The sequence below is a fragment of the Polistes fuscatus genome, unplaced genomic scaffold, assembly GCF_010416935.1.
Source record: "Polistes fuscatus isolate 324 unplaced genomic scaffold, CU_Pfus_HIC Scaffold2, whole genome shotgun sequence".
NCBI lineage: Eukaryota > Metazoa > Arthropoda > Insecta > Hymenoptera > Vespidae > Polistes > Polistes fuscatus.
In genome coordinates this window covers 10651748-10723836 of record NW_025113096.1, presented here as the reverse complement: position 1 = coordinate 10723836, position 72089 = coordinate 10651748, and the positions used below count along the sequence as shown (strand labels likewise).

Genomic DNA, 72089 nt, shown 5'->3' with positions numbered 1-72089 from the left:
ATTAGTTTATCGATAACATAAAAGAGACAATTATTCTACATCGATCTAAATTTAAGATGCAATCGAATAACCATTTTTATAACAGTGAGATAAATAGCAAGATTTATACGCGGGTGCTTGTAACTAATTATAAACGATACTAATTATCGCATCTAAGCTAATAAAAATATATGTATGTATAATTATTTGTCGAATAAAATAAATAATAAATTAAAATACACATATTTTCCTATTATTTTATAATTTGAAATTACTATGAAGGCATCCTCCTTTACTAAATATCTTTGGAATAGTTTTAAAAGTTTCTTATCCTTGTAATAAGTTAATGAGAGATTAACTTTTTTTTTCTTAACATACAGTTTGTAAAACACAGTCTTTCTACCAAATACTGTAAAATATTATTGATATAGCATACGCATACAACTTTGTATAACTTATAATGCTATTCGTCTTTTACAATAATAGATTGTAAATTATATTAACACATTGACTACCACGCCGGCACCCATTGTCCAGCGCATTATTATTTTGTATCAGTCTGAACTTACACAATTATGTAAGAGACAATTGCGGCGCTGTATGAAAACCAAAAAATTTCGCTCGGCTGTCAACGTGTTAAGTAATAATTATGCAGTGAGATTAATTTGAAAAGAACGATACCTAGAAGTAAGAACAGCTAGATGTGGAAAGATTAGAAAAACAATATCATGGAAGCGTTAACTATCATTTTATATCATTATGTTATCATTTTGATTGTTCCTTACTTCTAGGAAATAATAACAAAACTTGATTAACATGATTTGTATTATATCCTTACCAGAGATTCTGTGCTATATATATATGTATGCAAATACTTAATCAAACATGGGATACAACATATAATAAATACAGATTATTTTTTTTTTCTTTTCTTTTTTTTCCTTTTTTGGGATCTTTTAGGTGTGAATTACAAATTGTTTGGAATATGTCTTTATATACCGCTCTGACATTTGGAACTTATCGATTAATTCTATATACCAATGAAATACATCATCGACTCTGTATATTAATCTATATCAAATAATACAATATATTTGTTACCATAATAGAAATAACAATGTAATAAAAAATGCTCTTAATGATGGTAACAAAGTTAAAAACAAAGGAGCCAACAAAAAAAAAAATAACAATAAGATATTTTGAGAAAAAAATTATTATCAACTTACAAACGTACCATGTCATTTTCAATCGCAATCTTAATTACTATGTGAATCAATCGAGAATGAATCCGTTCTTTACTGCAAATTACTATAAATAATCTAATAATACCTCACGATGCATAATCTCAAGAAATAATGTAATATTTGCATTCATGTTACGAATAATAAGAGAAAACTTTGAACACTGCTTGTAACCATATACCGATTATTTAAAAATAGGTTTTCTTTCTTTTATTTTCTGTCGGTAACATAAAAATTAGGCAAAGAATGGCCAAAAATGCCACGTTATATACCGTTCTACTTTTTGTAATGTTCATATTATTAGCACCAAATATTATGTCGATCTTTTAGATCCGACATTATTATTTTAATAAAAAAACATGCTATAGAATATTTTTGTATGTGACTAGAATATTCTCATTTGCGCCATTTTACTAGACAGTAATTTACATATATAATAGTCTATAAACAATTCTTGGTTAATAATTTTTTTTTAAATATGATCGATATCGATACAAAACAGTTTTGTATATAAAACTGAAGAATGTATAAGAAATTTTATATTATCACCTGTGTGTACATGTGTATGCGTGTGTATGTGCGCGCGACATGGTAATTTCTATATAAGTTTTTCTTTTATATATCCATGATTTATGAGTCTAAAATTTTTGTTAGTATTATTAAATTGCTAGGCAATTTTATAAATAGTATCATAATTATTGAATCGAGCACACTTTAGAAGTTCCTTGAGATTCATCCATTGCAGCTGCACGTCTTTTAATTCCTTCTATGTATACATCGCGATTAAATAAACCAGCTGCAAGAGGTATCCTGAAAAAAAAAAGAAAATACACTTATACGCACATTCGTGCGTATAAATAAATAATACATCATAATTTAAAAACACTAACGTATCAATGCCAGGCCTTATAGTTGTTTTAAATACGCCCCATACGGGCTTGTGATCGGATGTGCAAATACTTGGAACAGAATCATATATTAAGCACTCTATAGCACCGTCTTTATGCGAACTAGTACTTTCATGACTAACTCGTCTAATATATCCCCTTGTATGACCTTTGCCCTTAAAAAGAATTCTATCCGTGTATGCGGGAGTACGTTGTTTACTGCTCGAATCAAAGTTTTGTGTGCCTGGATCATATTTGTAAGTTGGGGGAAACATAATTGATGCTTCTTCAAAACCACGCAGTACTGCACCTTCGTTAAGTATTGTTTTTAATTGATCCTTTTGTAAATTAACTGGGACTTGTTGCGGGAAACAGGTGTCTGTAACCCACTGAATTACTTCCTCTCTCGGTTGAGCTAAACGAAAATTTAAATCTCCGCACCAAAATACGCAATCGAAATTTTGAGTAACATCTAAAATAAATCGCTAATGTATAATAATTCGACGATATAATTTTATATAAATAAACAGTTATAGGATGATAAATGATCATCAAATAATTGCGTACCTTTGCTTTTATGTTTTGTAGGTAAGTCTTTGGGAAGATCTAAATTTCTAACGATTCTTTTAATATCATTAACTCTTTCTTTAACTTTATCCTGATGAGCTGTTAAATGCGCCGTGACGAAAAGGAAACTTGTACCAAATAACATCAGGGCCAAGGCAACAGCTCCTTTAGTTCGAAATGCTGTTCCGGTTCTAGTAGAAAAACTATCATCCTCGGGTACAGAACAGAACCAAATGAGATCTCTCCTTAAGAAAAGAGCCAAGTGAAGCGTTCCAAGACCTGTACTAGTTAATAAAACGTGGGAAGGTCCTAATGTTTCTTGCAAAGCAGCTTCCCACTCATTTCTCTCAGAGCACGATTCTTGAGTTCCAATTGCTAACATATCAGGAATAGTTTCTATGTCCGAAGGTAACATAAAATCATTTAATTCTTTTGGCGGAGATTGACCATTCATATTCCACGTTCCAACGAAAATTTTTAGTTCGCGATTTGGCAATACTTTTTCAAGTTCCACTGGACCTAGCAATGAATTAGCCGCTATTCTTCCATGAAGGAAATTTCTACGAAAAATAAATACAATAAATATAACATAAATTATAAAATTAATTTTGAAATTAATTTACATATATATTTTTTTCAAGTAAAATGTTTTGTTCATATTTCATGTACCTTTCTCTAGCTTTATGAGCAGGAATTAAATTTAATACTTGTGCGGCAAGTAATGCCTGTTTTGCCAAACTATCCGTGGATTCCCCAGTTGCTGTAGGCAGCTTACGATCTTTTTTCTTTGACAAGGCATCGTGTGACGTAGAGCGAGGTTTAAGTTGAATAGGTACACTTTTCACAGATTCCGGACTAGAATGTCGCATAGAATTTGTCGGAGAATTAATTACTAAATTATCAGCAGATCTTCTGTGGAGTAATCTTTGTCTTAACTGCATAGAGATCGGAGACATTGATCCAGAAGAAGAATTTTCATCTGAAACATTGAAATATTATACGTACGATTTAAAGTATGAGTTTACATAAGATATCCATACACGGAAAAAATATACCTAATAATGATATTACAGAATTCTTCACTAATAGAGCTAAACTGGTTAAATTACTCTCTATTACGTATCTAACACTTGCACATATTTTTAAATCTTTGTAAATTTCATATTAGAATTCTCTTTTCTGATATCTTTACTACATAATTTGACTACATCTGAGTTTAATTTGTTTTAAAGGGTTGATTTGTACAAAAAATCTTTATGCTAAATTATACACACACACACACATATATATATATATATATATATATATATATATATATGATGTCCTGTAACTGGTAGTATAAGCAACCAGAGGATGATTCTACACAAAAAACTAAATAGGAAATGTAGAATCAAATTTGTTCATATAAGGCTTTGTTTTGGAAAGAAATAAGTGTAACTGTATCACCAGTTACAGAACACCTTGTATATATGTATGTCAGGGAGGGAACGGTGTACTTTCTATTAATACAGCAACAGGTAAAGAAGACATATAAGCATGACAATTGTATATATATTAAATACTAGAAAGAATCTGGCACCTTCGCAATAGTAAAATGAAAATTTGCTAGAAAAAGCGCAAATATTAAATTTCAAGCAGCGCATAGATTTCATTGTTAGTTTATACCTTTGCGTTCTGGTTTTTCACAACAGTTACAATCATGGTAATTAACCATACTGTAAACATCTGAAGGATCGTAGAATTGCCTTTCCATTTCCAGGAAGAAATAAGTAATATACTTCCCCTTAGTGAAATAGTCATCCTTTATATATTTGTGATCCCTTTCTGCATAAATCATTTGTATATTTTCATCATCTGAAGATTCCTCGATTTCATCTTCCGTGGACTCTGCAGAGAAGTCACTATCTTCACTACTCTCTTGGCTAGTTGATTTAAGTTCTTTTATTAAAAATGAGTGCGACTCATGAACGTTACCATTTTTCAATTCCAGATTATTTATTACTTTTTCAATAATGGAGTCTGTCATTTTAATTAAAGTATTGTCAATCGATTGAATTTTCTTTTCAGTATCAATTTGTGTTTGATCAAATTCACTTAATTTATTATCTTGTTTCAGAAAGGCAGTCTTTATATTTAAATATTTGTCCGAGCCCAAATACATAACCCCTTCTTGTTTTTCCAAAATATTGTCATTTTTACTTTCACCAGATAAACTCATAGAAGTTGTCTTATGATGAGTTTGATTGGTATTCGTTTGACTATTGCATTCATCTTCAATATGTTCACTTGGGAAATGATGTTTTACATGAACATTAATGGCCGGTTTTACAGGTATATTTATCTGTTCATTAGAATGTGTAAAATATTTAATAGATTCTTGAAAATCTGACTTTTGTCCATTATTAATTCCTTCAGAAGAGTGACTTGTCTGCCTTTCTAATACATGAGTTTTTTTCTTTCTAAATATTTTAGATATTTTATTGAGAAATGAATTCTTCTTTTTTTTATTTGACGACATTGTAAAACGACACTACTAACACTCAAGCCTATCAACACTTATCACATTTGTCTGTTTTCAAGATTGAATATCAAGTGACCACTTTTTTTCCCATACTATGATAAAACTTCACACTGACACACCTCTACATCTTTACTCACTTTGGAGTACCCTATTAGGATTAGTAGTTTGGTGGGGATATACAAGGACGTATTTTCATTTAATCATATGACATAATCGGTATGAAAAGATATACTATCACCATCACATATATAAACAATTTTTTAAAGCATATAGTTAATAATTAAAAATTAATATTAATAAAAAATTATATACTAAATATATTCCTAAATATAACGTGTTAAAATCAAATATTGACCAATTTCATGCAATCCTATTATTTGTTAAGCAAAATAATTTATCTTATCTAAGTAAAGATTATATATAAATAGAAAATTTTTAAACAAATAAAAAATAGATTAAAAAATATAAAACAACTATCTGTTCTACCATAAAAGAAATATTAATTTTAAATCTTACCTTCTGTATAAGTACTCTTGCGCTGCTCCTTTTCTCGCATAATAACTTTTTTACTCGTATTACTCTCTTGAGCTTCCTGATCACCATACATCGAATACACTTCTTGCTTTTCGACTAATACATCTGTTAGACATTTACCATTAATGGAAGCTACTTCAGACTTTACGGATGTCCTGCTTAATGTTGTAGGAGACAATCTACTGGCGGTTAAACTTTGAGGCGGAGTTCTACTGCGTTCAGTCATTGCACAACATAAAGACAATTTTGTGCTGGTATGAGATTCGTGCTGGGAGTTATCGGCTTTAGAATTCTTGTTGGAATCGTTATCCTTGTAAGATGTTTCCAAACAACCAACTCTAGTCTTTTTATTCATAAGCATCTGACATAGAGATTTTTTCTTTTGTTTTGATTTAGGTGATATATCTGCCTTAGTTGCATTGGATATGCTAGGGGTATCGTTTCCTCTACACTGCTCCATAATATTATCTAATGCAGTGATTAATAAGTTATTAATCCATCATTAATATAATAATGGTATCTTATAATATTTTGGTAGAAGCATCACATATATATACAAATAGTCAATAATCCAAGCTTCCAATGAAAAATGATTTATCTATTAATACCATTTACTGCAAGGTGCTTTCTAAAAACAGTCTAAATATTTATCAAGTCATTTGAAATTTCTATATATTTGTAAACTCAGTTCTTTTGGCTTCAGTTACGTCTTTATAATACTCCTTCTTTTATTTCAAGTATTCCATGGATACTCGGTTTTATCGTATCGCATATATTCGTTAATATATATCGTAATATTTCTCGTAAACAAACTGGATATACAATCGTATAATAGTAACTTGTCTATTTACATGAAATACTATTATATATCATAGAATAAACTGATAAGAAACAATTATGCCAAAAAATGATCACATTTTTAACATCGATATACAACTTTATCTTCTGACTGTTTTTGACTAGAGATTATATCAACTATTAGGTCTTAAACATTCATAGGTTATACTAACTTCTTTTTTTATAGAATATTTCAAAACAGCCTGTTTATAGTGTTTTAATATAATTATTAAGGAACCATCTTTATGGACTTAGATATTTCAAGTTGTATAATAAATAGCATCATCTATACTTGCATAACGTGACAATTTGAATGAAACATTGACTTTATTGAACTCAGTTATATGTAGAGCCTTCCTTATATATATATGTATGTAGATATATTATTACGAAATTCACAGGTTGACAATCGCTTGCACATTGGTGTATTAGATTCACGTCATTCGTCTTGCATACCGAACTCATAACAATTTGCAACCTATGATATTTTAGTAGAAAATACTTGAAGAACGTCAATATCAAACTCTAACTTCTGCCTCCATCATCGAGAATATATATCACGATAACATTGAACCTTGCATTCATGTTATTCGAATTTTAATCTTTTACTGTTCATTTTTATTGAATATATTCACGGATAATAAACGTTGAGTGACATGACGACTATTCGATATCCACACCCGTACGCCATGTCATTCGACACTCGACTGATCACCGATCATGCGCTTTTGTCAAACAAGCAGACGACAATGCTACTACTATATTACTGAATACACAACTGTATCCTTGCTTTTTTTATCTTTTACTTCACGTATACAATATGTTTGAAATAATTTTCAAAAAATTAAAAAATATTATGAAATTATAAATAAACGATATATGTTTTTATTTATCACTGACAAATAATTCTAAGAAAAGATTTGAATGAACAGAAAAGATGAACAACACGAACGTATCGTAAGCTGTCAAAGCAAGCAGACGACGCGAACTGACGCCATTTTATTTTTCGTGTACAACAAATATATTTCGAAGGGGCATACGTAATACACAACCAAATGAACTTTATATATACATTATATATTCATTACACGTTTAAAGAAATACAAATGTGAGCGATATTTTCTAGAGAGTTTTTGCCGTAGAATTCGACATGCTCTCGAATGCAATTTGATTTAGTAAATTGTCGCTTCATTTAACAAAAAATCAAATAAATAAATTAAATATTTAGATGCATAAATTAAAAAATTAAATAAATATAATATTATTTTTAAGATACAAAATAGACATTCATCAAACCAAACGGATTTTATTTGATTCATTCAAATGCACGTGTTTGTTTGAATGAATACAAACCCTTCGTTAAAAACAACTCTATTTTCTTGTTTCTGTTTTAACAATAATACAAACATTTCATATTTATAAAAGAAAATGCGTATACAAATAATAATAAAACTAAATTTTAATTTAAATATATAAGAGTATAAACAAATAACATGTTTACATTTCAAAACAGTTCAGTACCGTTTCTTTTACGAGAATTTTCGAAAAAGAGGCGTCTTTCCTACCTCTTGCATTTCAATAGGTAGAATTTTATATATTAGAATTACTATTGGTTGCTTGTATAGCTTACTATTATTTATTAATCGAAGAGAAATATTTAAAGTTATGCATCGTTTGTAAACTTAATATATTCGTACGTATACATACACACGTTTATGTAAAACATCGAGTCTAATTTGATATTGAAATAGAACGTGCGAGATTATAGAATTCATAATTTATTCTAATTTATCAATATTACATAAAATTGTGTTATACTTTTCAAATTTAATATTTATAAAAATTATTTAACCCTTAACTCAGTGGTTCTCAAAATGTTCGCCGCAGCACATTGAGAGACTGCAATACATTACAAAATATTTTTATAATTTTATTTTTATTTTCAATTCGATATAATAAGATGCGAAATCTAGCGGACTTAGTGCAAACCATTAATTCACTTAATATCAACTGTTTAGAATTCTTTAATAGAAAAAATTTTTAACTATTTTGCAAGGTGGACTTATTAGAATTTGACATAAAGGGCCTTGAGAAAACCTGGATCCAGCAAGGGCACCGAAAATAGAAAAAGTTTGGTAATCACTAGTTTAACCCGTAACTGTTTACATCATAAAAGAAATACTGTCGTAGTGTAAATATATGTTTTAAATATTTAAATAATATTAAAAGAGAAAGAGAAAGAGAGAAAATATATAAAATCGTTCATTCGAGTTACACTGATGATAATTTGATTATGTTATACATATATTTAAAATAATCAATTGAAAAATCTGTAAAGAATTAATATTTTAAATATAATTTACCAAATCCGTATATAAAAAATATGTGCAAATTAAAAATTAAATATAATGTTAAGTCTTGTTCGCATGACTAAATTTTCGTAATGCATGTACCAAGAAATAACCAATCATCATTGTAGGACTTTGGTAACATGATGTATATCTCTTTTGGATCAGTAAGAATTCGTAATAATGTTGATTGGCACGAGTATACTCTCGTTGATTTAAAAATCTAGTATAGTTCAATGACTGCATGCGGGAGGGCGATTTTCTCGATTGCAAGGAACGATTACAAACTCAACGTCAACTCAATTGATTTTAAATGAGCGATAGAAATTTAGTCGCGGGAATTCGTTAGACGTTTCAAAATGAACAAAAACAATTCGTCCTATCGCGATGTTCGAAGTTTGAAAGTTCGCAAGAACAAAATAAATGATACGTGCCATTGGATCAAAGATAGCCGGAATTGAAAATCGCCAGTCGCGAACGAAGTTACAAATTGATGAAAAAGTTTGTCCCGAAAGAAAACAAATGAACGTTCGTATTTAAAAAGAAAAATTTATTGGAAAACACATAATATATATCTATACATGAAAAAAAGGACAAAAATACAACTTTTGAAAAGCCGCATTTGTCAATTCGCATGATAATCGCAAATTAAAAGAAAAGGGATACAAAAAAAAAGAAAAGAAAAAGAAGAGAAGAAAAAAAAGAGAAAAAAAGAGAGAGAGAGAGGAAAGAAAGAAAAAAAAATATGAAAGAAGCGAGGGAAAGAGAAGTTTGGATGTTCGGTTAGTTGCCGCTAGGTGTCGACAAGTTGCGTACTGTTTGCTCTCTGGTGGCCACCATTGTTGAAATTCTGCTTTGGTTGATGCCCCTACGATTTTTTGGCCGAAAATCGTAAATTCGCCAGCCCCCCGGCAAGGGCCCCGTGCGTAAGGTGCGTATCACGGGAGAGAAGGAGAGATTGGTGCCCGAAGGAGCTCCCAACTGGGGCGATATTCCTTTTTCTCGAGGATCCGTGTCCTAAGGCGAGAAAAGCTAGTGAAATCGAGTGCGCTCATCGATTTACGCGAAAGAAAGAGAGGCACCCATGTCCGTGTCGCGTACGTTTCGTCGGGGTGTGTTGGTGTGTTGTGCTTGCGCGCTCCTTCTCCCCTTGCTCTCCCCTCGGCCCACACACTACCCTTCCCTCTGTCCACGGCTTTGAATCTCTCTTCCCCCTCTCGAAGTAGTGCACGATGCACTGTGTAACGTCGTGGCGCGTGCACGCGTGCCGGTAAAAAGGAAAACCGTACGATAGTATACCTTCTGTTTATTGCTCCTGTGTCTACATTTCTCCTTTTCTCTCTCTCTCTGTCTTTCTATCCCCCTCTGTGTCTATCAATATTTCTATCTATCTATCTATCTGTTTATCTATCTATCTATCTATCTATCTAACTATCTAACTCTTCGTATTATTCTTTTTTGCTTTTCTTTCTCTCTCATACTATACAACGTTGCACTATGCAATCCGTTCATATTCCCTGCGAATCATTTACGAAGAATAATAATAAGAAGAAAAGTACGAGTACGAGTATGACGACGACGACGACGACGACGACGACAACGACAACGACGACAACAACGAGCAATCGGTCAAACATCGTGTCAAAGAAAGACGTGTTGAAGAATTATTTGTTATCGTCTCGTAGGTGGTTAACATTGTTTCATTAAAAGAGCGCACGTTGCTCCGCGTGTTCGAACACGCGGTTCTCCTCTCTTCCCTGTCTTGTCTGCTGTTCGTCTATCTGGCTCGTTTTGTCTTATTCTTTTTCCTCTCCCTCTCTCTTTCTCTCTTTTCCTCTTTCTTTCTCGTTCTTTCTCTCTCCGTCTCTGTCTGTCGTTCTCGTTGCCGCCTTTCTACGCGCAACCATCGACAAGAAGAGGGCTTTAAGCGCGGCCAAAGGGAAAAACAGTTCTTACTGTTCATTACTGTTTGTAATTACATGGAGTTATCGTTCAGTGGTACGAGCACGAGGACGAAGCTAATAAAGGCTAAGGGTGTCGAGGAAAATCGTGCCAGTGTGTTTTCGCGTTCCAGCATCGGGCGTGAGTGCGCGAGTGAGTAGTGCGTCGTCCTGTTTCTCTCATCTGCTTTTACATCTCCTCCGAGAAATTCTCTCGAAGATTTTTTCTGTGTCGTCGTCGTTGTTGTGTCGTAGTTCTCGTTCTCCTCCTCCTCGTCTTCCTCCTATTCGTCATTCTTGTAATCGTCGTCATTTGCACCGTTGTCGCCACCGCCACCACACACCACCATCAAGTTTTAGTTGTGTCGTCGCGCGCCTTCGTACACGACACGTATACATATACGTGTCTTCTCTATACGAGAGTGTATACGAGAGTTGAAGAGTGTAAGAGAGAAAGAGAGAGTGAGTGTGAATGCAAAAAAAGAGAGAGAAAAAAAAGAGAGAAAGAGCGAGCGTGTACGGTATACACGCTGCTGTGTTGCTGCTGTGCTGCTGTTACAACACACTAATATTACTATACACTACTTCACCATTGCTACTTCTACATGCGCCGCGTGTGCTTTGCGATCTACGGTGGTACGCATATTCCTCGCTAGCGCACATACACACGCATTTACGTACATACGTTCATATGTACCCCTTAGCGTGCCCTACGAAATTTGTTAAAAGAAAGAAAGAGAGGAAAATAAAACGATATTATCAATCCTATTGAATTCTGTCGCCTAATACGCTTGTAAAGAAAAACAAAATGATCGAGAAACGCGTCGTTCTTCTTTCGCAAAGAGAGTAACATTCGACGCACAGTGCCGTACGTTTTCATTTTTCTTTTCCTTCCTTCCTTCTTTCTTTCTTTCTTTCTTTTTTTTTCTTCTTTCTTTCTTTCCTTCCTTCTTTCCTTCTTCCTTCTTTTCTTCCTTCCGTTTCCCTATGAAGAACTAACGTGTACTTTACTCCTACATTTTGTTTCATTTCTACATATGAGTCCTTGATTTTTCTTCATTCAAATTTCCGTTCATTTACGTAGATTGTTTCTACGATTTGCGTCATCTTTTGTAGATTATCGTCAAATACATATCTGGGTGTTTCTATTCTATACCACTATACCGATTTCGAATGATGTTCGTAAACGTTACACGTCGCACGTGCTACATTTCTTGTTGTTTCGGTTTTTTCATTAAGAAATCCTTTCCTAGTTTTTTCATGCCCAGCAACAATCTTCTTCTTTTTCACATCTGTTTCTTAGTTTCCTAAGGTTGTAGTAAAAAGCAAAGGAAGTTAGAAAGTACAGGAATGTTTGATCTAATTAGTCAGTATACTTAGTTTGTTGTTCAATCAATCTATGTTCTGTCTACTCTATGATATTCTTAAAATCATTTATGTATTTAATGCTTTTAGAAGTATTTGGTTGTATGTTAATTGAGAGTAATCGTATATTTCCAATAATCAATGCGTCCTTAGTATCATAGCGAGATTAGGTTCAATAGTTTGTTCAGACAATGCATATTGCATTCAAAGATCGTGTTGGAATGTTTAATTATTATTACATAGAAGAAATATTGTGATGTTGAGCGTAGAAAATTCTTTTGTAGTTAGTTTAAACGAGAACAATTCTTTAGATTAAATTGATCGTATTTAACTTAGATGTAAGTAATCGTAAGCATTTTTTTCTATAAATATTTGATATTCTTTGGATTTTATTACAGAAACGACGGGTATTTACACGCATCCTAATTCAGAAGAAAAATCAACATCGCAAAGTAAAAGAAGTTTGAAGGAAGAACAATATCATCAGAAAATCATACAGGAGTTACTGCAACGATCTGCGAATACTTCCAGGATACATTATAGTGTAACCAATTGCGTTAATTCTGAATTAACCAAAAAAAAATCAACGTTGCAGAACAAAAAAGATTTGGAAGAAGTACACCATCAGAAAATCATAGAGGAGATAATACAAAGATCTGCTAATACTTCTGGTATATCTTATGGTGTGACCAATCGTGTTAATTCTGAATTAACTGAAGATAAATCAACATCATCGAGTAAAAGAAATTTAGAAGAAAAACAAGATTGTCGGAAAATCATACAGGAGTTAATACAACAATCTGCGAATACTTCCAGCATACATTATGGTCTGACCAATTGCGTTAATTCTGAATTAACCAACGATGGTAAAAATATGTCATTTTTATTAGTTTGTATATTTGATTATTTTAAGTGTAAATTAGATATAGATGAAAGGTCTCTAATAATAAATATTTGCTTACAGGACCCGACATATCCCAAGTTACGCCAAATTGGGCGTATTATAATTTCTTTCCATGGGTTTATGAACAAGCACTCGTAGCACGTTCTGACGTGCAAGATAAATGCAACCTGAGTTGCAAGAAAGAAAATAAATTAGACGACGTGACTGAACAGCATATCAAAGGGTTTAAAGATCTACCAAAGTCTAAATCTAAGAGCATAGTGCTGGATTCAGAAAAGTTAAACGTGTCGAAGGTAGCTGATTTAAAAATATCAAATTCCTTTGTAGACACTATTCAAGGCCACGGAGGGAATCAAGGAACCCCCTGGAAGGGGGAAAAGAAAAAAGAAAAAGATAATTTAGTCAATGTTAAGAAGAAGATTGACCTTGATTTTAATTTTTGGCAGGATCAATACAGAAGTTTATCGGAGACACAAAAATTAGCTTGGAACGCCAACATCAATTATTTAAATTATTTATCCAATTATTCGCAGGCTACCGTAAACACTAAACTGTGCTCAACTTCTGTGAATGAGACTGCATCTTATCAAAGTTCTAATAATTTCTCAAATTCTGTTAAAGAAGTTAATAAACCTCTTGATTTGTCGGTAAATGCCACAAGCAGTGTTTATAATCGTGATAAAGACGCCAAAATAAAGGAGAGATATCCTTATTTAGAATTACCTGCTGCTGGTGATAAGAGAACGGTGCAGTCGAATTATCCTGTTATAACGCAGACTGATTTTTCCTGCAACGTTAACGATTCTTATGCAGCAAAGTACAAAGGATTGAACGATGATTTATTGAAAATTTTGAACTATAATAATTTATCATGTAACGTAAAATACGATACAACACAACTTAATGTAGCCCAAGAAAACATATCTACGGATACTGAGTTAAATAGTAAATCCACTTTGAATATAAATTTAAAAGAAGAAAGTAAGCTCTTCTTAGACAAATATTCCAAGGGAAGAACGTATAAGCCTTCACATGAAAAAAGAGGAAGAGCAACTAACTTGAATGACAGACACAATAATATTAAAGAAGAGTACAGTACAGAGGAGGTGTTAGACAAGCCTGAGAGTATAGATCCCGCGATAGTCGCTTCTAGGATCACACTGGGAAATTGGGAAGGAAGTGCAATGTCGGGACAATATCCGGGTCATAGCCGACCACCGGTTGGCACTCCTCCGCCTCAAAATGTTTGGAATCATCTCACGATGGCGCAGGGTCAAGGTAACACTTTTTATGGTAACTGTAATATTTTATATTGAATTATCAATCTATTGAACATTTCACGATGTCTCGTTTATATATTGCAGGTTTAAATATTCACACTTCAGGATTACCACCTGGCACTGCTTTAAATCCAGCTGGCTTTTATACTCATCCGTCTATATCCAGAGCATCTCATTTGACACCACAGTTGACTCCACAACTTGCTCATACTCAAGCACCACCAACATGGCATACGCCCACAGTTCCATCAAAAACTGTTACGCCATCTAATACTCCTGGCAATCCGTTATTTAGTTTACAAATGTTAGTTGATAACAGGCAAAACCAAAATCAATATAGAAATTCTCCAGGTTCTCAAAATACACTTGACCTTTCTGCCACGTCGGATATTATCCCTGAAAATTATTCTCGAATACCTCAAGATATTCCAATTAGTTTAACGGCACGAAACGTGGATAAAGGTAGTCGGAACGGAAATATAATTTCTCCTCCGATACCTCTAAACGGAGAAACATCTTCGGACAGTGGAATAAGTTCGTCTGTACCAACACCTAATTCTGTCAGTGAACCAGTGTCATTGTCGACTAAAGAGATAACGACTCCAAAAATAACGGTTAAAAATTTTGAAAGCAACTTGAAAGGCGTTGCCAATATTCACGATAAGATTAAGGAAATAAGTGTCGATAGTTTCGCACAAAAAGTTATTAATTTGCCGCCTAGTGTTACGATCGAACGTGTTGTTGCGGATAAGAAAGAACCAGAAACGAAAAATAAAGACACATTAAGTGTAATAGCACAAGTGCCAAGAAATGTTTTACCTGTTATCGTTAATCTTACGTCGAAAATAGAGAAGGACGTTACAGATAGTCCTAAAAGGGAATCGTCTTCCGAACGGGACAAGAAACACGAAGAAACGAGTGTTAGGTCACCCAAGAACTTACCAAAGAGGGGTAAAAAGGGTGTGGACTCTTTATTAGAAAAATTGGAAGGTGGAAATAAGAAGCTTGGTGGTACTGAAAATATAGGTTCTGTTATAGTGATGCCGATTGAAGAGAAAGATACGTCGAGCGTTAAAAGCATGTCTCCCGAAAGGCCAAAATCAAAATCTCCAACTAGAGAAGATGAGGTGGTGTCACCTGCATTCAGTAACGACGATTCTAATGATAATACCAAACAACGTAGAAAAAGGAAATTAGAGAAACCAGTAAGACTTAGTAAGGATTCAAAAACGGAAGTAGAAGACATGGAGCTTGAACCAACTGAACCAACGGAACCAAGAACAAGGGAATTGATACCAGAAGAAGTAGTTGTCAATTGTACTCCAGCAACCACTGTTAAAGTAGAAGAACGAGCTGAGAGCGTGGATCAAAGGTTAGATGATAAGATTAATGAAAATGTAAACGAAAACGAGAACGAGAACGAGAACGATCATGGTAACGATAACGAAAACGATAACGAAAACGACACTGAAAACGATCATGAAATCGATAATAATATTGAAGAAAGAAATGAAGAAAATCAACCGGTGAGAAGGCGGAGAAGTAGCGAGAGTTCGACTACGAATTCGACTTCGGCGAATCAAAGGGTGCGAAGAAAATCGAGCGATGATGCTACTGAATTTTCAAAGGTAACGAGTCCTAAGGCTGTTAACAACACAAATCCCTTCAATGAGGTCGAATCAGAATTAGAGAAAATGTTTGCTGGAATCGATGAACCCAAGCCAGCTGTTAAAAAGGAAGAAACTAAAGTAGACTTTACTGTCTCTGGTATTCAAAATGAAAATATTACGAAGGTTGAAAATATCGAAAATAATATTTTGCAAACTAAAGATACTCAGAACATGGAGCCTACTGATGTATCTTCTACGGTTGATACCAAATTATCAGGAAAGAAGGGAAAGAAGGGAAAGGTCCAAGGAGGTAAAAGGAAATTCTCCAGATCTACTGAGAATATATTTGGAAATATTGCTAGTGAAACACCTCAGAAAGATGTTAAAAAAAAACGCGTGTCTAAAAGTTTGAAAAAACAAGACTTTTCGAAGAAAGTCAAGAAAAATACTAAGAACGAAGGGTATCGGGAAATGGCATATGATTCGGGTTCAAATGCGAGTTCTATTAAGTCTCGTGGACCAGTGGTTCATGTCGAAGGACCCAGAGATAGTCCTTTGAGTATTCAAGTAGTTAATGCACCGAGAGAAGAGGAGGAAGAGAAAAATAAAGAAAAGAGGAAAACTATTGGCAATGGAAATGCCGGTAGAAGTAAAAGGCTAAGTCATCAAAATGATTTGGACTATAGAGGTACATATAATAATCTTAAATAATAACAAAAGAAAAGTTTATATAAAAATTTGTATTTTATTTTAATTTTTAATCTACTTATATTTATAGGAAAAGTTAGCAGAGCTGGTTTGTTTAGTTCCACATTGTCGTCCCGATATGATGCACATACGACCGACTCTACGTGGGTATGTGTATTTTGCAAACAAGGTCCCCACAGTGTCATACCAGGAGATCCATCTAGACCTCATCCCAATTTGGCAGGTCCTCATATCGTACCTGGAACGTACACGGTATGATATTTATCGTTCATTAAATAAATTGATTACAAGTATTACTACAGTCACCTATTCTTCTTATTATTATTTATTATTATTGTTGTAGGTCCCAGCAGGTGTATTAAGTGATTTATTTGGCCCGTATTTAATTGGAAAAGAACGTTTAGAAGATGGAATTCTATCGGCTGATGAACAAGAAATAACGACAGAACAGAAGAAGGGTGGGAAGAATAAGAGAAGTCTGAGGTATGCTGGATTGGCTGATCAGTTCTCTGCAAAAATGAGTAAAAAGAAGAGGAATTCGATTGAAAGTAATACGAATGCAATGTTTACTGGAATGACTGTAATTCCTGGCGAGGAACAGCGTTGGGAAGTTTGGCTTCATGAACAGTGTGCTGTTTGGGCTGCTGGTGTTTACTTGGCTGGTAAATATACATACGTTAAAAAATATGCATCAATAATTGTTAAGGTTTATGTCTGTGATATTAAAAAGTTACTTTTTTTGTTGTAGGTGGAAGAGTGACTGGTTTACAAGAAGCTGTGTGGGATGCTGCAAAATCAGTTTGTGATTCTTGCAGTTTAACAGGCGCGAACATTGGTTGCGTTATACGAGGATGTAAATCTGTTATACACTATCCCTGTGCTTTGACAAAAGGTTGGCATTTAGATATGAATCAATACATACCTAAGTGCAACCTTCATCGAGTTACGTGAAATTTCGGTGAGTGCGTGTGCATAGACTAAGTTGGAGAAAATAAGTTACAATATTCATAATGCCACATTGACGAAAAGTAAGATCCTGTTTAACAGCGTGTACACCGAATGATAGAAGGCAATAAACATAACGTATAAATTATCAAAAATTGTTTTACGTGTGACTGATGATGACAATGAGGACGATGATGATGATCATGATAATGATGATGATGATGATGAAAAAGAAGAAGATTATGAAGAAGATGATGATGATAACAATGATGATAATGATAATGATGATGATGATGATGATGATGATGATGATGATGATGATGATAATGATGATGATGATAATGATGATGATGATAATGATGATGATGATGATGATGATGATAATGATGATAAGAAGAAGCCTTACTAGTTGGTAAGGTAAGCCCAAGTTAGCAGAGCGTAAAGCAAAACGTCTGCAAAATATTAACATTTACATATAAGATACTTATGTGGACATAAGTTATTTTTTTCTTTTCTTTTCTTTTCTTTCCTTTTCTTTCCTTCCTTTCCTTTTCTTTTTTTTCTCTCCTTTTCTTTTGTAATTATATTTATTTTTAAAACTATTCTTGATATATAAATATTAATTATAAACAAACAAATGTGGATAGGAAATGAATATATATCATGTTACCTGAATATTAGTTATCGCATAACTCGATTTTAAAATGACTTATTATGCTGCCTTGCATTTAACGTTAAAACAAAAAGAAGAAGCGTTTTGAAATTTACGCTCCGTGTCATTCGATGCATAGTAGGTGTGTTTGAAAGTGTGTGAAAGAATGAATGTAAGGATAGTGATGTGTCAATTTACAGATATAAAGTCTAGAATCAATATGCTCGAGAGAAAGACTTTCCAATGTACAAGATGTTCAAATGAGAATATGCTATTTAAAACTGTCTCTGTAAATTACAACACAAACAAATTAACGATGGAAACTAAAAAAATTTCTCGTTAATTAAATTTATAATTCGTTGTCATGGCCTGTGGCCTTGAACGGTGGCCTTTCGACTTAATATAAAGAAAAGAAAAGAAAAAAATAATAAACAAACAAAAAAAAATTAAAAAAGAAAAATAAATAATAATAAAAAAAAAGAAAAAATAAGAGAAAGAAAGAAAACCAAGGAAGCAAAGTTTTTATTTAAAATCTGTAGAATAGGTGGGGGAATCACGTTATATATATATATATATATATATCAAGGAAATAAGATGTTTAATCAAAAATATAATAAACGTTTGCGTTTTTTACTCTCTCACTTTAAAACACGAAACACTCGGTGAACACTCGATTTTCCTGAAAATGAAGAAGACAAAAAACATCGTGTACGCAGGAACAATGTACAGGGCATATTGGATTAAGATTTTTCGACTCAATGAATGACAGGGGGCTGGATAATAATATTATATATAGACAGCTGATAAAAACAAGCGAGAGACGGTTAATGCAGTTAAAACATTTTTAAAACGACGTGCTGAATAATGAAAATGTGTTGTTTGGATATAACAAGTGTTCTCTTATAAGGAAATGAAACTAAAATAGAAAAGGGATATTTTTTTATATTTATTAAGAATACGTTAGTTTATTACCACTCACGAATAAAAAACAAAAATGTCTTAAATATTTTCTATGTAAATCTTTCGAGGTAATAAGATAAAAACAATGCATTAACAACATTAATTTATATTTTTAATGTCGCTGCATTCCATACGATTTTCGATGTCTTTAAAGGCTATTAAAAGAACAAAAAGTAAAACATTAGTAACGGTAGTTAATTGTTGTTAAAAAATAGAAATGAAAGAAAAAAAGAATAAAATCAATAAGAACGAAATCGTACACACACGAAAGAAGAAATTTGTTTGATCCAACAACAATAAAATAACATTGAAAATTGATTTCATGTTATAGCAAAGAGAGAGAGAGAGAGAGAACACTTGAAAATGAGATTATGCCGGCATTGCTTGTATTATAATAGTATCTTGTAAGAAAATATTATAAATATGAAAGACTATTATTATTTGACTTTATATAGATACAGACATAATGATTATAACATCATCAACTTTTAAATAATGCGTTTTACGTTTGTGTCGTTAAACCAAGTGATTACAATCCAAAACACGCGGGTACATCTTAGCAATTAAATTAATCGTTAATACTTATATTAAAACTGTTATTATTTTGAAATCTTATATCTATTATATTGATTTACACATTATGACGTTTATTTTTATTTTTTTTCTTCGTACTAACGCTATTACGATCATCAAATATGTCATTGCCATTGTCATTTTCATTTTCACCAATTTATATATGTAAAGGAGCATAAGAGAGGCAGTTTTTGCTATATGACAAGTGTGTTGTAAGAACATTCATGAACGATTTTTTCTTGGTGTATCAGGGAGAAATAGCAAAAATCAGGAAAATTGTATAAAAATAATATTATTGATATATATATATATATCAAATATAATACACGTAATACATATAAATTATGTACACTATATGTATTATATAAATATACACACATACAAAATACATGTACATAATATTAATTTGCGTAGACGAAAGATATATATATATATATACATATATATATATATATATATATATATATACACACACACACACACACACATACATATATATATATATATTCATGTACGCGCGTGCATACACAAAATACACATAATGAAAAAGAAATACACAAACTATACACCCTACCTACAAAAATAGTTTTCACTCCTCCTCCCACAGCACAGAGTATGGTAATTAAATGTAATAATCATTTTTAAAATATTAGCCGTTTCTAGAAAAAGAAAAAGATACATTTGTCGAACAAAAAAACAACACATAAATGAATTCTTTGTATATATTATATACCGTACATAGTAACAAATATCTTGTATAATAAAAGAAAAGATCAAGAGGAGCGCGGAGAAGCATTTTATTTAACAAAAAGAAAAAAGGAGAGAACAAAAAAAGAAATAATTACGAAGAAGAGGAGGACTAAAGTATAATGTTTCTCGAAACATATAAAAAGAAATATAAAAATTCAAAGTGAAAGAGTCTGATTTTTTCCTAAACATCTTCTATAAAAGACACTGCTTCAAAGTGTTCCTATAATGTTATGTCGAGCGTGGTCTTTCTAAGAAAAAAATAAATAAATAAAATAAAAATAAAAAATAACAACACACACGGCCAAACCAGCGTTTTAATTTAACGAGATAGAAAAAGGCGTTGAATTATAAACAAAAACGCTTATATTATTCTACAGTTGGTTATGAAAGGAAAGTAAGATTATATCTTAGAAAAATAATTGTAATGTTAATACTTGTGATATAATAAAAACAAAAAAAAAAGAATAAGAACATCTTTGGAGAGAGAAAAAATTGTGAGATAAGATAAGAAAAGAAAAGAAAAGAAAGAAAAAGAGTGGAGGTAAATTAATTTTCAGTATACTTACATATATATATATATTATTTGGACTTATGTTTCTTTTTTATGACTCTGCGTACATAGAAGACCAAGTTATATATGGGATAGTCGTGTGTACAGTTCACTTTTGTAGTAAGTCGCTATAACGTTGTATACATATTGTATTTCTTAGTCCATTCGTGGCAAAGACGCAATTGCCAAGGTATAATGACTTCTTATTAAAATTATAATTAATATTACATAAATATATATGTGTATATATATATATATATATATATACATATATATAAATAAAAAGAAGGCATAGAAGTCTCTTTGTACGCATAGTTGATAGATTAAAAATGATAAACTTCAATAAATTTTCAAAGCGACGTGGGAATGGTATTTGTGATTTGTATAAATGATGAAAAAGGCTTGTAAATTGCCGATGATAATAATGGTAGCAAGAACAAACCAAAATAATAATTGCGCAAAGATAAACCTGAATATCACAATGCCTAAGTAATTTGTATAAAATATAAATCTGTAAAGTAAAAATAATAATATTTCGCTGCGTGATATGTGGTGAGAGAGGATTGGTAGTAGTCTAATAATGAATGATTGCTAAGTACTGGTAAATAAGAGAGAAAAAACAAGAAAAAAAAACCCGATAAAAAAAAAATAACAAGACTATGATAATTATTATGTATCGTTAACGAACGTTAGATATTTTTATTCCTTCCCTCTCGGTACCGTAAACATGATTCAATACAAAGTCTATTTTTTCTTCTTTCTCTTCTTCTCGATCCTTTCCCCTTAAAATATCATCTTCCCTTTACAAATCGACTAGATATACGCATTTTTGTGACCTGGTTTAATGTTAATAATCGTTAAGAAAGATATCGGTTTCAATCTATTTAATAATATGGAATGGTAGAGGAATTGGCGAATTGTATTTGAAATCGATAAAACAATACGATTAAGTATACATCTTTGTGTAATATAAATATGAAGAATAATAAAATACGGTATAAATCGTAAGGCTGCTTATAGTGGGATTATTCTTTCATAATCCTAATATATATATATATATATATATATATATATATATATATACTTAACGGTATTATTAATATTCGATCAAATTTACATATAATACACAAATAAATATACGTAGGAGAGAAGGTGGTAAGAAAATACAATATAAACAAAAAATAATCATTTTAAGAATGTTTTTCAAAATATTATATCTGCGCGCCTTCGCGTTCGCCCGCGTTTTGATTCGAACTTTGTGCACGCAAGCGTGTACTGTCAGAGTTCACTGTCTCTGGAGGTTTGGCAACATCGCAATCGTTTGCTTTTCCGCGTACGTTCTTCAGTGTGTCACCGAACGTCTCGGGGGACGGATCGTTTGTTTGTCCATGCCGGTTTATACATTATGTGCATTTTGACGATTACGGTTATGCGCTAAACCGTAGTATTGTGACTTTTCGTGTTTGGAGAATAATGTCGACTAAGAATGGGTAACTTCGCCACGGTGGTGAAATTGAGTGCCGCCCTCCTCTTCTGTCTTATGGATTCTGTTTGGTCTCAAGCTGAATTTCAAGGTATGACAATAATTTAATTTAATTTCTTTTTTGTAAATTTAATATTTAATTGATTAGAACCATCGTTAGATCTTGTTTGTCAAATATACGTGCGCGTTTTGTTAATTTTGTACGTTTTCTCATATGTTTTCGTTTGATCGTTCTCCAGACGCAACAGCGTTCTTTGATACACAATCGAATTAGTTCAGTCATAGATCCTTCATTTAAATCGATTTATTTAATTATTTATTTAGTTGTAATACAAAAAACAAGAAGAAGGTAGAAAGATAATTCTTTTTCATTGTAGATCGAACGTTTATGTAATTTCGATTTTTCCCGTTTATTTTAGAAATGACAATATATTTTACTTGAGTATTTCTTTGAGAGATACGGGTTTGAACCTATCGAGTTTAACCTCTTTTTACCTGGTCGAATTCACCTACATCGATTCGCATTATTATTATTATTATAAATATATTTTCTTTTTTAGATAGATAGATTTTATTCATTGCATATATCGAAAGAAATCTTAGTTTACGTTTTACGAATCGATAAAACGTTGTCTATCCTACGGATGTAATCTCCAAGTAATTTGTTTGATATGTTAACTTTGTCTCTTTTTTTAAATATATGTATATGTACATAGATGCATATATCGAATGAAAAATTGCAGTGGATATGATCGAACAGATTTGTTTTTAATATTTGCAAATATTTATAAAGTCAAGATTTGTGTATGTTAAATAGAAAGTTTAGTTTTTCGTTCATGTTTCCCACTCCTGTTCATATTGTTCGATTTGAAGAAAATTTCATATAGCATAAATAATGTTGAAATAGATCGATAGTTAAGGAATTACTATAAATAAATTAGCGTTAAAGATACGTAAAATTTTCAAGAAATTGTTTAATGCGTCCTATTTAGCTTGAAAATTGATAAAATTTCAGGATTGGATTTGAAAGAAGACAAAATAAATTCAAGGATTAATCTTTTGTAAATGGTATCGAAATTGTGTGAATTTTGTATTGTTTCGACGTAGTTTATTTTTCGGAACAAATATAGATAATCATTATATATTTTAGATACGTTTATTCTCAACTAAATTTCATAACAACAGTCGATCCTTCATCTTTCTTGATCGAGAATTTTCTCATTCGCTCCTGGCAACTTTCAACGATCGCGATCGAACGTTCATCGACGCGGAACTAATGCTGAAAATTCATAGAATATAAGAATTACAATAAACTATTTAATATTATTCGACTTATTTTCATAGAAATAGAATAAAAGTCATATCTTTCTAAGTAGGTTAATTTTTCGGATTGCAAATGTATTTATTGGCTAATATTTTTAATATTTTTAAATTTATATTTTAAATGAGTAGTATCTATATTTATAATAAAGTATTAGCATGTAACATAAAAGGGTAGTAATAAACAAAAACTTGTTAATATTTTGAAATAAAATATTTATAAACGTTATAATTTGGCAGTATTTAAAAAAATTAACATAATTATATCGATATTCATACTGAAACTTAATTTATTTACAACTGAAACAAATATTTATGCATTCATGCCATTTATTTTACAAAATATTTACTTTTAATTAGCAGAAAAACTAATTTAATAAATTGAAATTGAAATTCTTTTTTTATTAGGTGATCATAACAAAATTCAAAGTTTGTTTTAATTTTATTTAACTTATCGCAAGATTCGAGTATTAATTATAAAAACAATTCTACGACGTAAATCTTTGAAAATCACGAACGTCGTACTTAGGTATATACATCTCGTTTTAAAGAGTTTTTTAAAACTCGAAAGGGAATAGCAGCTTTCTTGGCGCTTCAAGACACTTGAACTCGTTCGGTAAAGTGCTTTACGTTTATTTTTCGCGGGACGAGGAGACGCGGGTCACGTGATGCGTCGTTCAACTTTACAGCGCGAACTTCTCCGCTTTGTTCGATTTTGTCTAGCAATATAATAAATTCTTCATAGTTTTAAAGAAACTTTCTAAAGTTATTCGAATTATTCTACAAATAATATTCCTACAATCCTTCCATTTATTAAATTTACTTGGAGAAGTACTTAATATTATACACATAGTATATTATTTTCTTTAATTTAAAAAAATTAAAAAAATATCGTGTTTCAGAAAATATTTCATATATAAAAATATTATAATGGAAAAGAACTATATTAGATCATTAATTATTGAATAAATAAATATTATAATATTTAAACATAATATATTACAATACAGTGCATTACAAATACAGTATATAAAAACAGTATCGCTTTATTATAATATCCTTTGCAATGGTAATTAAATATTTAATATTATAATACAACACGTATAAATATTAAAATATGAAAACATGCTACAAAAACATGTGTTGGTTGAAAAGTTTTGAGCCTACCATGGAATCAATTTTGAGCTTTAAAAAAAATATTTTTTTTTTTTCCAACCCACCCTCGTACAGTATATTAAAAAACAGAACATATATAGAATATTACTTTATTATTATATTTTTAATCATTAATAATTAAAAGTACTATTACTCCATCAACGTATACAATTATTATGTGTGTTACTGTTTAGTTAGATAAATTCTTGGCAAAAGATATTAATTTTCGTCTAGACGAGAAAAAGCAATAGCGGAGCGTGTAATTTTGTTTTAAGCCAGAAATCGTAGTACTGTCGGTCACCCGGTAACCCATCCGTACGTTTATCGTAGCAAAAGCTCGGTGCAGGTGCAGCACACCAGAAATCCTTTTGCTGTCTCTCGCGCTCTCTTTTGCTAATACGGCCTTCTACATTCTCAACGTAAAATATATAGACTCATATATACTCGAGAGAACATGGAAAAGTGCAACGATCTTGTGATCACCTGGACAAGTCTAGATAGAGCCTTTTCTCTTTCGTCGAACATTTTCAACCGGTCCAACTAATTGTAAGGGAAATCGTCTCTTTCTCTTTCTCTTTCTCTCTCTTTCTCTTTTGCTCTTTCTCTCTTTCTCTTCATGCCCATTTCTTTCTATGTAGAAGATCGATTTCTTTCTCGAAAATGATCTTACAAAGTAACCCGCACGTTAATGGATCTTAGGAAATTATAGTGAAAGTTAGAAACGAACGAGATGAAGATAAAAATAAATAAATAAATAAATCAAAGATTTTTTTTTTATCTTTCCACATCGATTGTTTTCTAAAATTCTTTTATTACGAACAATGGCTGAAATTTATTTATATATATAGTTATATCTTTATATTTATAGTTTAAAATAATAATAGAAATTATTCTTTGTGTAGTTAACGATAGAATTATTGTGAAAGTTAGAAACGAACAAAGGAACCAAATTCAAAGATCCATCTTTTCTTTGGAATTCTATTATCATGACTGAACAGTGATTAAAATGTGTTTTTTTCATCATTATCATCATCATCATCATAAATAATGATATAAATTATTAATTGTACCTATTACTAATTCTTAATATTTGTTTCTTATTTTCTATTCATTTGTTATGTTAGTTGCGTGTTTTAATTTCGAAATATAAGGCGCGATTTCTCAGAGTTTCTTCCCGACCTGTATCTAACATATTTCTTTGTTTTTCCCTTTCAAAGCTAGACATACTCCTTTCTTATTGTTTAGAAAGAATGACGCGACCGTGACAATTAGACCGATCTACCTGCCGGTTTCGTGATAGAAGTGAAAGGAGAAGAGAGAGAGAACCGTTTTTACGTTTTATGTTTAGGTTTGCTCCGATGTAAGTGTGTGTTCTTGATGTTTCTTGTTTTCTTTTGATGGTGTTCGAATATCTAGAGAAACGAGAAAGGATTTCGAATCTAATTGTAAAAATTCCTTCATCTCTCATAGCAACCCATTATTTCTTTCTTTTTTTCTTATTTTTTCGTCGAATTAAATTTCGGACAATTCAATTTCAAAAGAGTGCAAAAATTATTAATAAATTAAAATTTACTATAATAAAAAGAAGTAAATTTTTTATTGTATTATCGATAATTTGGTGATTATTATTAGAAGTTAATTTTTTTACAATTATTTCTCATATAGAAAAGAACATTTTTTTTAAGATTCTTATATAATAAGTGGCCTTGTAAAACATTAACTAACAATAATGCAAAATTATACTATATTTTTGTAATATCGATAACTCGAATCTATCAAAAATTATTTTACAATAATGTTAGACTCATGTCAGCTATAATTTTTTAAAGTTGACAAATTTAAATGTTCAACGTTATCATTAACGTTAATATTTGTATTACACATTTCTATATCAAAACATAGAAAAAAAACTTTTTTTTACTAGTCATTATCAAGCATAACAAAAGAAAAACTACCTGTGTGTGTATGAGAAAAAGAGAGAGAGAGAGAGAGTACACACTGAATGTATATATACTATTCGTCTTTCAAGAGATAGGTCCACGTATTATCTTTTTATCCTTCCTTCCTTTCTTCCTTTTCGTTCTTATCTATCTTTCCTTCTTCCGCTAGGCTTTTATGTGTGGATAGTTTCAAGCAGATCGAAAGCACGAAAGATAAAACTTAGCGTACTGTATTACCTACACAAACACATAATTCACATAAATTCAAATATATATTTAATGGAAGTATACCATACACACATCCACGTAGATAAAAAATACTAACATGCTTATACGCATACACACAAACACATACGTATAAATTTATACACTGGAATCCTTACTTAAATTTAAAGAAATAGGATATTTCTACAAAAAATAAATGTTTTTAAATCAATCGAGTCAGACTTATTCGTCAACAAAATTACAAGTAAAACATTTTACATTTTGTATTAATTTTTTTTATAGAGAAATGAATATTTTTCTTCAAATTATTTTTCCATCAAAAAATCACCTGTCTTTTTAATAACAGCCTGGACATATTTTGATCATCCTGGCGATTAGTATATATTTTAGTTTTTTCGTATTTTTTAATTAATATTCTCTTAAAATTGGGTGTAAAAACTGTACAAGATCATATTCGGTGTAAGAAAATGTTGAAATCTTTTAAAACATAATTCAACTTGATATTTTTTTGATATAACAACAATGGATTGTTTCTAAATTGATCGGTGTAGTTGATATTTTCGGATATTCATATATTTCATTTACATATATTTCTGCAATATATTTTGCAATTATATATACGTGCACGTTAAAGTTTATTACTTATGTATGTACAATGCGCAAATGTTCTTTTTCTTCTCCTTTCCTCGACGCGTTGATTATTTAAATATCGTCAAGATAAATCGATTGTTTCCGACGATATGCCATTTTTGTTTATTCCAATTCTCTTGAAAATATCCAGACTTTGTAATTTCTCCGTATTTAAAATCGACGTATTCTTAATTTCAAGATCAAATCGTTCCGTTCGATTTATGTCGTAAGTATAAACACTGTCAGAATAAGAGGAAAATGACACCCGTCTTGATTTTTAATCTACGAGTTTTTTTCCTCCTTCTTTTTCAATAGAGCTCATTTATTCTTCGTTAGATTATTTAATCGAGACTAATTCATTTATTAATTTAAGATATATTTTTCACTTCCCTTGTAATCATCGTAATATATTTGCTCCTAATAATCGTATTATTATATGTCATTGTTATCGCCATTTCCTTTTTTTATATTCGATCAAAATAATAATGATAATAACATCAGGACGGGTTGAAAAGTTCTGAGACTAAAAAAAACATTTTTTTTTTAATAAATGAGTATCGTGACAAAAAATTCAGCCAAATATTTAAATATTTAAAAGCGTATCATTATTATTAAAATTACTGTCACTGATTCATTATTTGATTATACATATTTTTTTATAGTTGACTAAATTAATAATAATAATAATAATAACAATAATAATAATTTAGAAGTACTTCAAAGTATCTCATTATTAATGACATCGAGATTTGATTAAATAATTTTGTATACAATAGGATTCCTTCCTTTTTTTTATGGAATAATGTTACAAATTTGTTTACTTCTTTTAATTAATTTTCTTTAGTTTTTTATTCATTTGACTAGAACAATAATGACAATAATAATAATGATCATAATGATCATAATGATCATAATGGGAGCGTATCTATCCATTTCTTCCGTCTATACTAGCTGTCCCAACGGAGTACTACGCACGTTTGCGAACGAGTCATTGATAGTACGATAAGCGGCAGCATCCTGCAAGTGACGAGGAAAAGAGAGGATATGTGTGTGCATGCGTCTATGTGTGAGAGAGAACACACAAGGATGTAAGAGCATAACCGTCGCTTAGATGGAAAGATTGCTCGGAGCTTTTTTAATTAATGCGATCGTACGACTATTATCGGGGTCATTGTGTTCGTCCTAGAGAGTAGAGTATATACGCGCGCGCGCGCACCTCATTCTCGCGGTTTGTTTCATTAAGCTTGGTGGTGATAAGAGGAGAAGAGAGAAAAACGTTTCAGGTTGGAAACGTTTTGCTGATTCTATTACACTACTACTACTACTACTATTACTATTGCTATTTCTATTACTATTACTACTGTTATTTCTGTGGCCATCATCTCGTATCGAGTTTCGCGTGGTTTTAATCCTTTTGAAGCACGTTTCATATATATATATATGTGTAGGTGTATTTGTGTGGTGTGTGTGTGTGTGTGTATGGAATCTCAGAGTGACGTTAATTTCGACACAAAGCTTGCTACTTCGTCAGCATTCGTTTATTTTATACTCGAAACACGTTTTACCTTACATTACAGATAATAATCCGTCATGTTTCTTTGAGCTGCAAATTATTGGGTTATATTATATTGTATCATATCTTTTTTTCTTTTTCCTGTTATTTAGTTTTAATGATAGTATTTCGATTAAGCTTATTTAACGCACCGAGTTTATAATTTACTCGCCGTTTTGTCGGATTGTATTTATAGTAACGATTATCATAATAACTTAAGAAACGTTTTCACCAGCATTATTCCATAAACGAGATTACAATTTGGAGCTTTGAAATATTTGTATTATTTATTATTTATTTATGAAATTATTGTCATCAAAATTTCAAAAATATACAGGGTATAATAATGAAATAAATTTTATTTATATTAATTTGTCAAAAGTGCTCATAATTCTCTTATCATTTGTGATAGTTCGTCAATTTTTAGCATAATCTAATATCTAATATAATATCTATACAAGTATATATATCTATCGAGAAAAATAATTATATATTTATGATGCTTCGTAACTTTATTATCGTTTTCAGTTTATAATGGTAGGGATAATTCGAAGTAAAAGAATTAAATGATCAGATGTTCTGTCAATGATCGAGATTTCTCGTTCCACTTGTTTGCATCAGAGCTAAATCTTCTCTGATCTTGGACAAACGGTACAAGTGAAGCGGAATCTCACATCAGTTCTTTTGCCAACTGTCTAGTGAGAAAAAGAAAGATAGAACTAAAAGAAAGAAAGAGAACAACTGTATTTTCTCTCTCTCTCTCTCTTTTTCTTTCTTTCTTTCTTTCTCTTTCTTTATAGTTATCTACCATGCTACTACTCTCTTTGATTTTCTGATGTACCGTTTTCTTCTACGAATTTAAGTCCTTCTCTCTCTTTCTTTCCCTTTTTTCTCTTTCTTGTTGTGCTTAACTAACTTGTATCTATCTCAACGTACAACCTGTAATTTCTTCTTATACTCAACTTAGCCATCCTACTTTTTTTTTCCTCTACCTCCCCCATCCACCATTCCTTTAGCCAATAGTTTGAACGATTCCTTTTGAAGAACGCGATCTAATGAACCAAAGAAAGATGCTGTGCAAGATTTTCCATCGTTTCATTTCAGAATCCACCGTGGATTAAGTCAATCACTGGTAATAAGGATACTTCAAGTATTCAGAATACCTGTATATTCAATTCTACCTTGAAATATAGAATATTATTCGAGTTATATTCAATCCATAGAATATATTTGGTTATTCACAATCAGAAAAATATCTAGGAAAATAAAAAATAATGTTCCGAAAATCATATTTATACAGCACAATTAGCATTCATTTTATTACTGATTTTTAACAGCTGAAAATATTTTTTTAGTACGAACCACAGCAGTTTATTATTTGAGAGTTATAATTTAGTATCCTAATACAAAAATGAAGATACTCGATTCGAAATAAATAATTTGTTTTCTTATTATTTCATATAAAAATATTAATAACCTAAAAGATTGCAAGGGAGCGTTTATTTTTACCGAGTAACCAAGTATTTGATGGATCTAGTAGTAACAACTCTACCGTGGATTAATCTTCCAATAGAATTTTTCTTTCCCTCCGTGAAAAGCCACTTTCCTTCTTCTTCTTCTTCTTCTTCTTCTTCGTTCTTTTTGTATTTTTGATAGTTGCCTCGGTTGGGTTGTTTTTTATCGAGGAAACCTTACTGAAGTTTTCAACACCAGAGACTTTTCCAGAGTAGCGAGAGAACTACTTTATTCTTTGTCTAAAAGCAATTCTTAATTGTTTCCACTGGTTAATCCGTTCGATAGAGAGAACTTACACTTCTCTTCTTTTCTTTCGAAAAAGAATTACTGCGTTTCAAGGGATTTTAAAGGGTTTTCAAAAGAACAAAGATTTTTTTCTAAAGAAACAAAAAAAGCAGGGAAATAGGTCGATCCGAGTAAAGAATAGAAAGGACTACGACCTAATGTAAAAGATTTCTATGTAAATTACAAAGCAAGTGAAAATCATGTTCATGAGTAAAAAGGGGATGTAACAGATGTGCCATTAAAGTGCCTCCTTGCAGGCGGTCCTAAGTGCAAGCGAATGTTTTTCCGAGCTCATGGGTGCTGCTGATTCATTGACAATTTCCTCCTTTTTTCTTTTTTCATTCTTTTTCTTGTAGATTCAGAATCGGTATCGAAAAAAAAAGAAATAAAAGACAGAGGAAGATAATTGAAAAAATGTGAAACATAGGAAAATGTTCGATCGATAATTTATTTTTTTTTTTTTTTTTATATAAATTCAGAAACGGAATAAAAACGCAAAGAAAAATACAAGAAAAACGTAGGAGCATATTGAAACAATTGATAACTTTTTTTTTTACTTTTGTCGTCTCCTCGTATAAGATTTAATTAAATAAAATTATCGAATAATTTTTGTATTTTATTGTAAATGAATTTTTCTTTTGAAAAATGTGGGAAAAACTGGAAAATATTGGAGCCTTTACAGATGGACACAGAGTGACAGGTTCGATCGTATCTCGTTGAAATTCAGGTTTCCTACATGACGTGCATCAGAACGTTGATCGTTGATTGGTCGAAATCGCGAGCTAACCATATCGCAGAGGGTTTTGCATACGCAAGGGTTGACATTGATTACCGAATCACCCTCGGCGAGCTTCACGTACTTCACGCTTCGCTGAATTTATTCCGCTCGTAAAAATGGACACACATAGAGAGAGAGAGAGAGAGAGAGGAAGAGCTTCCCTCGGAAACCACCCTTCGCATGCTTCCAAATGCTTGTTAACGATGAATTTTTTGAGGCTTCAAAGTGAGATAGATTATCATATTTTGATCTTTTGATGAATTTTTCATTTTTCATTTAAAAATTAAATTTGCATAATCATTTCAAAACGGATTAAGGATTTAATTATTTTTTAATGTTAAGAAAATCAACCCTTAGGTGAAATTTCACTTCAAGAAGATGAGAGATACACCGAGTAAAATACAGAGTAAGAAATTTATATATCAAAATTAATGCACAAAGTGTAATTATCATATGATATAAACGAATTTATTAAATAATAATAAAAAATGTAATTAATACTAATTAATTTGTAAAATAAATAATAATATATTGAAATTACAAAATTGCTTAGCACGGCATACACAGTTAACAAAATTTATTTTTAAATAAACTTTCAAGAGTTAATCAAATATTGCACAATCTAATAATTAAGAAAAATATTTTTTAGTGTTCTAAAAAATCAAATAAACGTTTAGAAATTGTAATACTATATAAAATACAATAGTTAGGTATAAGTGTTTTAGCAATAGGTTTTTAGAGAACGATCAAATAAGAAAAGATTAGGATCATTGAATTCGATACTCAAGTTCGTGTAATTGGCCGATTACAGTACATGTCTTTCAATGGCAACAACCACTATTGCGCTACCATAATCAAATTAACGAAGGAGCAAGATCGTTGCCAGCTTAAACACGAGACCAAGACGAGTGGACTCTTGACGAAAATTTCGATTACATTCCAAACAAGAAACACACTCTTCAAACTCTAGTTAAAACAATCAAAATGTTTATAGTTCTTTTTTATTTTTATTTTTTAATTTCTTACATTCGTATTTGTTTAAAGCTATCGTGAATTGTTTACTCACAGTTGTTAAAAATTACAAAAATATTATTGAAAAATATTCCAAACAAATATTTTGTTACATTTCACCAAAAATTATTAAGTCATATTTCTTTTAATTTTCTACAAGAATTTTTTCACAAACCTAAATATTTATAAATAATTCTAAAATATTGTTATCCAACTTAGAAATTTTCTACCCACATCGTATTTTTTTATCTAGTATAGATAAAATGGAAATTAACTGTTGGAAAGAAAACATTTATCTCGAAACAACCCTTTGAAAAGAAATGTTTGCGTTATCTTAATTTCCTCTCAAAAGTTTTCTTTTTTAAAAAGTTCGAATAAAACAGATAAGAAGTGAAATTTTATAGTTGCCATTATTTTTCTTTTCTTCTTCTATTAACCGATAAAAATTACTTTTTAACGTGGAAAAAAATATGGGAAAAAAATGTATATAACATCTTACATTAGAAAATTCTATTTTCATCTAATTGTGAAAATCTTTCGATATTCTTGAAAGAGTTCGAAATTCTCTCGATTTTTTATGGACATGTAGAAGCACGGGACACGGTGGTAGCACAGAGACCGGGAAGGAATATCGATTTACACATTTCCGGGCCGCACATGTAGTCTGGGAAAATGCAACGATCGAGTATCCGAGATGAATTTATCGATATAGATTACGTACATGTACCGTTCGATGTAGAACGATCTTCGTGTCTTGTTAAATACGAATTTGATATGTGTATATGTTTTTACCTACCCCAAATTATTTTTTTTTTATTTGCAACATAAGTATACATGTTGATTTAATTTTAAAAATTTTTTTTCTTTTGCCGCATTTAATACATGAAATTTCGCTTCTCGTGAAAACTTATATATGAGTTTAATCATTATGAGTGGTGTAATGTAAGTGGTCATATGTTAAGTGGTCTAAGTAATTAGGGATATTAGAAACTCGTGTTTATTTTATTTTACAAGCTATTTAAAACAGTCGGTTTAATTACACCAAACAATTATTTTACTCTCGATAATGTATACGTTAATTGTTACTATTTATCATGTTATATAATTGTTTTTTAAATTATGCAAACTTACAAATGTACGTATGTATCCTTTTCCCAATAATCTTTATGCTGATATTTTCTATTTAATTATAATCATTTTGGAATACTTCGAAAACCTTAAATCAAAAACATGCGACGTGGAAGTACTTTTAGATTCATCTATCTATGTATATTTTATCTCTTTTTATATTTGACGATATCATCATCTAACATAAACTGTCCTATCTCTTCAAAACTCATATTTCCTGTTCCGACTTCCCGCTATCCTGGAAATATGACAAAACAAACAATTGTGAAGCATCGTCCACTGCTTCAAAGAGCAATACGAAGATAGCAGATAGAAAGTTGCCTTTCTAATTGTAAGTGTTCAAAATTAAAATTCCTAATACAATATCTGTTATCTTAATTTCGTCCTAGCTCTTTTCATCCCTTAATTGATCTCACACAAAATTCTTCAACTTCCATATCAATTATTAATCAATCACATGACATTAAATTCCTCTTCACCATACTGTACAATAACATTGATAATATCTTATAGATTTTCTAGAAAATTTCGAACACCCTTCAGTATATTTAAGTAAACGAAACAGACATATGAATCGATGCATTATCATAAATACATTAAAATACAGAAACTTAACTTTCCAAGAGATGATAAATATCTCCAATTAGAATGTAAATACAAATTGTATCCAATAGCTTAGATCAGAATGACTTCATTTCTGTCACCCTCGTAATCATCAGTCCAAGTTTATTAACTCGTCGTTATTTTAACATGGTGCCGTAAGCGTCTAAATATTCTCAGGGTATGGTTCGTGGTTTGTTTGTAGCGTTTCTCTTTGTCCTTCTTTCCTTTGAGCTCCTGGTCTTTCTATCTCTCTCTCCATTTCTCAGGATGCTGAAGAAGGAAAGAAGGAACCCGTGTGCCGGTGAGGTAAGGGCCAAGCTAGAAGATATGGCTCTGGGGTTAACACACAGACTCTCCGACATTTTAACTAACTTAAGTTACGTAACGACTGGTTTTCTCAAGCAACGAATACCAATGCATGAGAGGCCTCTTCTCTCTCTCTCTCTCTCTCACTCTCTCCTTCTTTATTTCTTTCTTTCTTCGTTTCGCAGCATAGTCGTACACATATATACAAATATATACACATGTGTGCACGTATAAACCTGTCACACGTCTCTCCACTCGTCCATGTCTTTCTTCTAAGCAGGCCCCCCGAGTGGAGGAGTGTAAATCGTAATGTACAGTTACTCGTTCACTTCTACAAACTCTCATCTACTATTTCTCTCTATTTATTTCTTTATTTATTTCTTTAACTACTTTTTACTTCGTATTTATGATGGACAAATACTTGCTCAATGCGTTCACACGTTGTCCTTCGACGTTACAACTAATTGATTTACAGCATATGCAGTATTATATTTTTTCAATCATACTTTACAATGTTTACTAATATAAGTTTCAATATTTACTTGGATTATTAGTAAATGTCATTTTATGTGTGCAAAATTATATGTTGCGTCATTGTCAAACTTTAATATTGATTTGCTTCGTTAAAAAAGTTTAAGCATATGTTTGACATTTAGCACGTATTTCTTTAATAAGAATTTAATAAGAAAATTATTTATTATTTAACACATCTTTTTAAGGATGACAGTGTCACTTAAATAGTTTAATAATTAAATTTTTAAAATATTATACTGTGTACATGCGTGGGAGTACATGTTATGTTATTGTCAAGTTTTAATATTGATTAGATTTATTAACAAATTATTGAGTAACATTGGAATCTCTAATATGTATTGTATAATAAGAATTTGGTAGAATATTATCTTTTTGTTAACTTACAGTACACATCTAAAATGAATATAAAAAAATGAAAAAAAAATATGTAACATACTTACTCGATGTTTCTTAATAGAAATATAATAGCAAATTATTATACTAATACAATGATTGTGTAATAATAAAATTTTTTTTTAAATGTTACAGACAAATATATAAGGAAAAAAAAAAGAAATAAAATGTCATATTTATAGTTGAAGAAGACGAATTTTGTCACGTACTAAAACGTGACTGATCAAGCATGACTCATAATTCAAAATGATTGTATGCAGTTCTGGATAAAATTGGCATGTGGCATCGTGGAAAACGTAACGATCTTTAAAACACAATGCTATCGTGTACGAAGAAATCCTACTTTGGATTCCCGCTTCGAGTTGTAAACCACGAATAGGACTTCCGTTCAATGCGAAAGAGGAAACGGAACGAAGAGAACTCGTCGTTCGTTTGCTCGTACGTTCGTTCGTTCGTTCGTTCGTTCGTTCGTTCGCTTGTTCACTCGTTTGCTGCCTCGATTATCGTCCGTGTCGTTCTAGATAGTTAAATCGAACGTGGGTAACATGGAAACCGAGTGCTCTCGTGACTCTCTTTGTTGTTTTCCTACTTTTTTTTCCTTTTGTGCACTTGAACTATCTTGTAAATTAATGTCGCATTAATTAATTTATTCGTTGCAGATAAAAGTGGGGGCTTTTTGTTTTTTTTCTCTTATTATTATTTTAATATATTTTATTTTTTAAAATAGCAATAATTGCAGTACTAATTATTATTTTTGCCATAATTTTATACTAAATATATTGCTATAGTTATAAATAGAATTATTATTATAATATTTATATCAAATAGTATATTAAATATACAAATACATCAAAAAATACTATTAATAATTTTATAAAATTTTGTTAACATAATTTATACTATAAATACTATTATAATTATTTAAACAAAATTATAGTAATAATTTTTAAATAATAATTGCAGTAATAATTAAATGAAATTTTAATAAATAGTAACGATCATTTGTACGAGTTAGATACGAAACACGAGGTTAGGATAAATATTATGAAACAGCCTTCGTTACATGACAGGGTTAGTTAATGAAGGTGTTAACGATAATACTTGCTAGTAGACGTTTCACAGTCTTCCGTCCTGAAGCACATCTGTCAGCCATCCCTGTCCAACTCTGCCAATTGTGCTCGTTAATCTCACGTCTCTCGGTTTTCTCTACTTTGCGTTAATTGAACATCGCTTATAACGAATTTTAAGCTCCCTTTAATCTTAAGTATCCATGTACATGAAGTGTCCTACGATTTTAAACCTTCAACCGATCACTACATTCTTTTTTTTTTTTTTTTTTATAAAATTCTAAACTGCTGATCGTGCAACTTTAAATTAAATCGCTGATAACGATGACGCTGAAGCCTATATACTTATTGGTTTTAAATTTTACTATTAAACTCTCGTGACACGTATTTAAATTTAAAATGATAAATTTTGTTTTCACTCTATGCACACAAAGGAGGAAAAAGAAGCTTTGTATGTATACGCTTCCTCGATGTCGAAAGTGTTTAGACCGCAAACTCATGCGATTAGTGCACTCGATATTACGTTCGAATTAACGAAAGTCGAAATTCTGCCATGCGTTACTATCTTAGAAAGCGTCGTTATAATTATCTTGAGGTTTTATTTATTTTTTTTATTTTTTTCTTTTTTTTCTATCAAATATTAAGAATATGTTTTTAAACACGCTCGACTAGAAGTTTCAAAAATTGTTCTTAGAACATTTACATAACTTATTTAACTAATTTCTTACAAATTATTTTGAAATATCAATTTTTTTTTAATATGTGTTAAATAATTTTATTAATCATAATAATTTTTAATAAGTTCTTTTTTATTCACACAATACGACTTAAATAATATTTACGTCACTGTTTCATTATTTTTTTAATGAGTTTTCTTAATAATCGAGTTTATTAATTGAAAGGCACAACAAATAAATAAGTTTCGTAAAAAGAAAATATTATATTGTCGTGTAAGAGAAAGACAAGATCGAAGAAAGAGAAGAAGAAGGACCGCTTCTGCAAAGATATTTGGGTTTCCAGATTTCGGGGCCGCGAAGTGAGACGAAGAGAAAGACGGAAGAAAAGTTCCGAGGAAAGGCGTACTTCTTTAGAGAAAAGAAGAGAATAAGAGGAAGTAAGGAAGATAAAAGTGCATACCAATTTGCATGTGCTAATATATATCGACGATTGCAACGTGTATATATATGAGCTCACCTGCATCGCACCTTACCGTTAAAACAACTTTAAGTTACGTTTACTTCTTATTACTAGAAAACTAAACTACTGATATTTGTACTTAGAAAATAATATTTTCAATTATAAGCTTAATATTAAAATATTCTTAATATTTCAAAAATTATAAAAAATAAATTTTCACATGTTTTAATAGAGATTTTTTTTATAAAAAAATATAATATTCTTTAATTCAATAATAATTCAATTTGTGTAATTAAAAATAAAAATTATTAAATTAATATAACATATTTCATTATAGAAGTTGACGCTCGTTAACGGTCCAATTTAATCAAAATCCAAAATCCGAACGATAGAAACAACATTTCTATTTTTATTTTATATCGTCCTCTTAGAGAAGATCCGACGCTTATTTAAATAAAATATTGTTGATGTATATTGTATATTGTAAAATAAATATGTATTCTCAAAAAAAAAAAACAAAAGAAAAAAGGAAGCCTATAAGCGTTAAAAACAGAAAAGCCAATTGATAGACAACTGCACTACAATTGATCGAAAAAAATATTTTTAAATTAATAACAAATACGCGCGAGACACACATATATTTGGAAAAATTATTGCTCTGTCACTGTTAAATTTGTTGTTAAAAGATACATTAAGAAATTAATTGGATTGCATACATTTGAATTACATAAGATTCAATGAAACATACAAATTTAGACGAAAGTATACATATCGATCGGAAAAGCCGGAACACATGAGTTTTAATAAAATAAAACACGATGCTTTCTAATTCGTTCGATGTAGGTGCGCCTTTTCCTTGACAATATCTCCTTGGCACGTTTCTCTAACGATATTTTACATGCATATAAGAAAGTTACGATACCTGTTAGATATTATGGTTCATTTTCATTGTAGGAGGGTGAGGTTAGAATGAACGATTACGATAATATTTACTAATTAACAAAAAAGAAAAACATATATATATATATACACCCCGTTTTCTATTTATCATCAAGTCGAATCAGTAGATTTCAGATTAATTAATCTAAAAAACAAGTGGATTATCATTCAACGTAGAATAATGGACATCTGGAACACTCTGTTTATTAGACCTAGATCTGTTGGGTCTTTAACGTGATTTAGAAAACAATAGTTTCATTAAAATTCAGCTCCCTCCATCCCTCTGTCCCTCCAACCCCTGACAGTACAATTACGTTGCTCTAATTGTTTGATATTAACAAAACTCTACGTCTTTTATAATGAATGTGTTATTATCCTCGTAATGATTATCATTAGGATTTAATTTTATTATTATTTACGGAATAGTCCTAAAGTTCTTAGATAACCCAAAATGTTTTAAATGTGTGATTTTAAAAATCAATTACTATTTTACGAACACTTTTTTATATTAATGTTTTATGATTTCAGATTATAAAATTCGAATAATTGTAAGTTCAAGAATTATGTAGATAATTCAAAGCTTAACAATTATTAAAAAAGAGAGTAATCGATTTTTTAAAATCATATTTAAAAGTTTAGGACCCGTAAAAAATATTTTATCATATTAAATCAATTCAAATGTATAAGTTAATATTTTCACAAGTTAGTTGATGACCATCGGACTATTTGTAATTCCGGTTATCTATTGACCTTTTGATATAACATTCGATAAAGAAAAAAAGAAAACAATAAATAAATGAGAAGACTTCAAAACTGAAATATGTTGGAATCAATCGTGTGAGAGTAAAAGAAAGGAGATAAGGGGTAGAAAAAAAGGAGTAACAGCAACCCTTGACCGTTCTTCTCGTGCGTCATCAAATTTCTCTAGAACAATGAAAGTAATCAAGTTAGTTTGTAATTTTCCATTAATTGAAATAAAGATTTAAAGAATCTCCTCTTTTCTTTTGGATGTAATGATAACGAAATTGTAAATATTTGTGCAAAGAATTTTTTTAAATTGATATACTCAGATGTCTTGAACAAAATAAATTCAAAATAAAAGTTGTATTTCTGATTTTGTATAAATTTTCAAGATCATCAAAAGGTCGACTTTATTTTTTTATAAGGAAAACCTCTAATATGTTTAATTGTATTTTAATTTAAATGATTGAACATCATTATTTATCATAAATTTTATTTTTTTTATTTCGTTGTTTTCGAGATATTTACGTGTTTATATATTTTTTATAAAATTCACTTTGTACATTGGCTGTGAATGAAACGTTGACAAAAATTTGATGAACTTTCAAAAAAAGAAACAAGATATATCTTTTCCTTTTCAAAATGTTTCTTTCAAACCCTTTCATTCTTTCTTTCTTTCTCTGTCTCTTGGTAGTTAACTCGTAAAGCCTGCAAACTTCGTTTATTCTCCTGCATTGAATTTATGCACTTGTCCGTTACGCCACACGCCGCTCGTGTGCCACACACGTTTTCGTGAAATATCGTCTGGCTTGCACACTATGGAGACATATGGCGTGTTAGCGTGTATACTCCATTATACCATGCAATGGAATCTTTACTTTCGTTTCAAATCAAATTTAAATTTAACTATTCAAACCGTTCTATCGCATTAAATTATCATTTTTAATTCTTATTCTGAGACACCAACTTTAAGAGAAATATTCAACTTTGTAATTAAATTAATGACTTCTAGAAAACATTTCATTTATCTTAATTCATCTTATTTAATAAACTATTATTGTTGTTGTTGCTCTGAAATATTAACTTTTAAATATTCAACTTTTTAATTAAATTAATGATCGATGTAAGCAAGTTGTATAATTTTTAATATAGAGATCACATTTCATTTTATTTTTATTGAATTTTAAATAAAATAAATAATATATAATCTTATTCATATATAAAAAACAACAAAAATAAATAAACAGCAGAGACTATGATTGAATAATTAAATGTACATATACATATCGGAAATTTCAAATCTTTAATATGATTTCGTTATTTATTTATTATGATAAGATTAACCGTGTTATTTTTATGAACTACTTGACATATCTAGGAATTAAAACGTAGGAAGTTTATATTATCGAAAGTTACAAGAGCGTGCTCGAGACAAGGAATAGCCAGTCACACGTGCGTGCATACACACACACACACATACGCACATGCATATACAAATCTCCGCATATACATATACATATACATATATACATATACACACAATTTATAAACGTGTAAGTATATCTTCTTCCATATGGATAGGATCTAAGAAAAATAATAAGAGAAAGAAAAGAAGCCAAACAGGAAGGAACGATGCAGACTAGTAGATAATATATATTTCTAAGAGCTTCCGTAGATCGTTTCAGCTAGCAGAATCATCGCGTTATCCCTGACCTTTGATCGACTAATTAACCGAGTGCACTCGCTTTAAAAGCAAACGTCATCGATGCACGGAAAGGAGACGGATACGAAGCTACGACGACGGTACTTCGTTATGATTCGAGGTCGATGGCCTTAAAATGAAGATGCAAGGAGGTCTGCCAAAGTGAAACGCAATAACGACACAAACAATGTTTCGACAATTTCTCTTAGAACTTGACATTCAGAATACACAGTATGTGTGTGTGTGTCTATGTATACCGTAGAATATCCTTTGAAAATCAACGAAATTCCTTTCCTCAGTTATGAGTCATAGTCTGGATAAAATTTTATTAAATATGGAACTCTTTTTCTCTCCTTAGAACCCAACGAAAATTCCATTGGATGGTACAATAAGAGAGGAATATTTTGTAGTAACTTTAAAACGTTATTTTAAGTTAGAAAAGAGTTAAATAAATAGATTTTTTCCAAATAAAGTAGATGAAAAATTTGGAAGGTTCTCGTTTGACGTCGATCGATCGAGTGAATGGTAAACGATAAAGTAAATAGTTGAGAAACCTGGTGTGTCTGTCTCTATGAATCTATGTGTGTGCTATGCGCGCGCGCGCGTGCGTGTGTGTGTGTGTGTAGCTCAAAGTATGAGAGAAGGAAAGAAACCCATAGGAGCTTGGGTGTTCTCAACCTGGAGAATGTTATATACCTACTAGGTAATTTACCAGTTAGTCGTTCATTGCGTGTTGTGTGTTGTGTGTTCACGAGAATCCTAAACGGAACACTCCAGAGTGCATTATGAGTTCGGTAAGAAAGACCCACGTAATCCGGAAAGTACCAACCGGATTCCTCATACGTTTGCTAACTGCTACCACCATCACCACCACATAGACACGAAAAAAACAACCAACCACTCGAATACGCTTTTTTCTCTAAAAGTGGTCTTCTCTTTCAACGTTTCTTCTTCTCCTTGATGAAATAAAAAGAACAAATATTATACGTATAAAAAGTTATGTACGTATCTAGTTACTTGTGGGAGGGAGCAGTGTATTGGATTGTCCAACAAGTTCGTGCTGATTTTATAAAGAAAATTTCAAAATAATAGTTTTATATTGGTAAAACGGCATGAACTTTTTGGACAATCGAAAAAACGTATGGTTGTCCGATAAGTCCGTGCTGATTTTGCCGTTAAATTCAAAGACAATACTTTTGTATCGGCAAATCGGTACAAACTTTCTAAACAATTTAACGCATGTACTATCGACCAAAAATTTGGGTATACCTATTATATTTGCATTTCACTCTTATGTACGAAATATGTTATACGCGAAAATGTATGAATCCTAAAAAATATTTGGAACAATTCGAAAACGGGAAAATTGCAAAAATTAATTGTACGCGAATGCCAAGATAATTTTTTATATAAAATAAAAATATCCATAGATATAAAAAATAAAGTATTTAATAAATTCTTCTGATAAGTTGGAAATATTTCATACATGAATACGCGTGTTCTATCTTTTAGTCGAGAGTGTATACTTCGCCAAATAATTCGTTCTACATTTTTTCCTTTTAGTTATAAACTGTCAAAGCCCGTTAGAAGTTGTATTCTTTATCAAATATATCGCGAAACGGGTATTGTCGAGCGTGACTTCGGTAGGTGCACCAGTATGTGTGTCAAGCAATCAAGGTATGACTCGAGGCTATGGATCAACGCTCTGCTAGTAGGGTCCAAGAGTTAGAGCTACTTCTTGCTTGGAATTCGCCGGGTGTCACGTTCCTCTTTCGAATGCGCTCTTACTTGAAATTCGTTGTTGAAAATTATACCACGAATGGATGATCGCTGATTCGAAACCAATTGAATGATTACTTTTAAATAGTTTTAACGTATTTCGTTACTATTCTACTTTCCTCTTTTCTTTTATTTGTATTTTTCTTTTTGTTCGAAAATTGGGTTCGAATTGTGTCTTTTGTTAGTTTGTACGATTCATGTTTTTTTATGAGAAAATGTTTAATAAATACATTTTTTTTGTTAAATATCTTTCTTAGGATGCGTCGAAGATCCAGGAGGATGCAAAAGATGCAGAGGTGACACGTGCGCGAGATGTGCTGTACTATTACACAAAGGAACCTGCGTTGATAGCTGTCCACCTGGACATACAGCAGACTGGTCGACGAGAGACGAATATATGGGAAAAGTTTGTAAAGAGACTGGTTACATCTTTGGGCTGACAGGTAGTCAGGTCGCTATCTTGGTGGGAGTTGTCTCCGGTGCAACCATATGTGTCTTCATCGTTCTTTGCGGTGCGATCATCGTTCACAGAAAGAAGAAAAAAGCGACCAAGATCGTACGGCAATTTGAGAACAGGTAGACTAACAGTAAAAGAAATTGTTCGTTCGATTGAAATCCTTTTTATCGTTCGTTTCGAATGTTGCTATTAAAATGTCTTATCACATTTTTCGTTAACATTTTTTTGGGGGAGAGACCTTTCTTTTTGTTTTTCCAATTCTATCAACTTCTTCAAAACTTTTAGCAGATACGTGGATACTTTAGTTTTATTTTATTTCTCATAACATTTTTGTGTACACATTTTTTTTATTTGTATTATTTTTACAAAATATAAAATATCAAATTTATTTTTTTCATTTATAAATAAAATTTTGAAAAAAATTTGTTTCTTGTTACTAAAATACAAAATTCATCTCTAAAAAGATTAAATGACATTTGACGACCCTTGTTCGCGTATAAATTTGACGCGACTTTATTGAAAGATTAGATTTATTATTCTATTATTATTAGAAAATATTTCATTATATTTAATGATTATCTGACAGTGCTGAGAGAGGAGAATTCCTGAGGCATCTTGCAACGTTAAGAGGTGAGGGACACACTTTCCTTTCCATGCTGAACGACACTAGAAGACAAGTTAGAGAATTGTATTACTCCGGAAATAACGGGGATGGCGCAGTCGGCATTCAAGCGTACAGGTAAAACAATTATTTACAAGTTCGTCTTTTAAATTCGTATCTTTTAATTAAGGGAAAATGAAGTTATACTGAAATGAGTACTAAATGATTAACAGTTATTTATTATTCTAACGCTTAGACCTGTTCTCCGAGATCTCGCAAGGATATTAGTCCTTGTTAATAAAAAGGACGAAGATATACAGTTACCTCCTGATGACTGGCAGAGATTATTATCTTGGGCAGAACGTTTGCTCAGAAGGTACAAGAGACACAGTAGCCCAGAAGTAAGTTAATTATTTTCTAATGATTACATTATTTAAATTAGTACGCCGAATTCTCTCTCTTCCTCTCTCTCTCTCTTTCTCTCTATTTCTTCCTATCTCTTTTAATTTCTTCTTTAATCTTTCTTTATTTTTCATGGCAGTCTGTTAAACATTTCGGTGAGTATTACGATGAGAATGTATTTTGAAAACAAGTAGTTTGTAGAGAATACGTGTTTAGAATCAAGTATGAGCTATAATCAAAATTAGATGATTATAAAAGAATAAGGAATCGATCTTATTTTAAAAAATTAAATTTTATTTTTGAAGGTGGCTCAACTCGTGACATTCCTGCAGCATCCACCAAGTTCCGTCCAGACGAATCCAACGGAGTCGGTAGTAATAACACCACCGTCTCAACCGTTTGAACCTAGAAGTACGCCGACTAATTTAACAACTTTTCAAGCTAACTTACCACTCGCTACTTTTCAAGCGAGCGACAAGTCCAGTATTAGTCCAGCAAGCTCAAGTTTAGGATATGCCAAGGATAGTCCACTTGGGTCGAGTTTAGGACAAAATAGTTCCATGCCCTATCACGATAAACTCGGACGTAACAACGAGTCTACGATGGGACAAATGACTCCTTTGGTTTTTGGCATGCAAAAAAAACTGAAATCAAATGGGTCACATTTTCAGGAATTAGCCATATCGGTGTTCAATAATCATAACGGTGGTGCTACGTTACCAGATATCAATCGCGGATCTAATCCTCGTGAAACTAGCGTTCTCGATCGCGAAATCAATCCTCAATGGGAATTTCAAAGCGCTGTTGAAGCTGCTAATTATACCATATTGTCCGATAGATTACCCGATTGCGACTACCTCATAGACGATTTCACGATCCTTGGCTTCAGGCCACAAGATGAAATTACTACCGAATTGTAACGAGTTTAGATATACAGATAGTATATATATATATATATATATATATATATATATCGATATTATTTCTATAGATCAATAGAAAAAGAAATCGTTCAAATATGTATGAACAATATTCGATGAAAAGATTAATGAAAATAGTTTAATATTTCAGCTTTAAATGCGACTAAATTTCATTCTGCTTCACGCATGATACAATTTATAACGTTTCTCCGATTTATCAAATGCATAAATCCTAGTAATTAAAAATTATCATACATATCCAGTTAGTTACGGGAGGACAAATTAACAGTGACACCAAATAACTATAAGAAATTTGTAGAAATATTCAGTTTTAATTTAATGATCGAGTGTTGTGTGTTGTACATGTTTATTATTAACAATTATTCTGTATATATTAACATACTAGTCAATGTCTTAATGTGGATTCTTTATCATTATTATTATTATTATTATTATTATTATTATTATTATTATTTGGTTGATCATTCAATGTAAATTAAAATTTGATGATTATCAATTGAATAGTTTCGATTATTTATGAATATTATTTGTTAATGTAAATATTATTAACAATCATCGAAAGCAAAAAAAAATGAAAATAATAGACATAATTCAATTCGTTTCTCCTTTTTTTTATTTTAAATGACAAATATTTAAGGAGAAATAATAATCATTGCACAAAGAAATATCTATCATAGCAAATATGAATAATCTATTATTTGTGTGTATGTGTTTTTTCAATACTTTGAAGATTGTCGACGAAAGTGATTTTTGATAAAATTAAACAATAGATTATGATAAATAATTTATAAATATTTTAATCCTTATTATCGAGCTAATCATATCACCTTTGTCTACGATTTTTAAAACTTTCTAAGAATGAATGAAAATATGTATGTAATTATTTAAATATTTCATATCATTCCATTACTGTGTCTGGCCAAATCGATTCTTGTACAAATATCTGTAAATGTAAATGTAAATACCGATGAATATTTTTAGTAATAAATTTAAGAGGAACGCAAATATCAAATATATTAAAAATTAAAAGTTTAACATTATTTCGACGAAATTAAATCAATTAAAATCAAAAAGTATGTATAACAGCATATTATAGATACTTTTCTAATAATAACCGATGTAATTATTTTTCGTATTCATTATATTTCCCTCTTTTTTCATAATCTGTAATTGCGCCATTAACTTCGTTCTGTTTTACCACGCGATTCACGAAAAAACTTACCACAGATGCACAAATTGATTTGATTTTATAAAAAAAGAAATTTATTATACAAATTTACATATTTAAAGAAACGATTGATATCTTTTTAACAAATTAGAGAAATTAAATAAGAACAATAGAACTTATCGATTTTCTAGTGTGCCCGTAGTTAAACACCAGTGCTGTCTCTGTCGGTAATCTCTGATAAAAAATAAATTTATCAAGTTTCCACCATATTGATATTATCCATAAAGAAATCAACGCACTTACCGACGGAAACGCTTTAATTTTATAAGTATAGATGAATCTATGTATTTGAGTGATAAGAAGCAACTGGTACACCATCTACAGTGAGATACTTTAATGAAAGACGTGATGTAATTGGTACGTTAGAATACATCATTAATTTCCAGCCAATTGGAGCACTAGTTTGCAAAAAGAAACTTACATTGACTTCCGGCAAATACATATTTAAATTAGTGTGCTCACGTGCTCTCGTCAACGTATCTTCATAGTAAGAAACTACTCGATCGTGTTCTCCATACATTTGTATCGGGAAAATAGAAAGAAAAAGAAGAAAGATATGCGAAAGGAGGACAAGGATATGAGTACGTATGAAAGAAGGAACAGACGGACAGGTTGGTGCCGTAGGATCGATCGGGTTGATAAGACTTTGTCATCGTCATCGGGAAAATTTTGGTTTGGCGGTTTAATCCGTACAGGAAGATATATTGGATGCGCGCGCAACCGGATGTTGCGCACGCATTAATGACGATACGATATAAAGAATACTTGATACATTAGATTTAAATATTTTCAAAATTACAGGACAATAGATTATTTTAAAATGCATAAGAATTCGTTCCCTTAAACGTAGAAGAGATTGCAAGAGGAATATGCTCATGCAAGTTAATAGTAAAAGTCGCGTCCTTCGGACGCACCAAGCGCGTAAGTTCCTGCGGGGTGGGCGAGGGACGCCATGACAGTCGTCGTATTTTCTGTTAACCGCGAGCACGTAGGCAGATCCGAAGATTTTCGTGAAATTACGTGGCACGTCGGTATCGAACAGGACCGAATTTGGTCCTATGTTATTCCGTTTTCGACGGCGTACACTTGGATGATATTGTTGAAGCGGAGGGCGAGGGAGCGTGGCCATTATCGAGGATTTGCTTGTGGGCATCCGTGGCGAGGTGAGACGTCGAGAGGCGGCGAAAGGCGTCCCCCCTGCGTCGGGACGCGCGTCTCCCCGTGTACGGGACGGCCTAAGGCCGTAAGAGCGAGATGCCCGAGCCGCCGACGGCATCCTTTACCACGTGAGTCCTATTCTCTAAGCTCTATTTCAAACCTAACTTCAATACTCGCTGGTTCTTGCCCTGGTCAAAGAACTCGCTGCGCCTCGTTTCTTTTGCCTCCATCTTTATTTCTCTTTATCTCTTTCTTTCTATGCGTAGCCTCCTTTCTTTCTCTTTCTATCCTTTTATACAAACCTATATGTATATATATATATTTCTGTCTATACATATATATACATATATATAGAATATATCTATTTTTTTATTACCCTCTCCGCTTTCCCTTTCTTTTTCTCTCTCTCTCTCTCTCTTCTCTTTCTCTCTCTTTCTCGCTCTCTCACTCTCTCTCCCCTCTCTGTCCCACTCGTTACGATGCACATACAGGTATATTCCCTTGCCCCCGAATCTTGTGTCACCTCCATCTTGTGGCCCCTTGTCCCCGTTCCACGTTCTCTCTGCGAAGAATATAATTCACGCGTCATATGTGCGAGAAAACAGGAGATAGATGATAAACAAGGAGAAAATATTCCCTCGAGCGCAGGGAGTTCTGTCTACGCCGGTTCGTCGTGGCCGACATTGGAGCAAGCAAGGAAGCATAACAGCTGCGTTAGCGTAACGGAGGTGCCGCTGTTGTTGCCGCTGAAACGCAGGCGGCCGCTTTCATCGCTTTTACGCGGCCTTTGTCACGCTCCCGAAGATGCTAGCCGATGACTCACCCATTTCCCGCCCTGTCTCGATCGAAAAAATGTTCTCTGGAGGTTAAGACCCGATCGATTACATACGCGAAGATCCAAAGCCATTGTATTATCTTTAATATCGCAGGAGATTGCTACTTTAGCTGGTGCTTATATTCCTTGTGTGTTTATTCCGATCGATCGCCACGTCGGATCGCGCGTATCGGAAAATTCCAACACACACACACACACATATACAGAGAGAGAGAGAGAAAGAGACAGAGAACGAACGATGATGACGTCTGCGATTTTCATAGCTCTGACAAACTCGCGATCGAATCGAACTACATTTTCGAGGTTAAACGCCGTGACACTTATTTTTCTTCGATTTACCATACAGATCCTACCGATTAATCATTGAACTCATTTATTATTGTATTATATATTCATTTATGAATTTTAGTTTGGTCAAAGGGGAGTTTTATGTTCCTTAAAAAACGTTATGGCATTCGTAAGGAAATTACGCGATTCGAGGAATGAGAAAAAGTTTCAAAACAATGATAATGATCATGATGATGATGACGATGATAGTTGTAATTTCGATAGTAGTTCCAATAGAAGTTATTGAAGTTAAGATTTAACTTCTAGTCATGTGTTCTGCAGGATGAAAAGTGAATTATGTCAGAAGCACTTAATTGGTAGCCTTCAGTGAACGAAGATGAACAGCGAGCAGCATGCATTGCCAGCGACTACGCAGGCTCAACAAGAGGTGAGAATATTTTTAAACGTATGCAGGCTACTTACCAAGCTACAAATGCGCGATGGATATATATTTATGTTTAAAGATATATTTTTATATTAGGTATTATTCAAAGTAAGATTTATTATCTTATTACTTTATTCAAAGCTAACGTACTCTGTCTATCTTGTTCTGTCGTTTCAAAGCTAGCTACACAAGCTTAGATTATTAACAATAATAAACGATGATTTAATTATATTTTTGGTATTGTGTATATATTTATATATATCTTACTCGTTTTCTAAGTAACATGTTAATTATATAGCTTATCGGCTTAACATTGACATTAAATGTTCAATGATGAAATGCAATTTACATCTTATCTTTGTAACACGTTTAATCTATATTCTTGAAATAATCTGAATTTCCTTCCTAAGAGTTAAAAGTACATGTTAACTACAACAACAAATGAATATCTGTTTTGTATTTAGGTAAATAATAACCGATCTTTATAATGCTTGAGCCTAAACTCTTCGGAAAGGACTTAATCCTTACTGGCGCACTTGTCGATTGGAATCAAGCCTGGTGCATGCCTTTGCATGCCCTATTGATGTTGTACAAATGTCTGAATGTATATCGGTAGGATGTAAACGCGGGTCAAAGTGGTCGTCCTTCATACCCAGGTGGTTTGGCTACTTCGACTGGCCTTGGCAATGTGGGGAATACCCCTCATTCATCCGCGGACCTGCGTGTAGGTACAGCTGTAGCGTTAGCCTCCTCGGTAGCTAAGTATTGGGTCCTGACCAATCTGTTTCCCGGACCGCTACCTCAGGTCTCAGTCTACCACCATTCCCACCACAACTCCTCTCATAGGAGCGGTGGAAGTGGGGAGGCATCTTCCAAAGAGCCAGCCTCCTCGTTGAATCAGGAAATGGCATTGAACTCCAGCTCTCATCATCAATCAACTTCTCAGTCGGCTCATCATCACCATCAACCTTCAGTTAGCAGTAGCAACCATCATGGCTCTATGCAGTCCAACTCTCAGGTTTGTTTGCGTAGAAGCACGCTATACTCGAAGATCGAATGTGGCTTATGAACAACCATAGCAGAATATTAGAATCTGCCTTTGCAGGAGTTGCAGTAACATTGTACCTTGCGCGTATCTTTATGGAAATGTGAGTAGGTGGAAAAGATATACATAATGCCAAATGAGTAAAAAGCGGCCTTTGAGTTGAGTTAACGGTCTACTATCTTCGGCAAATTTTCTTTGCTTTTGCCATAATGTTCTCTTTCTCCGTTTCCTTTCCTATTTCCACTTTTCACTTCCTACTTTCTTATTTCCAATGCAATATTCTTATATTTAAATACATAACAGCTTGTGAGTAGCTCTTCAAATTTTAAATAATGTTCGTTAATCTATATAATATATATGTCAGACAATGCTCATTTGACAGTAGTACTTGATGAAATATATTACAGACGGTCGAAATACTCTCTTTGAGTAATAAAAAAATAAAAATAAAATAATAATAACATCAAGAACAACTGTGCCTTATTAATAAACATTTACTAACATATATTTTGTCTTTTATTGTTAACAGATTCCAGTTTCTCTTCCTGGCCTTAATCTAGACGCCCATATCCCGACGAGCGTTAGTCACTTGCAGGCAGCACACGCGCAAATGCAACAACAAATGCAGGCACAACAGCAGCAGCTGCACCAGCAGCAGCAACAGCAGCCCCAGCAGCAGCAGCAACAGCAGCAGCAATCTCATCACCAAATGCAGAATCATCAAAATGCACAGAACAGTGGGCCGACCTCACATAACCAGAACGCCCAAAGGGATGACAACAAAGTCAAGGACGAAGGTGGCAGCTGTACCACCGAGCGCTGTAGCGATAATCAGGTTCACTGTCAAGTTCAATGCGATCTTCAGTTACAACCACCGCAAGACTTACAACAGAGCTTAATGCAACAGCAGCAGCAACAACAGCAGCAGCAGCAGCAGATTGGCGTGAATATAAGCGGGAATTCGTCGACGGAGGGTAGCAGCCAAAATAATTCGGAAAAACCGGAGAAGGAGAAGGAGTTGCGGCAGCTTAATATGACGCAGTAAGTTTTTATGCAATTAAAGGATACACTTATAAAAATGATAAAATCTTCCTCGTTATTTTCTTTTTAGATTTCAAGTTCCAGACTTAAAACCAGGCGGTCATATGATGGACGTAAGAACAGCCGATGGTTCAGTAGTCAAAATAAGTGCGGGGAATGAACAAGACTTAGCTAAAACACTGGGTGTTGAAATGGTACAAAATATGTACAAGGTAATAACATTATATTAGCGCGCGTTCTATTAGTGTATATAAATCAAAAAAATACAAAATTTCGTTACACTCGACAGGTAAATGTCGAAGATATTAACCAGCTTTTAGCGTATCACGAAGTTTTCGGCAAATTGCAAAGTGAAATTGCAGCCGGTACTACTTTAGTAGGTAGTACAGTTCCTACGCAAACAGTTACCACGATTCAAAATGGTACGCCAATAGTGCAGCAAGTTCAGTTGAATAAATTTGACATAAAGACTAGCGATGGTGAAGCTACGCCGGGTCCAAGTGCATCGCCAGTTTCGGTCGGCAGTCATGCTTGTGAGATATGTGGAAAGATATTTCAGTTTCGTTACCAGCTTATAGTACATCGTAGATATCACACAGAAAGAAAACCATTTACATGTCAGGTCAGTATAATATTTTTATTTTCTCTCAAACATTTTAATTATTTATTAATTTTCTTATCTTGCATCCTTCTCCTCTTTTCTAGGTTTGCGGGAAGGCATTTTCAAACGCTAACGATCTAACGCGTCACGGAAAGTGTCATTTGGGTGGATCGATGTTTACGTGCACTGTATGTTTTCACGTCTTCGCGAATGCACCTTCGTTGGAACGGCATATGAAAAGACACGCTACTGACAAGCCTTACAACTGTACGGTGTGTGGCAAGAGTTTCGCAAGAAAAGAGCATTTAGATAATCACACCCGATGCCATACAGGCGAAACACCATACAGGTAATAAGCTTTTTCTCTTTTAATTTTTTTATTTTCATCACACAACAGATCGTTTCTCCATTGACACTCGTTCGCGAATTTTAATTTAATTCTTTTCGCTTACAGGTGCCAATATTGCTCGAAGACATTTACCCGAAAAGAACACATGGTAAATCACGTGCGCAAACACACTGGTGAGACTCCACATCGATGTGATATTTGCAAGAAGAGCTTTACTCGCAAAGAACACTTTATGAACCATGTTATGTGGCATACAGGAGAAACCCCCCATCATTGTCAAGCCTGTGGCAAGAAGTATACGCGCAAAGAGCATCTCGCTAACCACATGCGTTCACACACCAATGACACCCCATTCCGCTGTGAGATATGCGGTAAGTTCTATTTTACTTTAACTTTCAGTAGTTGCTACCAATCGTCAATTTTCTTCAAATACAAACGAACAAACGAAATGAAAAATGAATTCCGAAGAAATATGAAAATAAAAGTATCATTCTGTTTCATTCATATTTATTAATTACTGTAATATATATTTTTTTATGTTTTTATAAAGATTATATATGTTACGATCAATGTTGAGAATCTGGGCATTGTTGAGAACGTCCGGGGCATTCATTTAAGATTGGGTAATGTATATTTTAAGCATGTTTTTCATACATTGCCCGGTCAATCTCTAGAATGTCCAGTGTTTTGATCAATGTACAATACATGCTTCAGTTTGCTGTGTTTAGAGCACAGTAGAGAAGACAAAAGTATTTTAAGCTTATGTAAATTAATGACATTGTGTAAAAATTTTCCATGGTTTGTTTCACTTACTTAAAAACACTTCCCTTCTCCCTTCTATACTTTAAACACAGCAAACTGAAGTATGTATTCTACATTGACCAAAACTCTCTGGGCATTGTAGAGATTGACCGAGCAATCTTTACAATGTCCTACTCAATTGTGCATTGTTCACATTGCCTAGGCATTCTTAACAATACCTGGATTCTCAATATTGACCATAGCATATATACCGATCCATTAATAATTATTATCTTTTGAATCAGCTATATAAAACGCATGTATGTGAAATAACATAGATTAAAAAAAAATCGGTGACATTATTCCACCGATTTAGTTTCGTAATTTCTTCGCGATTTTATGTTATAATAAATGAAACGCGCGATAAATTTACTCCAAACGATATTGGCCCACTTTTAGTAGATTGTTGAAAGCTATAATTGGAACCTATGGGAATCTTTAACGATGAGGTAAGTAATATATATATGTGTATGTGATTGTATGTGTGAATAAAATAAACCGCGTTTAGATCGAATACTCGTGAAAGGGTATAGCACGTATATACACTCTGGTACGGGGAAAATAACGAATACCTGCGTTATCGATGTAGTGTTATTTTTGGAAACAAATCGTTTCTCGGTTTTATATTTCGATCTACCTTCAAAACGGTCGTACGTAAATTGTAATAATTTATAAATTTCTGAAAATAATTTATTCATAATTAATAATCATTAATAAGAATTAATTATACACATTGTTTTCAATTAATTATAACAATTTTGTCACATTAATAGGAGAGAACATATTACTAAAAAACAATTTCAAGGGAAAAAAAAAGCCAAAATTCAAATATATATTCCGTACCGAACAGTATAAATAAATTAATTGTAGAGAACAAAAAGTATAGATGAAAACATCATTATAATTAATAATACATTAAAATAAAAATTCATTTTATAAAAATAAATATATATATATATATAAATAGCGGGAAAGAAATGAGATAGAAACAAAAATTAGAATGCAAATTTAGTCTGTTACTAAATGAAGTATATGATATAGTATAGTCTTAAAGTGTGTATAGTTCGGTAGATAGGCGCACACAGCAGTGAAATAAAATTCGCGAGAATTGATCGCGCATCGCGAGCAACCATCCACCACCCCTCCGTTTGGTCTCGCGGGTCGTGCGCATTTCTTTGCAAAAGCCGCCCCTCTAACCTTAGAACTATCGGTGTCTTTGGCCGTAGTATACAGAGACGAGTTTCTTTCCCTCCCTCCCCCCTCTCTCCCTCTCTCCCTCTCATTCTCATTCTCAATCCCTCTCTCACCCTCTTTCTCTCCTTTCGTCGTCTAGCACGAGTTCCTCCCAAGTACACACCTCGTCTACGTATCTCAGACGCACTTCACAAGTTTCTTTACGTCCACCTTCGAGAGTACATTGTGATGACATGACTTGCTATTTCGTTAATTTAAGCGGTTGGTATTTATACATATACAGTATACACGTTTATGTATATGTCTCTTCTTGTGTGTACACATACGTTTTATTTATTTATTTTTATTTTTATTAGTATAATTTTTTTTTTTAATTTGGGTGAGGGTAATTTGATAATTATTATTGCTTTTTTTTATTATTACAATAATTTTGCATTGCAAAAAATAGTTTAATTTTAATCAATCTTTCTTTATTATTATCATAATTTATTGGTTGAAGTTTTCCATTTTGGTTGCATTTCTAATTTTACTTTCTAATTCTGAGAATTATTGTTACTGCGCGCTTTTGTAAACTCCACATTTAGGATTCAGAAAAGTCGTATATACATACACATGTAAGTGCAAGTAATAGATTTGAAAAGACCCGCGCGTGTAACTCGAAGTCGATATATAATTTTGAATCTAATGGTAACATCCCTTCTTACCCCTAAAACCTTTCTTCTCTTTTCTCTTATCATCCTGCCGGAGAACTTTATTTCTCTCTGTCTCTCTTTAAAATCATTCAAATTTTTAAATCATTGCAATTTTAATCGATTAGAAAAAAAAAGTATTGTTTAAAATACATACTAATGATTAACGGGAAAATAATTTTAATTTATTCACATTGTCTTTATCGGTATGACGAGGCAAACACCCTGCGGTATCGGTATGCGCGTATTGTGTTATATGAGGTACATTTATCGCGCAGCATGCAGTGTTATGTGCACGTGTTAGACGCGTTCGAAATGATAGGTGGATATGTGTACTTATTGATTTGCAACTTATACTCTTTATACGTATCATTGATGTAGTCCTTTTCCTAAATTTGTAACGAAATACGAATAAAATGAAAAACGATATATAAAAAGTTACGCACAAATATTAGCTCTTATTTATTAACTTAAAAATCCGTAATAAGAAATAAAAATGAGGATAAGTAAAATAAAAAAATAACAATAATAAAATAAATAAATAATAATAATAATAATAATAACACATAATAATAATAATTTTATAGATGTGATTTAAATTGCAGTTTAATCAGCTCTTCCTCTTTTGGTTTTTTGTTTGTCGCTGCTCGTACAGGTAAGTCGTTTACGAGGAAGGAGCACTTCACGAACCACATAATGTGGCATACGGGTGAGACGCCGCACCGCTGCGACTTCTGCTCGAAGACGTTCACTCGAAAGGAGCATCTTCTCAACCACGTTCGCCAGCACACGGGTGAGTCTCCACACCGATGCGGCTTCTGCTCCAAATCGTTCACCAGAAAGGAACACCTTGTTAACCACATCCGCCAACACACAGGTGAGAGCGGTTGGCAGATGTTCACTTCACGGGCAACCGATTCGTAATGTTTTGTCTCTAATGATTAGTTTTTCAGTGTTCACATCACATAGAATTCAGGCATAGAAAGAGAGAGTTTATCTATGCATATATATTTATTATACTTAGGAATTTTATGTCATTTTTTTTTTATATATAATCCATTTAAGGATTTTGAGAGATTTATTCTTCTTCTTCTTCTTCTTCTCCTTCGCCGTCGTCTTCGTCGTAACGCTATTGTCATATTCTAATTATTGTTTCTCGTTCTTTTGTTTTTGTCGTTGGTTTGTTTGAATTTTTGTTAGATTTTTTTTTTTTTTTCGTCGTACCTTCCACATCCTTCGACGAATCATTTATCGAGTACATTCCATTTTTGTGTGTTCCACTTATGGATTTCTAAAACACGTGCTTTTTATGTTCAAAACTCGAAATTTAACATTTTAACTCATTATCGCTATAGTTTGCATGTTTAAACGCTACTACTACTACCACCACTACTACTATTACTACTATTACGAGGTCAATCGTATTCCGTTGTGTCCATCGTGATTCATCAATCGATGTCTTCTTCAGATCGAAAAAAGTCGTTAGTTGTATAATGATATCGTGTTTTCGTCGTTCATCTTTTTTATAATTTATCGTTGTCGAATCACGCATCCCATTCTCATGGAATCTCCCTAGAGACATTATCGCTGTTCTGCCTAATACACCGCTCTCATACATGCTTTTTCACTCACTATTTCAGAGCCTTCTCGTTACAAATAAATAATCATACAAACATTTTTCTACGTTAAATAAATAAAATTCCGAACAGATTCCTAATTATTTCTTAACAAATTTTATTCATATTTGCATATATCAGGTTGTTTGGAAAATAATTTCGTTTTTCGGAGACATTTCATTAGTCGCGTTTACCGATACCTAACTTTATTCTAAACCTTAAAATTTTTATACATTTTAGGATCAGACATTTCAGATGCGATTTAGAACTTTGTCACGTTTCGATCTATCAAGTCGTTTTATTTTCTATCGCACTCAGAAATGAAAAATCAATTAGCATTCTCATCATATTTACTTTTTTTTATATTACCGTGAGGATAACGCGTTTACGACAAGAATAATTAATAATTAAGTGAATGGCAATGTCAAAATTGGTTTTCCAATTTTCGTTCTGGTAATTTCGATTTGAAAGATGCACCACGTTTTGGTCGTCCAGTTAAAAGGGATGATGACAAAATTAAAGCACTGGTGGATGCTAAATATTGCTTAACAACGTGAGAAATATCAGAGAAATCAAATTTATCAAATTTGACAGTTGATGATCATTTCAAACGCTTAAATATGAAAAAAACGAAATTACTTTACGAACAATCTAATATGTATGTATATATTTTATTGCTAGTACCTCTTACTCTCACATATTGTGTTTGTCAACATTTTGTCCGTCAAATAATTATATATGTCTTTGATATATATATTATATATATTCAGTTTAAAGTCAGTCAAAGATATTGAGAACGATTACGTAAATTGTTCTTAATTATATAAAATATTTTATACATCAATCATTAAATAGAAAACACATTTAGATTCTTGTTTACTAACAAATGTCCTAATTTCTTGTAATCGTTAAATGTACATATATATAGATAGATATATGTATATTTATCATTCATATCTGTATATTAATGAATATTAGCAACGTAATCTCTCTTACTGTACACATTGACTTTATTCAAATGAAAAATAAGGATTTGATAATATCGAATGAAAATACAGAAAGAGGGAGGAGAAGAATTTAAAGATGACTGAAAGTTATTCCTAACATGTGCAAAACTTAACTTGTTCATGCAGTTTTTATTTATTGTTTTTTTTTTTTTTTTTTACAAAAAAAATAGATGAAAGAGTAGAGTAATTTGTAAAACCTATTGATTTTATAAAAAATAATTATAATAGTTGTAACTATCATTTGCGTTAACTTGCTGAAAAGTTTCCTAGATCATTCCAAAAATTTGTTGATTCTTTTTACAACTAATTTTGTTTAGACTGTAACAAAGTTCTTAAATTTGTGTTTTAACCCATTGCACTTCAAGCAATTTGGCTATCGCTGCTGGTAGTTACCAATGTCTTAAAAAGTGCAAAGGATTTATTTTTTTTAATTATCGTGGAAAATCTAAAAAAAATAGTAATTGATATTTAAAATCATCTATAAATTTGTGATCTAAAAAATGTTGGTACAACAAATTACACGAAAGATTGTAAAGATTTCATTCGATATTTGCTCATCTGTGCATTGCATTTGGCAAAACTTACCTTGTGCACAAGATAAATTCATTTGTTTTGAATGGCGGAATAGAAATGTTCAAATATCGTTTTGTGGAACTGTACAGGGGAGACGCCCTTCCGCTGTCAGTACTGTCCAAAAGCATTTACGCGGAAGGATCATCTGGTGAACCACGTCAGGCAACACACGGGTGAGTCACCGCACAAGTGCCAGTATTGCACCAAATCCTTCACGAGGAAGGAACATTTGACCAATCACGTGCGTCAACATACAGGCGAATCGCCACATAGATGCCACTTCTGCTCGAAATCATTTACTCGTAAGGAGCACTTGACGAATCATGTACGAATCCACACTGGCGAATCTCCGCACAGATGTGAATTCTGTCAGAGAACGTTCACCAGGAAAGAACATCTCAATAATCATCTCCGTCAACATACCGGAGATTCTTCTCATTGTTGTAACGTTTGCTCTAAACCATTTACGAGGAAGGTACGTTGTCTTTCCGTATACAAGATAGCAAAATACTTATTTAACTTTTATAGCTTTTCCATTTGACTTTCGGTGGTATAGTTTAACCCTTTGCGGATCGAGCACTCTTGACCATTTCGTTCCAGCTGGTCCGCACAGATTTCACTAGTCGCTTATCCGCTTGATAGCGTTTACTTTGGAAAACATTTGAAGATGTCAAGCCACACTTGACATAGGACGCGCCAGAACGAAAAGCGATGTCGAGTCACACTCGACATAGGACCGCAAAGGGTTAACTAGTGTCATCGTTAACACGTTCGCTACCGCGTCGCAGGAAAGATTCCAACTACAGCCCATGATTTATTTTTCCTGTTTATTGCCATAACTAAAGTGCGACGCTGGTTTTAAATATGTTAACAATTGAGAGTCGATAAGAAAAGTTAGCTACATCAAACTTGTTTTTAAGGAAGACTTTTATTTATGATCCCTTTTTTCTTCCCTTCTTCAAATTACACAGGAACATCTCGTAAATCATATGCGCTGTCATACTGGTGAACGTCCATTCGTATGCACGGAATGCGGCAAGAGTTTCCCATTGAAGGGTAACTTGCTCTTCCACATGCGTTCGCATAACAAAGGAAGCAACGCCGAGAGACCATTTCGTTGCGATCTCTGCCCCAAGGACTTCATGTGTAAAGGGCACTTGGTCTCCCACAGACGATCCCATTCGGACGAACGTCCACACAGCTGTCCAGATTGCGGCAAGACGTTCGTCGAAAAAGGAAATATGTTGAGACATTTACGAAAACATGCATCCGAAGGCCCGCCAACGCAAGTCAGCACGCCTTCTGCTATACCACAATCTGGAGTTTTACCTATACCGACCGCTGCAGTTTTGGTTGGACATCAATTAGCACCACCAGCTCCACCAGTTGTCCCACAACATACCGTAGTTGTACCAACACCACCCGGAGTTCTAGCATCCTATTAAAGTCAATATTAATCAATGGAAAACGAGAAGAAAAAGATACCCGTAACGACGATGGAACTTTCTCAAGGTTTTTGTTATCAGTGTGTTGTTGTTTAATCGACAAATAATGAGATGCTGTATTGCAGGTGTACATACAGTACTATTCAGCAAACTTTTAAGCTAATGATGATGATCACAAAAATGCAGTACTCTCTCACTCCTTCTAGCTCTTTCTATCTAAGCAAGTGTCGTTACGTGTTAAATATTAACTTGAAAGCAGCTAAATAATTATACCCTCGTTTATTAAATGAGGGTTGGCCGAACTATCAAACCGAGAAGAGAAAAGTAGAAAAGTATATGCGATTCGTGTTTTTTTTCTTTTTTTTTTTTTTTTTTTTTTTTTTATAAATCTGAATGATTTTTCAATACTTTTCAAATACATTTTGTGTGTTATCGGCGATAGATTATCCAAAGTTTGAATTTGTTTTTAAATATATATATATCTTTGTATGAAAGATATATGATAGATTTATAAGAATAGATATATATATATACTTTACATTTCGTAATTAGATTTTTGTGCAAACGCAGTGCTCTAAATTTCTTCTTCTTCTTCTTCTTCTTCGTAATTCGTCGATACTCATAAGACAAGTAATTTATTAAGTATCGATCGAAACTTTTCTACGGCGTATTTCAATTCTAAAGTTATTAATTATCCGTTCAAATGGCCATTTTGTTTGTTTATTGTGCAAGAAGAGAGGAGAAAAGGGAAAAGCTATATCGTGATATGTATTATCTTATATTTGTACCTATCAAACATCTAAAAAGAAAGTCAGTCATTCTTAAAAATAGGCCATCAGAAAAATGGGCCGTTACTGCCACTTCGAAATCAAAGAAAATAATTAGACCATCTCGATGATAATGAACTTGTTAAAATGCAAACGATTATCTCGTTATGCTGTATTTTTATTTTATTTTATTTTTTTTCGTCTTAAATAAAACGACGAGGAATTAAGATATCGGTTAATGTAATATTTTTTATTAAGGAAAATAAAAAGAAGTAAGAAACTAAATAAGGAAAATAAATAGATAAATTAATGTTATTTTTTATGTGAATGAACATCTTAAAAGTGACATTAATAAAAGAACAAACAAAAAGAGGAAATAAAACGAGAAGAAACGGTCCTACTAACGGGATATATTTCACATGGATTTAAAAAAAAGATAAGTTTATGGTATGATATAAGCGTATAGAATATAAAAGGAAGGAAATAAAAAAGAAAGGAAAATAAAAAGCAAGTGGAAGGATATATATCTATGACTACACGTTGTTTTCAAAATGGGAGAGAAACGGAGAACAATGAATTTATTATGCGCGCGCGGTGAAATACGTTTTATAAGTGTGTAATACATTTTATACGAATTTAAATGGTATATATTCGGATTTAATCCGGTATGGTATATATAAGTAATACTTAGAAATACCTATTGTCTGGGGTTAGAGGTTTAAGGAATATTTTCGTTAGTTTTAAACTATGTTGCAAGATCGAGTGCAATACAGCTAACCCTTTTTTCGCTTTATATAAATCCATGCATAAATGCATACATACATACACACTTCCATGCATATAAATCCTTTACAGTTAAATCTTCTCTTTCTCTCTCTCTCTCTCTCCTTTATTGGAAATGTAATATGATTTCAAGCGAATAAATCTAAAACCAATTAATAAAGGTCCACAACTTAATTAAGTTTTACACGGGAAATAGACTTATATTAAAAATATATATATATAAAAGAATAATAATTAAAAGGAATAAATAAATTTATTAATTCGATGATTAATTAATTATTATATCAGGGAATATTCGGTTATTACAATTTAATTCCTGAAAATCGAAGTAAAAGAACAAACAAACAAAAAAGAAGCACATTTTGTATTGTCTTATCTTAAAAAAAAAAAAAAAAAAAAAGAGGAAAAAAAAAGAAAAAAGGACAAAAAAATATATTATTTCCTGATTAACACTAGCGATCATTGTATAAGGCCATATATATTTCATATTACTACTAAGATAATATTAAACAAAAAAATACATAATTAAAGAAAATAAATAAATAAAACGCGAAACGTGCACTTGTTAGTGTGACATCACTGACATTTCAGTTACCACGTTGTCTTAACGCAAAACGGACTTTATATTAGAATACATAAAAATATATGTATACAAAAATATATATATTATGCGTCTGATTTGTAAAAGAGAAAAAATAGAGTAGGGTTTTAAGTGACTGTCACATTGCCAGGTTTACATTAATTATAGTAATAATAATAATAATAATAATAATAATAATAATAATAATATCATCTATTATAATAATAATAATAATATGAATATGAATATTGATATGAGTAATACTAATAATAATAATAATAATAATAATAATAATAATAATAATAACAATAAGAAGAAGAATTTGAATATGGTTAATATTAATAATATTAATAATGTACGATAAATATATATCATCAAAAATTATTCAATATCGCGTAAATGTAGCATATATGTATCGGTATGGAGTTAACGAGCGTTAAAATTGCGTTCGATGCTCTTATTAGAAATTTAGAATTAATATAATATATTACAACATAAATATATAAATAAAGAGATCTATATATATATATGTATATAGATCTATATATATATATATCTAGATCTATATATATAAATATATATATATAGATTACTAAATATATTCAAACTTATAGATATCACTTATTATTTTAAAATATCGAGAATAATAAAAAAAAAATTAATAATTATATATAATAGGGGACGCGCAGCACTGGGGAGCTTTTAGTCGTTTTACGACTGATTAATATACATACATGCATACTTTCGCTAATGTTCTTGAGAAAAAAGATAGAAAAAGAAAAAAAAATCTTAGGCGAGAAATTCCGTAAGAACGCGAGCGCGTGTACGTGTGTCTCTAATATTTTAAAGAAACGGACAAAAAAAAATATATATATATGTATACACATGTATATGTATAAAAAAAACGTTACGAATAGAGCATATACATTAAATATTATGCGAGTACCGTATGTCAATGAACGATAAAAACCTATGATGAGAATGATAATAACGATGGTGATGATGATGATGATTGATATGATGATGATGATGATGATTGATGATGATAATGACGATTATGATTATGATGATGATGATAATGATGATGATGATTATGATTATGATGATGATGATGATGATGATGATGATGATGATGATGATGATGATGTGGCGGTGATGATGATGATGATGATGATAATGATAATGATAATGATAATGATAATGATGATCTATGGGATTATTCATATCTCTGCTATATGATAGTGCAAAGAATTTAAAAGAAAAAAACCCTACTGTTAACTATGTCATCGGGCATTCTGTACCCCTCTCGCCCCTCCCAGTGACCCCTCAACCCCCCTACATCTTACCGCTAGTAGAATGTAACATGGAATAAAAATTGAAATAATGTTTATATGAATTAATAATAATAATTAATATTATATATAATATCATACGTTATATAATATATATATATATATGTATATGTATATGTATATATATATATATATATATACATATATATATACACATATACATAGATATACATATATATTAATACACAGAAGAGTAAAACACTAAGAGTTGGTTCATGCTTTTAAGAAAAAAATTTAGTTGTGAGCTTGTTTAACAAAAAAAAAAGATTTAAAAAAAAAGAACAAGAGTAAAATGAAACGCAGCCGGTAAAAGAAAAAAAAATCAGCAGCGATCAGTTTCTTCTCTATGAGTCGAAGCGAGTACTCGTCTAAATGGGAATTTTTGCGATTTGATTTATTTTCGAAAATTATCTTTGTAAGAAAGAACATTTTTGTTGATTTATTTTTTATTTGTTCTTTATATTTAAGTTAACCATTTGCACTATGATTTTCTTCAGTCGTTCGAGCATGTTAAAAATTGAACCGCAGGTCTAATTCGTATTTTTGATTGACCTGTCTAGTTCGATATTATAGGGTAACATTTTTATTTTTATTTTTTATTTATTTTCATTGGTATCTCTTATAGAGGATAATCCCGAACTTGGAATAAAATGTTCGGTAACGAGGACGTAGTAGTAGTAGCTTCGACTCAAAGTGAAATATGGTGATGGAAAGGTTTTTTCAGAAAAAATATGATTTACTTTAGATAGAACAAAAATATTATGTATAGAATTTTATTATGCACCATTGTAATATTATGTATCCCAGTTGTGACACAATATACACTGGTGTTATGTTAAATGTGACAAGATTTTGTATAATGTTATTACATGTTTTTCTTTGTTTTTATTCTCTCTCCTATTTATGTATAGAAAAATTATTTACGTTATCTAATATTATTTAACTATATACCTAATATCATATATTTCATGTATAGTTCAAGTTTTAATGAAATAGATAGCTTTGATCGTATTATTCATTTAATTAAATCATTGCATAATTAGTATTACTTAAATTTCTTAATTCATTTGATTTCTTCTTCTTTAAGATCAGTAGATCGATGTTTATTTTTTAATTTCTGAGATAAATTTAAGAAAAAAAGATATGAAATGCAAATTTGGAGTAATTTTTTAATTTTTTTTTTCCTTTTTTTCTTTTATTCTAAAAATACATTTGATCCTCTGATAAACATACTGTTTATTTTACAACAATGAGATAAGAATATAACTTCAAATAAAATATTTAATATATACAGGGTGAGATAAAAACTGCTTTCTTCAAAATAATTATAAAGAAACAATTATTTTTATATATTAATTTATCTTCATTTGTTCACATAAAATATTCAAATTGGTGTCTATATTATACATTAATGAACAACTCGTATCGTTTAATTACCGATGTACATATGACGGTACAGAAATGAGAGGTTTCGAAGTTCTGAAATAATTATTATAACTAATCCAAATCTTTTTTACAAAAACTAAAACATTTAACAATAATATTGTTGTCACAGTAATCGTATGAAAACTATACTAAACTATCAGTTGTTTACACAACTGTAATCGCATATCCTTTCATAAACAAATTACTTACTTAAATTTCTGGTGAAAGCGACTTTTATCTTACCCTGTATAATAAATGTTCAATAACAATATAATATTCATTTATAACGATTACGATGTTCATAATTAGTCGTCTACTTCAAATAAATAAATTTGTTGGAAGACTGAATTATGATGTTTTCCAGTGTAAAATGGCTGATAATTATAAATTAAACTTTCGATTTCTTCTTCTTCATCCAAAAATTTATTCTTATTTTTTCGGGCTAAAAAAAAACAAAAATTATAATAATTTATGATTACAATTAAATTTCAAAAATAATTACATCAATTTACCTTCGTTCACGAAGAAGTCAGAAAAATATCTGCTGATTGCAATTGCTTCCAAAGTATGAGGTATATTTTTCCCTTTAATCCATTCGTAAAGATTTTTTTCTGGATGAAATTGTAATCCATAAAAAGGATAATTAACGTGTTCCAAACTAGATATAAATGTTACGCCATCTGTGGCTACATTCTGAGAGATGATTCGAAAAGTATTATTCAAACGAAGCCTTCTGAGTTCCTGTACATGGTATATATAATTGCATAATTGTATTACTTATTTTTATTTACGCGATAATAATAATAATTAGTAAAAACTAACGTTTTTGGTTATACAAAATTTATGAAAATTAATAGTGACATCCTCCGTTTCTAAAATTCTTGTAATTTTTTGTGACGCATTTGTAAATAATTTTGAATTTCTAAAATCTGAAAATGCATTTTATTAAGCTATTAGTTATTGGATGAGTATTTTAAATAAATTGTCAGTATTTATAATAACATATCAATATATAATCCTAATTTAATCCTGCTTTATTTTAAATCTGACTAAATTTTGTAAATAATTAATCATTCAATACTTACTTTCTTCAAAATCTAAAGGTAGAGCTTGTGATTGGCTAATACAGGGCATTCTATCCAATCTCTTATTAGATGCTATGTATACTAAGAATTCAAATCCTAAACAAATTCCTAGAATCGGGAAGTACGTTCCATTTTCGTTCATTTCTTTAGCAATTCTAAAAAAACAATATATTATTAAAGTTCAACGTTAATACAAAGGGTAAGATTATTTGTTAGCAATATTTCCAAATTTATACTGATAAATTTTGCTTCCTGCATTAGCATATCCACTATTGAAACTTGCTGCTCCGCCTGGCCATAAAACTCTAACGTAGAAATAAATATTTTTTAATTATTACTCCATTTTATTTTTACATTATTTATCTTATCATTAACAAATTTACCCAGATATTTTTCCCATTAGATTCCTGTAATATGATTTGCTTTTATTGATCCTGTAAAAACAATACGATTTTTATCATATTTTTTATTACAATTTTATCTACAATATAAGAATAATATTATAATCAACTATTAGATATGCACGTAATTAATTTAATACTGGAGAACTTGAGAAAACCGATCGCTTTTTATTTTCTGTATTATAGAGTTTATGCACAGTCATGCCCGTGTAGTTATGTGCGTGTGTGGATATGAGCAATAAAGAGAAGGTTTCAAATTGAACGAACGGCCGTAATAATATCAGACCTACTCAGGTATAAGACAAACAATATATCTGGAATAGTTTTTCCTTTATCAAGCGATTTTAAACTGGACATGGATAGAGATCGAACGTTCTCAAAATTTGCATAAGAGTGGAGAGAGTAATATTGTGAATTAAGAAAAACTTAATAAGTACTTAGAAAAAGAATAAAAAAAGGGTAATCCTTGTCAGAATGTCATGAAGTATGCATCGTTAGAATCATTTGAAATTAAACCTTAGAATTTAAATTGGTTATGCTTTAAAAACCTTTCCCTTACAATTATCAGTAATGGGATAAAGACTCTTACAATATTTTAACTCATATCAAATATAAAATCTTTCTTACGGAATTGGGACCACTCTTCCACCAGAGCCTTCAATAAATTTAACATAGGATGCGGCTATATAACTTCTTTCTCCTTCCATGAAGTAACCATAAGAATTAGTTTCTTGAGATAAAATACCTTCAAAATAAAAAGATATTAAAATAATAACTGCAAAAAAAAAAGGAGAAACTTTGAGTTACACTCACCGATAATTGGCCGATTTTTAAAAGTACTAACAATATTATTTATAATAACAATGGACAAAATCAAAAAAAGGATGCCAATTTTAAAAATGATCGACATTGTTTTATTTTTATTGAATGACAAATATTTTTATATATACTATATTATTATTTGTTATCTTTTTTGTATTTTTTGTTTTTTTGTACTTTTTTGTTTTTTTTTTATAATTGTATATTTTTATAATTCACTTAGTAATTACGTGTTTTAATAGTAAATTTGTTCAGCCGACTAAAGGAACTGTGAATGTGATGACTATTGAAAACGTGATAAGCAGGAATACTATTTAACTTTATTGAATAAGATATATTCATTAATTTTTAGTTTATGCAGAAAAATTCTATCTAATGCTGTCATTTTATTTCGTAATTAATTGCCTGCGTAGAACACTTTGCTCATAACGGATGCTTAGAATCTACCCGTCTCATTCGATAATATATAATTTTATATATAATTTTTATATATAATTTTCACACATTTATAGATTAGATAATATATTACTTAAATGAGATAATATATAGTGACTTTCTGGTAAAGACTTTCAAAAAATTACTTATACTACGGAAGTACCCAGGAAAAAGAGCGCGCTCAAAACATAGTCATGGGGTGCCCTCTAGGCGGAAACTAAAAATACTAATACCACGTGAGATTACTTCTTTTGCGTTTTACTTTTCATCAAGCATTGGTGTAATCGAAGAAGAGAAAATATTAGTCACAAAATATATCGAGTTCTTCGTACGTTTGGTTCCTCAGTGAAGTGATTAGAAAATTAATCGCCGAGAGGGTAGATCATTGATATTGTACAATATTTTATTATTATTGTATTATATCATATTTGTATAATTGTTAAAAATTAAAATGGTAAGATAATTGTGATATATATATTTAGAACGTATGAAATTTTTTACTTTAAGGTTAGGTCTCACGTGATCACATTATATTTATACTTGAATTTATTATTGCTTATTATTGTTATTATTATTCGATAAAGATCGATTAGTAAATTATAATTTGTTTTTTTAGATAAGAATAATTTTATTTATTTTCTTTTTTATAGGATGAAGTTAACCCAAAAGCTTATCCCTTGGCAGACGCGGCTCTAACCGCAAAAATTTTAAATCTTGTTAAACAAGCTGTAGATTATCAGCAATTACGAAAGGGTGCAAACGAAGCGGCCAAAACTTTGAATCGTGGACTTTCTGAATTTATAGTAATGGCTGCGGATGCTACTCCTTTAGAAATTCTCTTACACTTACCGTTGTTGTGCGAAGACAAAAATGTACCTTACGTATTCGTTCGCAGTAAACAAGCATTAGGTCGTGCTTGTGGAGTATCTAGACCTGTTGTAGCATGTTCTGTTACACTTAACGAAGGCTCACAATTAAAGCCACAAATTGAAGCTATACAACAACAAATAGAACGTTTATTGATTTAAATAAAGTACATATTTTAACTGTACAATCATATTCCAACGCACCTGTACAAAACTACTATTTTTGTCACATATGCGTCATCTGTATGTCTGATCCAATTAATAATTATCAATCATATTAAAATTTTTTCAACAAATAATAGCAAAAATGTCTTTTCTGTATCTTATAAGTTAGTATAGATTTTTGTAAGAGATATATATACATATATTTTGTTATTCTATATATAGCATTAGATTTTAATGAATTTTAAAATGATTCATATGTTGTTTCTTTATACAGATTATACAAATACTTTTAGGTACCTCGGAAATAAAATATATCGAAGCACGAAAATATACCAAATAAAAGTATATCCCTAAGTAACAATTATTTTGGCTTTTTTCATTTAGTTTAAAAAAATCTATATTCGTTTTTAAACGAAAATGCATTTTATTTTTAATTATATTATATTAATATAAATAAATAATTATACATTTTGTTTAGGATAGAAAAAGAGAAAATTATTTAAAACAACTTAACACATTTTTACACCAATTGTCGTGCCAACGAAGCTCTTGAAATTTAAGTAGTTCGTTTTGAAATTTTTTACGAGTCTTTGTTACTGACTCGTTGGTGGGAAATAGATAAAACCATGATTTCAACTGTTGAGCTAGTTCTTGTTCGTTTGAGAAAACGTAACTATTTTCATCGTGTTTCACCAATTCTGATAAACTAGAACATAATGAAAATATATTATTGAATCATATGTAAATATGTATTTATAGTACTTACCATGAAAAATTATATGCGCAAACAGGAAGGCCACATCCAAACATATCCACTACTTTCATTGGTAAATCTAATCCACTGGAGGATATATGAAGACATATACCAAGATCTGCGCAAGCTACAGAAAATATTAAAAATACTTTACCTCGAGAGATATAAAATAATTTATAAATTATCACAATAAGCTGTATCATATATTATTTTAACATACCCAATAACTTGGGATATTCATCATTCTCCAACCATAGCATGACAATTTTTACATAATTCCAATTCTTCGACTTTATAATAGAATTATAAAAATCTTTTAACGGTCCCTTACCCGTTATTAAACATAATAAATTTGCTAAACCTGAATTTCCCTCTTGACAAGCATTTTCGTATTCTGTAAATTTAACATCAAATGATATATCATACAACAATGTTCATGTTAAACAATTATTATCCAAAAAAGTACCTTGCAAAGCAGTTATGAGTATTGAAAAATCCTCGTCTTCAGTCCAACTTGTGCTAGATATAATAAAGCCTGGCCTTTCAGGCAATAAATTTACTTCATCACCTAAACTCTGAGTAAAAATTGTTGTCTCTGTATTGTTTCCAGCAAAGACATTATACTTTTTACTTAATTTAAACAAAAACTCATGTTTTTGTTTTAATGAGATCGGTTTAAAACTGTCCTCTGAACGATCATACAAAACATGTGCTCTAGAAAAAAGAAAAGTAATACAATTTAACAACGAATTATAAATAAATAGATAATTGTATCTTCTAATGCGACTTCTTAAGCAATACGAACTCGATTCCCCATTGCTTTTGTAAATCCTCTTTCATAGCTTGAGTAACACAAAAATTATAACATGCTTTTCTTCCAAAATATGTTTCAATAAACTTTGCTATTTTGACAACAGTGTGATCCTTGTTTAGACTTAATGCCATTAAGGAATGTGCATAATTATGCCAGTCGATAAACAATTTGCTTTCGCTTAAGATACTAAAGAGCCAACATATTGGAATCGTTGGTATAGCAGGTGGATTTTGTATTAAAATGTAATTTGATATGCGTTTAGAGAACAATACAAATAAAAGTGTAATACTTTGCCACATTACCTTTACAATATAATTCAAAACAATAGGCAAGCCTGAAACATTAGAAGAAAAAAAAAAGAAAACATACAATCCATGAAAAAACAGTTTAATAATTATAGATTTGTTTTTACAGAAATTCATACTATTTTCCAATGCTGGATAATGTGGAAGATAATGTATTTTAATGTGTGAATTATTTTGGATTTGATTTAACGGAGATGAACCTGGATAACCTATAAAATCCACATCGAAACCTTCATTTGCAAAGGACAATGCATGATATTGCATTCGTGGACTTCTCCCCAAATCTCCAAGAACAATAATGCATACATTCTTAATCCCTTTGCGACAATAAATCCATAATTTGAGTGTCAATAATGTAAAAAATATTACACACAAAAATATTATGAAGATCATTATTTGGAATGTAGTATTACACACCGAACCGGCAGGAGAGAAACTAATAATACCAACATAAGTTAACCCATCAAATTACAGACATTTTAACAATTGCGACACATGCTTAAGTATTTCCAATAACAATTTTTTATAATTGTTACTATTTATGGGATAATAATATTTAAAAAAAATTTGTTTGGTATCAATAAAACCTCATACTCTTTTATTACCATTGGTTAACGAGTTCTGTTCGTTGTCTTTATTGATTTACAAATATTGACAAATTTATTTAATTTTTTTAAAATCATATGTTAAAATTATTCATAAAAAAACTATACAGATTTTAATTAACTAAACAAACTTCGAAGGTTTTAAAAACATTAGACAAAACAGAAGATTATAGGAATCAAAGAAAACACGATTATATGCATTAGAATAATTTATTAGAAAATTAATGATATAATAAATAATTGATAATGTGAAATATTGTACATGAAAGATAAAAAATAGATCCTTTATCGCTGTAATTAATTAATATACATTATATTGTAGATATTATACTTGTAAAAAAGATGTCGTCATTGATGAAAAAATGAAATTTTATTTTAACGAGAAAAGAAAGGTAATAAGAAATAAAAGAAAAATAACTCTGATTACAAATAAGGCGCCATATGTGTTATCGGTCATGAAGAGTGGAAAGCGGTTAAAACAGCAACTTCCGTTTTCCTTTTCGGCCATTGCGGTCTTAAGCAGAAGACGTTAAACGGGGAGTGGATGTTCCTGTGAGATGTTTGAACATTTTATTACGTCAGCTCGAAGACGGAGTTGAAGATAATACAAAAATCTATTGTAGGAAGATAAATAGTATCGAAAAGTAAAGGATATCGGAGTAATTAAGTCACAAAGGGTTATGTCGTTCGCATTCAATGTGCCAATTGATGATGGCGGTCGTTTTACTCACGGTCATACGGCGCGTTTAAACATAGCGCCGCACGCGCCTTTACGTCACGTGGTGACCACCCACGTTTCGGATTGTAAGTAAACAAGGAGAAGGAAAAGAACAATAATATTAGTGCGAAGTAACGACGTATGTA

The 72089-nt window shown here is 31.3% G+C and overlaps 6 protein-coding genes across 23 annotated transcripts; 4 read left to right on the top strand and 2 right to left on the bottom strand.

Moving 5' to 3' along the window:
• Positions 1-1725: 1725 nt before the first annotated feature.
• Positions 1726-7691, bottom strand: LOC122517094 (inositol polyphosphate 5-phosphatase E). Of its 5 annotated transcripts, none has more exons than XM_043635462.1 (7): positions 6957-7691; positions 5712-6197; positions 4340-4561; positions 3344-3653; positions 2675-3234; positions 2111-2579; positions 1726-2030 (listed from the first exon to the last, which is right to left on the bottom strand). In XM_043635462.1, exons 1-7 carry the CDS (start codon positions 6985-6987, stop codon positions 1916-1918), a joined length of 2193 nt encoding a protein of 730 aa, XP_043491397.1. In that variant the 5' UTR covers positions 6988-7691; the 3' UTR covers positions 1726-1915. The 5 variants fall into 5 exon arrangements, with proteins under 5 accessions (XP_043491397.1, XP_043491396.1, XP_043491398.1 ...); XM_043635461.1 differs by lacking the exon at positions 6957-7691 and adding an exon at positions 4649-5426 and having other exon boundaries at positions 5712-5802; XM_043635463.1 differs by lacking the exon at positions 4340-4561 and having other exon boundaries at positions 6957-7689.
• A 2160-nt stretch (positions 7692-9851) lies between these two features.
• Positions 9852-17821, top strand: LOC122517093. 6 transcript variants are annotated; one of them, XM_043635455.1, is made up of 8 exons: positions 10320-10595; positions 12618-13085; positions 13184-14416; positions 14488-16701; positions 16792-16973; positions 17065-17383; positions 17470-17679; positions 17769-17821. In XM_043635455.1, exons 1-7 carry the CDS (start codon positions 10412-10414, stop codon positions 17670-17672), a joined length of 4803 nt encoding a protein of 1600 aa, XP_043491390.1. In that variant the 5' UTR covers positions 10320-10411; the 3' UTR covers positions 17673-17679; positions 17769-17821. The 6 variants fall into 6 exon arrangements, with proteins under 6 accessions (XP_043491394.1, XP_043491390.1, XP_043491391.1 ...); XM_043635459.1 differs by lacking the exon at positions 10320-10595 and adding an exon at positions 9852-10011 and having other exon boundaries at positions 17470-17821; XM_043635456.1 differs by having other exon boundaries at positions 13184-14401; positions 17470-17821.
• Positions 17822-22483: 4662 nt separating this feature from the next.
• On the top strand, positions 22484-46360 carry LOC122516484. Its single transcript, XM_043634329.1, has 5 exons — positions 22484-22725; positions 43632-43950; positions 44418-44570; positions 44689-44833; positions 45140-46360. Exons 1-5 carry the CDS (start codon positions 22638-22640, stop codon positions 45752-45754), a joined length of 1320 nt encoding a protein of 439 aa, XP_043490264.1. The 5' UTR covers positions 22484-22637; the 3' UTR covers positions 45755-46360.
• Positions 46361-47961: 1601 nt separating this feature from the next.
• LOC122516483 (zinc finger protein 665-like) lies at positions 47962-61311 on the top strand. 9 transcript variants are annotated; one of them, XM_043634324.1, is made up of 12 exons: positions 47962-48289; positions 49606-49711; positions 50325-50432; positions 50514-50726; positions 51283-51794; positions 51865-52006; positions 52084-52416; positions 52500-52744; positions 52850-53115; positions 56084-56305; positions 58714-59099; positions 59596-61311. In XM_043634324.1, exons 2-12 carry the CDS (start codon positions 49661-49663, stop codon positions 60067-60069), a joined length of 2952 nt encoding a protein of 983 aa, XP_043490259.1. In that variant the 5' UTR covers positions 47962-48289; positions 49606-49660; the 3' UTR covers positions 60070-61311. The 9 variants fall into 9 exon arrangements, with proteins under 9 accessions (XP_043490259.1, XP_043490258.1, XP_043490257.1 ...); XM_043634323.1 differs by having other exon boundaries at positions 50325-50726; positions 51283-51588; positions 51664-51794; XM_043634322.1 differs by having other exon boundaries at positions 50325-50726; positions 51283-51588; positions 51661-51794.
• Positions 61312-64889: 3578 nt separating this feature from the next.
• Positions 64890-71129, bottom strand: LOC122516482 (chitobiosyldiphosphodolichol beta-mannosyltransferase-like). Its single transcript, XM_043634318.1, has 14 exons — positions 70740-71129; positions 70307-70649; positions 69968-70215; positions 69722-69895; positions 69514-69628; positions 69274-69453; positions 67276-67301; positions 67090-67207; positions 66445-66495; positions 66298-66366; positions 66062-66216; positions 65799-65905; positions 65489-65717; positions 64890-65418 (listed from the first exon to the last, which is right to left on the bottom strand). The coding sequence occupies exons 1-14, from the start codon at positions 71011-71013 to the stop codon at positions 65282-65284; spliced, it is 2226 nt and encodes a 741-aa protein (XP_043490253.1). The 5' UTR covers positions 71014-71129; the 3' UTR covers positions 64890-65281.
• Positions 67973-68881, top strand: LOC122516481 (NHP2-like protein 1). The gene is made up of 2 exons (XM_043634317.1): positions 67973-68170; positions 68367-68881. The coding sequence occupies exons 1-2, from the start codon at positions 68168-68170 to the stop codon at positions 68742-68744; spliced, it is 381 nt and encodes a 126-aa protein (XP_043490252.1). The 5' UTR covers positions 67973-68167; the 3' UTR covers positions 68745-68881.
• Positions 71130-72089: the final 960 nt, after the last annotated feature.

Excerpts from the sequence above, each read along its gene's own strand:
- LOC122517094 (XM_043635460.1), bottom strand. The coding sequence starts at position 5,192 with ATGTCGTCAAATAAAAAAAAGAAGAATTCATTTCTCAATAAAATATCT. Across the intron at positions 3,235-3,343 it reads GCTCATAAAGCTAGAGAAAG|AAATTTCCTTCATGGAAGAA; the intron begins GTACATGAAATA and ends TATTTTTCGTAG. Across the intron at positions 2,031-2,110 it reads ATAAGGCCTGGCATTGATAC|GATACCTCTTGCAGCTGGTT; the intron begins GTTAGTGTTTTT and ends TTTTTTTTTCAG.
- LOC122517093 (XM_043635455.1), top strand. The coding sequence starts at position 10,412 with ATGCAATCCGTTCATATTCCCTGCGAATCATTTACGAAGAATAATAAT. Across the intron at positions 10,596-12,617 it reads GAATTATTTGTTATCGTCTC|AAACGACGGGTATTTACACG; the intron begins GTAGGTGGTTAA and ends ATTTTATTACAG. Across the intron at positions 13,086-13,183 it reads TTCTGAATTAACCAACGATG|GACCCGACATATCCCAAGTT; the intron begins GTAAAAATATGT and ends ATTTGCTTACAG.
- LOC122516484 (XM_043634329.1), top strand. The coding sequence starts at position 22,638 with ATGGGTAACTTCGCCACGGTGGTGAAATTGAGTGCCGCCCTCCTCTTC. Across the intron at positions 22,726-43,631 it reads GTCTCAAGCTGAATTTCAAG|GATGCGTCGAAGATCCAGGA; the intron begins GTATGACAATAA and ends TATCTTTCTTAG. Across the intron at positions 43,951-44,417 it reads GTACGGCAATTTGAGAACAG|TGCTGAGAGAGGAGAATTCC; the intron begins GTAGACTAACAG and ends ATTATCTGACAG.
- LOC122516483 (XM_043634320.1), top strand. The coding sequence starts at position 49,661 with ATGAACAGCGAGCAGCATGCATTGCCAGCGACTACGCAGGCTCAACAA. Across the intron at positions 52,417-52,499 it reads GAAAACCATTTACATGTCAG|GTTTGCGGGAAGGCATTTTC; the intron begins GTCAGTATAATA and ends CCTCTTTTCTAG. Across the intron at positions 52,745-52,849 it reads ACAGGCGAAACACCATACAG|GTGCCAATATTGCTCGAAGA; the intron begins GTAATAAGCTTT and ends TTTCGCTTACAG.
- LOC122516482 (XM_043634318.1), bottom strand. The coding sequence starts at position 71,013 with ATGATCTTCATAATATTTTTGTGTGTAATATTTTTTACATTATTGACA. Across the intron at positions 69,454-69,513 it reads TGCGCATATAATTTTTCATG|TTTATCAGAATTGGTGAAAC; the intron begins GTAAGTACTATA and ends ATTATGTTCTAG. Across the intron at positions 66,217-66,297 it reads GCAGGAAGCAAAATTTATCA|AATTGCTAAAGAAATGAACG; the intron begins GTATAAATTTGG and ends TTGTTTTTTTAG.